We start from the raw sequence: 72,089 nt of genomic DNA on the forward strand, positions 1-72,089 counted from the left end.
GGTAGTGCATCCCAGTGCCAGCAATTTGCGTGAGCATCCACAGCCTCCCGATATGTTAGCTTATGCCTTTAGCATTTGTACCTTTACAAATACACATTGTGAAATATATGACTTTATCCTTGGGAGCCGATGATTGTAGATGTTATAAAGATACTCCATAAAATGTAGTGAAGGTTTATGACATAACAATCTACTGAGGAATGATATAAAAAGAAAAGCATATAAATGAAATAGACAATTGGAAGGTGACACAAGGGTTCACAGTCCTTTTGGGCAGTGAATTGATAGCAGTAATTGGATTATATCATTTCGCATCATAAAAACAATATTCATTGTCATTGTGAGATCTGTTTCTCTTCCTGTGCTGAGCCTTCTAACAGAATGGAAGTTGATAGGGGTTTAAACGGCTAGAGGTGACAAGAAGGCTATACAGATTGCCTGTCTAAACCATACACTAGTCAGGGACACTGCATGGTAAAAGCACATGGCATTGTGTTCACAGAATGCAGGTTCCTTGCTTTACACTATCACCCATGAAGTGCAACCACGTACAGCACTTCAAGATCTCCCTGGGGAGAAATGGGTGAAATAGACCTCTGATCTGTTTTTTAAAAAGTTATTAAGAAACTGGGGTTTAAATAAAGAATGCAGTCAACCAATTATCTTCTATTTTCTCAACATGTATCACAAAGCAGTGACGTTTGAATATTAAATGGATCAAGATGTGTCACCTGTGTCTCCTGGCAGTCTGGTCTAAACGTGGTGCAGACATAGGTGAAAGCAGCAATGAGGAGTCATGGAATTCCAGAGAGGTAACATTCAATGTTTTCTTCCCTCTCAAAACACTTCCTGGATGAACACACAGTCGAGAAGGGCCAGCAGCAGTGCAAAGCAACGAGACTGAGCTTTAACTGAATCTAGCAAAGAGGGGCCACCTCTTCTACCTGATGCTTACCAACACCATCTGTGGGATCACCTCTGCCACATTTTCCTCTCCTTTGTTTCCCTTGAACCTTTATTATTCTTTGCAATTATCAAATTACTGGTATTTACAACCCATAACTTAAACATTTTGAATTTATAAGAACTTTAGTTACCCAAAGAATAAAAGCAAATAAAGTGCAGTAATATACAATGGCATGAAATTAACCTATAACCTGTTTGCCCTAAAGGTAATGCTCTAAAATGATGTAAGGTCCTTGAATAACTGCTGATTTGTGAACGGACCCCTATTTTGTGGTGTGTGTGTGTGTGTGTGTGTGTGTGTGTGTGTGTGTGTTTTAATCATATTCTATTTCTATTCTTTTCTACTGTGATATCTACCTTTTCTGATAACTGTAGATTTAAATGCATTTCTTTCAAGGTAACATTTAGTTGAAACATCTGAGGTTTGGTTTGGAGAACTGAACCAATGCCTGGGTGTAATGAGTGGAGAATGGAAGTTGGGTAAAGATACTTAAGAGTTATTGCAGAATTTAGGACTATAATTTACTTAAAAATTTGAAATACCATCTGATACTTCTTGAAAGCACAGCCATTTAGGAAATAAAACATGTTTCTAGGATAGCAAGTCTAGAATAATTACAATAAAAATAAATTCATTTTAAAATTTTTATTTCTGAATAACTCTTAGATTTCCAATTTAAAACTTTTTTAGCTGATTGTTGATTGCTTTTCTTCTTGATTTTTAGAGCTCTCTTGGGTTTTAATGCTGCTTTTTAGAAAAATGGTCTTGATTTTTACTTAGCTGGATATGCATACTCTTCTAACATACTATATTTCACTGATTGTGGAATTATTTATTCGTCTTCTTAAGATGATATAGTTTATAGTGTTAAGCCCCATTTTTCTCTCTAATGAATGCAGCTCTAGAAAACTGTCTGGTTAATATTCTTAAGTAAGGTTAGAGGGAGGAACAAGGAAATAATTGGAAGCAATGTTTCTATTAAAATTAAAATAGACCAACAATGAAATGTAGTTTTGTTTTCATGAAGGTTTAAAGAATGATAGCCTTTATAAGGAATGATAAAATTAAATTTAGAAGCAAGGAATGTAGAGGTCTATAGAGGTAGACATTCTTTCTGTTAAGACTAAAAGTGATAGCTCTATTTAAATCTCTTTTGGCACCAGAAAAATCTTGTGAAATTGAGTTTCATATTCCATCGACATGTCAAGATATCTTATTCACCCGAGAAACAGTTTCACCTAAATATATGACTTGTTCTGCACTGTCACGGGGCCTAATTTAAGCATAGCACTTCTGCTTTCAAGGAGCATCATGCTTGTATCAGCTCCATCAGGGTTACAAGGCAAGTAGAGAATTGAGGCCATCAATTTTAAGACAATAGAGTTGAAAAGCCTAGTTTTTAGAATGTAACTTAAAACATCTTATATGGGCTATATTTATTGGTTTGGTGCCATAGCACCCTGAAATTTATGAAAGGATTATCTTAAGTCTGAATTTATGACTAAACTGGCAAGCTTAACTTGTCATTCATTCACAGAAAGATCTTATATGGGAGTTCAGTATTAGAGAAGACAAGTCATTTAAAAATGCATCTAAAAGTCACTAGTTTTAAACTCTTTCTTTTACATAATATAGGTAAGTACAGTCCTTCTGAGTAGTGATAGAAGAAAATGAATATATTAATACACTTTAAAAAAAATACAGATAACGGGGAAAGCAAACCTCTAATGATAGATAACATTTTGCTTTCCAAACTAAGCAAGTTTCTCATTATTGAAATCTCACATGCAATTAAGAGATCTAATAGGTCCTAAATCACCAATATCAAACCACAATGCTCTCAGAAAGGGTGGGACAAATACACTTTCAGGAAATATTTTAATTAACAAGTGGATTCACTTGGATGACTTTGTCTCTGTCTCAACTATTTAGATGAGAAAATATAGATGATTATCTTTTGACAATTACAGTGGCCAAGGAAATGTTACTGCATTCTTCAATTTATGTTACTGAAGAGTATGCAGAAGGTAATATGAATAATCAGTAAGATGGTATTTAAAGAAAAAACAAAACTGCTAATGGACTTTCTGTGGAAGGAAAAATTATACAGAGTTAATGCCTTTGTAATTGAAATGTAAAGCAATCTATTTTTGTATCAGTAACTCCAATGATTGCCAGGTTGTTCTGTAGGTCTTCCCATCTTAGAGCAGTTTTCTTCTCAGTACTTAATAGCTTGGATGTAGTGGAAAAGAATGTCCATCTTGAGAAAGATGGGAAAAAGAGAAGTTTATATTTATTTTGAAGTGGTAATGCTGATATAAAAGACAAAAACAAAACTATCTTCCTTTAAATATATTAATTTATTTTCTTTATTCAAAAACTATTCATTAAGCATTTATTTTGCCAATCAATGTTCTGAGCTCTGGCAATAAGCATGATTTAAATTTCTTTTCCTGTGAGCAAATGTTACTAATGTAGTTTATCCTCAACTAGATGTATGAGTATTTTTCTATCTCTGCTAAAACTATTGGAGTAAGAAACATGGAAAGGCACTCCAGCTTTTTAATACTTTGGACCATGACTATTATTTAGTGTTTCTGAACCTGCTTGCTTTTACTCTAGGGTTTATTTTCAATACAAAAGGAATACGAACCAACAATGTTGAAACAGAAAAATAAATATACAAATAAACATTCCTTTTTCCTTAAATCTGATGAAGGTCATCCTGGCATTTTTTTGAGACACCACTCATAATTAGTTAGTATAATCCACTCATGTTTTTTAACATGGGGTAATATATTCAGCAGTAGAAAACCTAATAATCTTGTTAGCAATAGTCTCCAAACATCCTTTCAGACTAGCAGTTTGCTTGAGGGGGACAAGGCATAACTAGGACAGTTCTGATAGGGCTGATGCTTTTAAATTCTTTAAATGTTATTGTCATTAACATAAATCGCTTGTCAAAACTAATATTTGTTGCCCTAGCTGGTTTTCTCAGTGGTTAGAGCAACGGCCCATGGACTGAAGGGTCCTGGGTGTGAGTCTAGTCAAAGGCATGAACCTGGGTTGCATGCAGGCTTAATCTCCAGCACCAGTCTGAATGCATGAGGAAGGCAACTAATTGATGTGTCTCTCACATTGATGTTTCTCCATCTGTGTCTCCCCTACTCCCTTCCATAATTCTCCTAAAATATCAATGGAGAAATTATCCTTGGGTGAGGATTAACAACAACAACAAAACAAAAATAAAACAATACTTGTTAGCTACCCATGTACCACAAATAACTGCAACAGACTATTATATTGGAATCTGAAACATGAACTGGAATTAGAAGCACTTCCCATTATCTTGAGGTAAAATCTATGACAAACAAGATGTACTTCCAACTCTATCAAGATGGAATTTTTTGGTTATTTTTCATAGAAAAAAACTAGGAGATTTGGTTTGGTGTTTATACCCATGCTAAAAATAACAATTTTTTAATGAAACTACTTGAATTTGAGTATGAGTTAAATGCTCTGTATATTTCTTCTTCATGCTATATGCCAAAGTGAGAACCTGTTTTTACAACTGCTTTGTTCTGGGACTCAGTTTAATGAAGCAGTTTCCATCTGGAATATTGCCAATCAATGTATTAGAGGACGGAGATATTTCAAACCTATTTCTGGCATTTAAAAAAATCTGTTTGGAACTGTCATACACCAAACCAAGTCTATTGGCCATGACTGACTTCAACAGGATGGGGATACATAACCTTCCCACAGAGAGGAGTACCACAGGAAACGAAAACAGAATATATGATATATAATTTTTACATCTACCTTGGTGGTAAACTGTTGAAAATTAAGTATCAAAATACCATGTGACATTTTATCACCAATTCTTTATCTGACAGTCCTGAGCAAGTATTAGTGGTGAAAAGAAAAGTTTACATTTATTTTAAAGTGATAATGCTGGTATAGAAGACAAAAAAGAAAAGAAAAGAAAGAAAAACTTGATTTTGTGATTAGTGTCCTGTATCATCTTGGCAAATCCACTGAGTACTGCATAATACTGTAGAAATCTTCATAAAGGTGGGAAAAGTATGCTGTATAAATGTGTTGACAGCAGGAAGGTTTGGAAATCTTGTTTTGACATTGAAAAAAACTAAATTATACATCACTGTTTCTTACCTTGAGTGAGGTAAATCACAGGAGCACCGATGTGACAGCTAAACTGGGGACACTGGATGATACTTTCACACTTTTTTCTTTTACTAACTACTCATATACCTATGTGGATCTATCTGAAGTCATTCTGATAGTTGATTATATATTACATGAATATGATTCTTTGAAATATGCATTATACTTGAAAGTCCTAGAATTAAGATATAAAGAAGAAATACGGAATTCTAAATTATTTTCTATAGAAATAACTCATGTAATGGTAATAATCCCTTTCTAGCCTAATGTTTTGCTCCCAGTGAAGAAGAAAAAAAATCACACTCTCTGAGTAAGAATAGTGCTTTGGTAAATGAATAGCTCTTTTGTGCAGCCCTTCGTCCTGGCAGATATAGCCCTGTGCCATGGCTCACAGCTTGGAAAGCAGAGTGTGGACTAGATAGCATTTTCTCTCACTCTCTCAGCTAGACAACTTTGAGCAGCTTAATTTACAAATATTGGAGGCTTGATAATTAAGCAATTACGGCAGTTTAAAGTTAAGTTCATGATGAACTTGGCAACACCAAGTTGCACAAAGATTTTGCTCTAGAAGCAAGTTTGGGGTAGAAGCCTTGCTCACATGCTCATTTCACATTGTATTTCCACCTTGTGGGATGATCCAGCCTCTTGCTGAGCCTCTGGCTTATTCATCTCCACTCTTAACCTCCATCAAAAGTTACATTTCAATAACACTTGCTGTACTTGTACTTTCTAAGTCATAATTTTGCTTCATATATGCATTGCATTGCAAGTATTTGGTACTTCCCTTTGACAGTTTTCCATCCCACATTCTACATGGGATAGCTTTTGAAAACACAGCACTCACTCATGTTTTCTGTGGCAACCATGATAGTGCACCAGAGAGATCTGCCATAAGGAGTGCTGATGGGTGGCCCTGCTGCTTCTACCATAGCATTTATTATAAGGTCATGCTTCTTATGGGCAGCTCCTGGCATGGATCCTTTTTAAATGCTGCCCATGGCGGGTCCATTTCTGAAAAATATAGGACCTCTGGCGGATGACTTTGGTTTATGAACTCTCTCTCCATTGGAGAGGTGTGCTGTAGTCAGAGACTATTTCTACCCAATGTTACTTCCTTCCTGCTCTCCTTCCCAGGAGTCGGACTTCAATCGTGCCTCCCCTAACTTCCTACCCATCTCTCCCATACATTCATTTCTCCAATAAATGCTTTGTACAAATAAGCCCATTAGCATCTTTTCTCTGAAAAAATTACACAAATTTTACTGAGATTGGTACAAAAAAAGTAGCTGGTGAGATTGGGATTGTAGACAGGATCAATCACTACCCCACAGGTGAAAAAGATGTTCTAAGTGGTAGGCAAGGCATAGAGTCTGTGGCACAAGACAGTACACTAATTGCTAATGGTTTCACTACCATGATCTGGAAATAGGGTTCAGTAGAAATAAATGCCTTTTTAAGGGCAATGATTCAGGCATTTGAAAAATATGAGGGCAGGGGGCAGCATTTAAAAAGGACATTGTATTGGTGCCCTGCAGAGGAATAATGAGAAACTGAGGAGTGTAAACAAGCCATTAGCAACTAAATGTGAGCTCCAGAGAATCTCTTTGGTAGCTTAAATGCAGATCTTTACTTCCTGGAGGGGAAAAGCAGACACTGCAGCAAATTGAAAATTTGATCATTATTGTTGCAAAATTTCAGAGACATCAGAAACCTCCTCCAGGACAATTCCTTTTGCTAAGATCAAACCTTTTCTCTGAGGCCTAAAACATGAGGACATCTGGAAGGATGTCCATGTAGATGATGACTCTATAGATGTCCCTGTATTGGCAGAGCTCAGAAAGGTGTCCCATTCCTGCCCAGTAAGATCTAGTTATTTCCTTCTGCTCTAAGACACTGCACAGTTCTCCCTGCCATGAGGCAACAGTGCCCCCACTTTTTCTCCTGGCTACGAGGCTGGTAACTAGTATTAAATCCTATCATAACATAGGTAAGAATCTGCTGGGCCTAATACAGAGAAGTACAATATATTATGGAACTGCAAAAAAATTAGATGCATGTGCAGGCTAGGACGTGCCACTGTGCTGGATTTTGAGAGTACTTGATCAGAAGGATGGCATACGAGACCAGAAAAGCAAGCATTCATTTATGTGGGGAACCCTAACAAAAGCTTGGGTTTAAAATTGGCAAGGACTCCAGGCAATAAAAATATTCTCCCCCAGGGTTGCTCTTAGAAACGCAGAGAAAGTGATGGCTAATATTAAGTAAAATAGAAATGCCTTAGCTTCCTTGGAAGAAAACAGAGGAAGAAATAAGGAGGCTAAAACAAATGGGCATGCTGGAATGAATATATTAGATGAGATAAGAAGATAAAAGCCATACGATTATGTTTCAGAGGAGGGCCCAGACATCATACTATTCATCAAGGCCATTAGCATGTGCTGATGACAAGGGCACAGGATCATTGAGAATTTGGGTAGTGGTTCTCCTCTGAAGGCATGGGCTGACAGTACAAAAAGTTGTCTCAGTGCTGGATTTTATAACACCCGGGGGTTCTAGTGCCCCAATACGACAGGCTAGGATTCAGTGCTTGAACCAGAAGCCAGGAGGGTGGGAGTTACTGTCATGACAGGCAAGGTCAAATAGGCAGCCAAGGAGCTTGACCTATAGGGAATTTTGAAGATGATTAAAAGAGCAGTGAGTTCCTAGGATAAAATTGATGGGTAGACACCAAGGGTGTTGGGCGACATCTACAACTCCTCCCCCCCCCCCCCCAAAAAAAAAAAAGCAGGAATGGAGACACAGAAGTTTGGCGAGATCACTTCAATAAAAAGCTCTGTTTCCAGACCTATGCCATTTTGGGGTTTGGGAGACATTGATTGAAGAGGTGGTCACTTCCCTGGGAGGAAGAACTCTGCAACACGACAGAGCATTATAAGCTGTGTTGATTTCCCAAGTCATACCACTGAACGCTAATGAAAGTGGAATACCCACACATTTGAAGATAATTGGACACAGAGTCTGACTGTGAGTTGACATGGATACTGAATACCCAGAACATCATCATTGCCCCTGTGTGAGAATAGATGCTTAGGCATGGCAGGAAATAAATGGAGACTGAATAAAATCTAATCCACAATGGACTCACTCTGTCCACAGATCTACCCAATGGCTGTTTCCTCAATCCCCAAATGTAGAATTAGACTTCACTTAACAGTTAGAGTAATACCCACATTGGGTTCTTGGTTTGTGGGGTAAGAGCTATGACAGTGGGGAAGGACAAATTGCAGCTTCTTAAAATGTCATCCTCTCCAGGCAAGATAATAAATTAAAAACAATATCACTTTCCCAGAGGGATGTTGGAGATTATTACCACCACTAAAGATCTAAAGGTTGCAGAGGTAGTGCTATCATATCATATCTCCACTAGGTTCACTAAGTATGCCCCTCAGAAACCCAAATAGATATTGAGAATGACGTATACTACTATAGATTTAACCAAGTAGCAGCCCTAGTTACTTGCCTTCCTGCATGAAGCATCATTGCAAAAACAGATTAATAAGGTCTCAGGTATTTGATACACAGTTATTGACTTGTAGAATGGTTACCCTTCCATTATGATAATAAAAGAAGAAACAGTTCACATTCATATGTAAAAGTAAAGACTATTCATTTAGTTTTGTTTCAGGAATACTTTACTGCGTTCTCCCCTCTGTCCAAACCTCTGTTGTAATATAGTCTGCATTGAATTGCGTGGGCATCCCAGGGCATGTCACTCTGATTCATCACATCAATGACATTATGCTGTTTGTACATCATGAGCAAGGGAGGATGTTTGATTGGCAGCCTTGATAACGTATATGTGATACATATGATTGGAAATAAACTCTGCAAAGATTCAGGAACAAACCACTTAGTGCAGTTTTCGGGGTCCAATGTTCAAGAGTATGTCAGAACTTCCCCAAAGTAAAGGGAAAATTGATACAGCTTACATTCTTTACTACAAAGAAGGAAGCCCAGCATCCAGTAGGCCTCTTGGGGATCAGGGGCAACATATTCCATATCTTGTATGGCGCTGATATATCAGATGACCGGGCAGCTGCCAGCTTTTAGAAAAGCCCAATGGAGGAAAGGGTTCCTCTGGCTGCAGCTGATCCCAAGGCCACAATTCTCCCCACTAACTGTCACTTTGGCTGGGGGCTACAGTTCACTAACCTTCCGTACATTCCCTTCAGCAAGCGAGGCCCAAGGGAAACAAGCAGCACGTAGTCCCTCTAAAGCTGAATTCAGAAGTAGATTATCTGTGGCACAAGTGGTGAATTGTGGCAGACACAAAAATATTCCATTAAGATCTCCTATTTTGTAGAATGTGCTCTGAATTTATCGCTACATTGATGCCAAAACCATGTTTTTTCACTATTTACCCCCAGCCAAGGACTGAACACAGGGAGGTACTAAGAAGACCAATTGCTGCAAAATGCTGGACTCCTCTGACAGAGGATGTTGGCTCAAGGACTCCTTATCAAACTGGCCAAATGCTCTGCAAGCTGTGCTGCAACGAGTCTCTTCCCGCCTCTTTCTCTATTCCCTTTCTCTATCACAGGGTTCACCTTTCCTCATGCTATCTCAGGTCTCCCTGCTTTCTCCAGCTCCTCCTTCTCCCCATCAGAAGCATTTCCTTTCATAAATCTCTTGCACTTCTATATCTGTTTGGCATCTGCTTCTTTGAGGACCTGAACTAATGTTTCTTCCATAGGCATGAGGCTGAGATGTTATTCCCCAGATCCACTCTTTAAGTAGTCATAGTCTTCCTGGGCTAGGGATTTAAAAAATACACTTTAAAATTACATCTAGTAAACTTTTTTCTTTAGGCATCCACCTAGCAAAAATCAATGGACACCGTCCATTTCCCGAGAAGCCAATTTCCAAGTTCCTCTCTGATGACAAGCCAATCTTTTCAGTACCTAATGCCCATAATCATGGCTGTGATTTTCTAAGGTTTCATCCCACTGTACATATACACATGTATAATCTATACTTTTTCATAAGCTTAAATATACCTTAATATCCCCAGGTGGAGAGGAGGAAATAAGTTGAGGACAGAAATAAGAGCTTGCATGTGTAATTCAAAGCTCTCTAGGATCCACCAGCTTCTATGAATAATGCCACTTTAACAGTAGTAATGTCAAAACTCATTAAGTTACTGACTTCAAAGTCCTTCCTCCCAGGAGTTCTTCCAGCATTGCAAATGTGTGCTACATTCTGCATGGTGCAAATACTGGGCAGTAATTGGAGGAGTAGGGAGAATCTTTTTGTTGAAGTTGTTTAACTTTTTTATTGCTTGTTTCTCTTCATGAGAAGGCTATGAAAGGAATTTATGTATGAGGCCACGCCACCAGGCTGAAGCTGAGTTAGGCTCACACTAACATGATCTTTGTGTATTAACGCTACTGTTATGTCTGTTCACGTAGTAAAGTGTGTAACATTTCTCCACCTTCCTGAACACAGTTCTTTTCTAGATTATTTTTTGATATTATCATAGGTTTTCTTAGGTCTTTATATGAACTTATGTAGTTCATTCCTAAAGTAGATATATTCATTTTCTGTTTCTAGATCTAACTTGATATTTCAGTCTCAAAAAAAAAAAATAAGTTGTTTATGCTAGCCAGAATGGTCTCTTAAACACATCCATACTTTAATCCCTGAATCTCGTGACTATGTTCTGTTACATGGCAAAGGAATTTACAGATATAATTAAGGTTATGAACTTTAAAATAGAGAGATTAGGCAGGATTATCTGGATGGGCCAAATCTAATCACATGAACCTTTGAAAGCTAAATATATTCTGTTCAAGGAGCAGAGAGTGGCTTCTAAGAGAAACCAGGACCTAAGTTTTACAACTTCAAAGAACTGGATTTTGCCAACAATCTGAACATGAAGGTGAATTCTTCCGGGAGGCTCTTGATGAGAGCTCAGCCAGCTGTCATATTGATTTAGGCCTCATTAAACCAGAAGCAGAGAAACCAGCCAAGCCAACCAGACTTTTAACCTATAATTTTGTATTCTTTTAAAGCACTAAATTGGTAATAATTTGTTGCAGCAGCAATAGAACTAAGTAGACTATCCATAATCACTATTATTTGCCACCCCAGGCAAATTTAATCACCTGCTCCTCCATGCAACCTGTGTATTGTCTTCCTGCACTTATTATTTTATTAGACTTTATAACTTTTTAAAAATGCCCATCTTTCTTCCTAACTCTGAGTCTATAAAGTCCTCAAGGGTCTCATTTATCATAGAATTTCTGGTCCTGGTATGGTAGTTGAACTGCTGAAATAAAGAAAGAGCACAATATTTAGTACTGGCACAGGTGGTATAATATTTCAACCATGAATGAGTGATTTCAGTACAACATAAGTGATCAAAGCTTAAGTAATTTTCTTTATTTATATATTGCAAAATATTCTGCTTTTGCTTTGAGTTAGTGAAATATTTGTGGGATCAATCATGGGATTAAATATTTTTAATCCAAATATATTAGTTTTCCCATATCAACTCCAAGTGCACAGGAAGCTGTGGAAATCTATTTACATATTTCTTAGAAGGACGCCTTAGATAGAGGTTCCTAAAAGGTTCTTATGCCTCTATATTTCTTCTTATAATGGTGAAAAAATGTTTTTCTACAGAGTAATCATATTTTATACTCAAACATCTTTCAACATAGTTGTGTGGTTATTTAATCTTAAAAAAAACACACAACTTTTCACTATGCCCTTCATAGTTGATAACAAGTTGACATTGCCATTAAACATTGCTGAAATCCCAAAACAAATTAGGACTTCTATCTTACATCTTTGGGTACTCTTGAAAATATATTTTCCATCAGCTTGCACTCAACTTTTTGCACTTGATGTTGTCAATGGAGGGGAGAGGGCCTCTTCTCCCCTGGTTGCTCATGGAAGTGGGGTTCTTGGGATACTGCTGGAATAAGCATTTCCGAAGGCCCCCATGGAGGATGAGGTATGATAGAAAGCTTTATTTCTGTGGAATTACACCCCTGGGTTTCTAAAGTCCCATCCCCAAGTCCAGTCATAGAAGAAGTGTAGCTGGGGCTTTAGCAGAGCCCACATCAGAGCCAGTGTCCAGAGTTTCCTTTCCATATTGGACCATCAGTCGATTGCCTGTGGGGGTCCACCTGGCCATGGGCCATATGGGCTGATGCAAGAGAGCCAAGAGTCACATGCTAAGCACATCAAGAGCAACAAGAGAAAGAATTCCTTTGTTTAAGGCAGTGGTTCTCAACCTGTGGGTCGCAACCCCTTTGGGGGGGTCGAACGACCCTTTCACAGGGGTCACCTAAGACCATCCTGCATATCAGATATTTACATTATGATTCATAACAGTAGCAAAATTACAGTTATGAAGTAGCAACAAAAATAATTTTATGGTTGGGGGTTACCACAACATGAGGAACTGTATTAAAGGGTTGGGGCATTAGGAAGGTTGAGAACCACTGGTTTGAGGGATTATATATTGCCAAATTTTCATGCATTTGCAGTGGCCATACCCATTCTGGGCAACAACCATCTCTGTTGGGAAGTATAAAGTTGCGGCTTCCTGGTAAAGCTGCCCAAATGACTTGCCTATAATCTCTGGCCTTCCCTTTTGCTCCTTTCCTATCCTATATAATAAAAGCCTAATATGCCAAGTGTCCAGCTGCTGGTCGGCCGTTCAACCAATCAAAGTGTAATAAGCTAATGATATGCTAAGGCCGCTCAACCGCTCTCTATGATGTGCACTGACCACCAGGGGCCAGACGCTCTGACTGGTAGGTTAGCTTACTGCTGGGGTCCAGCCGATCAGGGCTGAGTGAGACAGGCCGGACATGTCTTGGAGCCCTCCTGCAGCCCCTCCCTGGCTAGCCAACCTCCTGTGTCCCTCCCTGACCCCGATCGTGCACCACTGGGGTCCCTCAGCCTGGCCTGCACCCTCTTGCAATCTGGGACCCCTCAGAGGATGTCAAAGAACCAGTTTCGGCCTGATCCCATAGGCCAAGCCGAGGGACAAATTCGTGCACAGGGCCTCTAGCCCATATAATAAAAGCCTAAGCAATCATTATGGTGGAACCACTAGAATGACCAGTGCCTGTGATGCATACTGACCACCAGGGGACAAACACTTCATGCAAGAGCTGCCCCCTGGTGGTCAATGTGCTCCCACAGGGGGAGTGCCACTTAGCCAGAAGGTGGCTCATGACTGGAGAGCACAGCTGCTATGGCAGGAGCCTCTCCTGACTCCACAGGAGCAGGCGCAGTGGGACAGGGTGAGCATGAGTGGTGACCAGCCCTGATTCAAGCTCCTCCTCGGCCACCTGCCACTTGGCACACTGCTACATCCCCTGATGGGTCCCAGACTAAGAGGGAGCACAGGCCAAGCTGAAGAACGCTTTCCCCCCCCAGTGCACAAATTTCATGCACCAGGCCTCTAGTTATTAATAACTAGCTAAATACAATGGTATCTTTATAAATAATATTTTTTATCTCCACTGACTTAAGAGTCGATTTTATATTATGTGAACCAATAACAAATATTACAGGTGAAAATAAATTTTATGTAATACCATAAATTTACTTAAACTTCATCTTAGAGGGATACTAAAAATTACAAGGCACATGATTGAATCACACAAAAATAAGGCTCTCTACTTTTTTGAAGAGTAAGATTGAAATCTTAGCCATTTTATGTATAGTATATGCAGGAATTTTTTTTTTAAAGATTTTTAATTGATGTTTAGAGAGAAAAGAAGGGAGAGGGAGAGAGAAAGAAACACCAGTGAGAGCATAGCATTAGTTGGCTGTCTCCTGCATGCCCCGCACTGGGGATCTAGCCCACAACCTGGGCATGTGCCCTGGCCAGGAATCAAACCAACAGTCTTTCAGTGCTCAAGACAATGCCCAACCAATAAAACCAACAAGAACAAAACATTTTTGGTAGAAAGGAAAAATATTAAGTTACCAATTAAATACAGATTTCTTCATAGGAATAAAAGGATAAGGCATTTGCATTTACATATACTAAACTGATCCTATTTTTCTAGTGTATAATTTAGGTTTTTTAAATAAAATACATATGTAGTATGGCACAATATATTAGCAAATTATTGACAGATATGAAAAATTAAAATTGGAAATTAACTTTTATATAAAATGATAAAATCAGGTAATCTTGAATAATTATACATGTATTGTATGCATTTTGTTTCTCTTTAATTTTACAATTGGCAGATATATTATCATCATATTTACTAGCTTAGGAAATAAAATTTGTAGTTGTGATTTTCTTTTTTAAAAAAATATATTTTATTGATTTTTTACAGAGAGGTAGGGAGAGGGATAGAGAGTTAGAAACATTGATGAGAGAGAAACATCGATCAGCTGCCTCCTGCACTACTGGGGATGTGCCTGCAACCAAGGTACATGCCCTTGACTGGAATCGAACTTGGGACCCTTCAGTCCACAGGCTGACGCTCTATCCATTGAGCCAAACCAGTCAGGGCTGTAGCTGTGATTTTCATTCCTTTTATTGGTATCACGAATATTAAGCAGGAATTGTTACCTTGTCTTATGATTAAGTTTATGTGAAAGTTTAAAATCTTTAAAGTCCTTGAAGAAATATGGTAATGGAATATTAATGGAATGCAAACTATTTTTTTCTATCCATCTGTTGAAGACAAATCCAAATTTGAATCTTAATTTTCTCCTAGACAGTGATGTTGAACAACCTATTTAGCTTCTTTGACCTTCAGTTTGTATCCTTTTAGAAAAATAGATAATAATAGGAAACACTTTAAAAGGTAGTTATAAGGATTCAGTGAGTGCATACGATTGCTAATGAAAATACACTTATGCCATCTAACATGAGGCAAAACGACTCAGCTCTGAGAGTCAGAAATGGCTGGACCTTGTCTCTGGAGGGATCAATTGCCACAATTTACTGGACATTATATGATCTATCAGAAACCATGAGAGTCCTTGAATTCTAATTCTTTTCTGTAGCTAATCAGTATCAGAGAGTGAAAAATGAGGGCTCAGGGCTGTACTCAGGAAGTGACAATACACAATTGAGCTCAACAAAGATTCCAGGGTATGTTTGGACATAAATGTGGAACAGGTATTCTTAAGCCTCTCAAAGTGGAATCCCAATGAACAAGGTCTTAGAGAGAGAGAATTAGCAGGTTTTCCACCCCTAGTCTTAGATGAGCTCTCCTCCATCATTGCTTCACACTTCACACACCAAAATACAGTAACTTCAATATAACTAATTTCTCAAGTTGGACTTTGTTTCATAATTTCCTTTTAGTATGGCATGGTTTCTCACAGATGTGATTGCTGTGACCAGCCAAATATAAAAAACTAGTGCTTCTCAGACCCACATGGAGAAAAAGATGGTCTTTTAATAATGACAGTGTATATAAACCAGAGTGTTAAGTATAAGTCTGAAAAAAATATCTGAGGGATGTGTTATTCTTCTCAGATTCTAATTGTCAGAAACCCTGGAGCAGGAGGATATTAAAATAATGCTGACACCCTGGGTCATTTTGACAATTCTCAGTTCTTACAACTCTGGTTTCTAAGAGAAACTGATAAAAATAGCTAAGCTAATCAGGACAGCACCTTCATGGTACAGAGAGGAAACAACTAACTCAGAAGAAGAATGAAAAAGTAAAAAGTATCTGGAATAGGAAGAACGGTGTTAGGAAAATTTTCTGAAACTTGGAAAGAGGCAGAAGATGTTACTGGGTGTTCTTTCAGTGTGATTCTGAGCTTGAACCTTTGATTTATTTTATATTTACTGGACTATTTCACAACTGTGTAGGAGTAGAGTTTAATATGTAGATTTTATTGTATTATTTTATCCAGAAGAGATGCAAATAATTTCTTTTGGTAGAAAAGATAACCTCAAGGGTAGGACATCAAGCAGTTTTGTATCTACCCCAATAGTTATGCATTAGCATTCTCTTTCTAAATTGCTCATAAATACCTAGCTCCTCAAATGTTCTTTGAGATATATATCTGGTTGTCTTATTAATTAATGTATTGAATGAAACATTAGACATGTGTTCATTTTCTATTTGTGTGAGAGTTACAATATTATCTTTGTGAAACTTATACTTTAACTATGTCTCTCTAGGCAAAGGAACAAAAAGATCTCATCAGAAAAAAAATGTTAGAGAAGTCACACTATTTACCATATGAGTTCAGAAGTCAAGAAGAAAAAGTTCTTATTTGTTAATCAGCTGCTGGGCACTCCATTATTGTGAATTGTCCAGGTTATTGTCAAACAGAAAAATTGGAAGAAGCAAGAAGGGCTAAATGGATGCGCATTAAAAAGAGCTGAGTCAGGTAGCTGACAGGGAAGATAACCGAGAGCCTCATCAGCTGTATTCCGGTGGGAGAGTATTGCTTTCTTTATTGGAATTGTTGAGGAGACTTTGCAGTAGTTGTGCTGAGACAGAAATATGTATGAAGATTAATATTAATATTCAAAAGAGACTATTAAGGAACTGTGTTGTGCTTAATGAAAATATACCTTTTTAAATTTTGTGAAAAAGGAACCACATAAGACATATGTAGTTTTTGCTTTCTGTTGTTTCTTCGCATATGTTAGAGCAACTTCTCAGACAGAACACTTGTGATCATGTGTCCAAAGTATTATTGTCAATTGACAGCTAGGAAAATATGCATCTAAGAAAGCCATTTCAGATATTTACATTTGGTAGAACATTTTACAGGAAAAGGGGTGACTAGATTAAATTGTGAACATAGGTACAAGAGGAAAATAACTTGCTAAAGGTTATTAGGGTAGTAATTAGACTGGTTAAAGTAGCTTGCCACTTTAAATATTTAGTTAGCCTGGGCACAGCAGGATAGTTGTCAAGGTTTAATCTAAGCTTTTGGAAATTTCTCTTTATTACATCTAATAACAAACTTGGCCTAAAGTCATCTTCCAGAAAATATGTCAAATATATGTAGACAAAATTGTCTTCCAGAAAATAACCCAAATGTATGTGGATGAAAAGCTCTTAACAAGCTCCAGGGAAGCCTGTATGATGGCTTTAAAAACTCAGAAATCTAATTTCAGACCACAGAGGATGGTCTGAAATGAAAACTTTTTTACTAGAAACAGTTTATGGTGTGTAGTCATGTCTTGGGCTAGAACCTTTACCTTGATTAAGCCTGTCTATTGTACTTTTGCATCTAAGATAACATCCCTTTTCTGGACCCATCTGGGCACAACCACCTCACCACAGAAACCCTGATGGTTATTGTTATCATGTTAATTGTTGACTGTTAACTATTCCATTGGTGTAAAAAGCACATGTGTCTATTATTTAACTTTTTATCCAATCCCAGAGGCTCCCTCCACTTTGCTTTCTCCAATGGATTTCATATAACCCACTTACAACTTCTCTTTTGATTGTAAGGTATAAAGCAGGGTGCAGAACTGCCATTTTCTGGAACATTTCATCAATCCATTAAGGTTTTGTTTCCCAGCAGTTGTCATCAGTTTGGATTGAATAAACTCATAAAAATCTCTATGGATTTGAATGTTTCTTACATTGAAATGCATACATATTTTTTTTTTCAAAAATGATTGATAACATGATATAGGCCTTTCGATTGGTTTGAAATATACTAGTACACATAATTACTTGCTAGGCTTTAAATGTGTAAAATATAGGTATATAGGTGGTAAACACTTAGAAAATATTAGTTATTCCTTAAGAACTCAACATCACTGCTAAAAATAACACAAAATGAATACAAAAAACAACACAATTCTTCAATTACAAGGAAAATATGTTTTTGGACACACATGCAAGCACACACATATAATCCAAGCGTTCATCATTAAATATAAAATTAAATGACCATCTATTGTATGAGAAATAATCCTTTAATTCTGCCCTCAAGCCTCTTAGGAGCACTCTGGGAAGTAGGCAGTTTTTATTTCTTAAAGCAAGAATTTCCAAAAAATAACCCCAAAAAACAAAAAACACACACAAATATACACACACTCAAATTAACCTTGAAATTCCACCAAGAACACATTGCAACATTGAATCTGCTTTTCCCAAACTAAAAAAAAAAAAAAAAAAAAGAATTTCCAAGAGGCTTTCCTAAATTGATTCCTACCCTATTACATATGAATTGGCCCCTACTCCTTAAATTCACTTTTTCTCAATTCCCTGATTCTATATAGTTTTTGAAACCTACTTCAAATGCTTCCTGATCATCTAGTCTGAAGCATATCTCCCTCCCCTAATGTTCGTAGGCACACCTTCTATATTTTTCTTAAAGCAAGCATCACTTGCTATCATCTAATGTTATAGGACAGGAAGAAGCTAGGAAAATTCCAGGATAAGTGAAATAGGGAAACTCAGACAGACAGATACACAACAGTTTGCAGCCACCTAGTAAATTCTATCTTTCCTAAACCAAGGAAACTTCCATTTGACCCAGTAAACCCACTTCTAGGAATATATCCCAAAAAGACAAACACCAATCAGAAAGGATATATGCACCTCTATGTTCACAGCAGCACAATTTACAATAGTTAACATTTGGAAACAGCCTAAGTGCTCATCAGCAGTTGAGTGGCTTAGAAAACTGATACATCTACACAATGGAATACTATGCTGCTGTTAAAAAGAAGGGATTCTTACCATTTGCAACAGCATGGATGGAACTGGAAAGCATTATGCTAAGCAAAATAAGCCAGTTAGAGAAAGATAAATATCACATGATCTCAATCATTTGTGGAGTATAATGAACAATATAAACTGATGAACAAAAATGCAACCAGCAACATAGAAGCATCAAACAGACTGTCCAACCTATGAGGGAAGGTGGGGCTTAAGGGGGTAAGAGATCGACCAAAGGACTTGTATGCATGCATATGAGCATAACCAATGGACACAAATGGTATGGGGCTGAGGGCATGTGCTGGGGGGTGGGAGCGGCCAGGGAGAGGTCAATGGGGGAAAAAGAAAACTCATGTAATACTTTAAACAATAAAGAATTTAATTTTTTTTAAAAAAGAGAGTAAATGGTTTGTACTTCTCTTCAACCAGAGAGTAAATAGCTTAAATCACTCTATTCAGGGAGACAGATAACAGAAATCCATTTGTGATATTTGCCAGCCACACGCAAGGACAGACCAATTAAGAGAATAAATCTCATTTTGGTATATCCGCATAAAGCTGATGAATATTCTATTGACCCACCTCTAATACTTCCCCTAAAAGCCCAGCCTTTAAAACTCCCTGAACCGAAGGTCCCAGCACACTCTCCCTCTGGGGAGCATGTCCCTGCCATTCCCTTCCTTTTCTCCTTACCCCACATGCACTTAACTCCTAAACTCCAAGGGATATGGTGCTATTTGCAACCAGGGTGGGGGGTGGGGATGAGCAGTGGTAGCTCATCTGGGCTAACTCCCTGAACCTGTCTTTAAGCCCCCCTGCCCCGCCCCCCAACATTTTTTTTTTTTTTTTACTTCCCAGTGAGCCTGTGCAGCCCAGCGTAGGCTCTCCGGCTGCTTCGTCTATGCCCTTAAGTGTGTTTTTGCTGTGGTCAATAAGTTCTTGCTTGCTTTTTTACACATTGTCTCTTGATTGAAGTCTTTCCTTCAAGAAGACAAAAACTGAGGTCTTCCTGGTAACACTATTAAGTGTACTGACATCATTCCTTCCCTACTGAACTCTGACTTCTTTCATACAATAGCATTTTATTCTCTAAAAGCTGCATTTTAATTTTGCTATTTCCTGACTCAATATTTTACATCCATGTGGTGTAATTAAGATTTTTGCAGAACATGAAAAGCAATCAGACATCCTCTGTGCTCAGCTAAGGATGGTGTGTGATGTTACTTATCCACCTTCACCACAAAAGTGGCAATTATAGCTATGTCTGTTCTTTCTCTATTACGGAAGAAGGCAGCCCCAGAAAGCTAGAAGTGACAGTGAAAGGATGATAGCAGTTTGGGTATACCTGTAGTCCTAAAAATTCTTGATAGGATCACCTTTTCCACAGGTTAAAGGACTGAGAGTTAATTCCCTTTTACAATCACAGGCTCTTAAACCAACCACAGCTTTTCAAGCTAGGCGCAGTATTTTTTCTTGCTCATAGATACCCTCTGCATAAAGTTTCAAACACTCAGACCAGCAGCACTATCTATGCCTCATTACCATTTAAATAGACTGATCAATGAAAATTAGCATGTGATTTGAATTACAGCACCACCTCCTGCCTTTTAGAGCCTGGATCCTCAGAACCTCTTTAAATAGCTGCTACATTTGTCTGTGAGGATTCCTCCTTTTCTTCAGTCTGGAAACAAGGTGTTTGCCAGTGCTTTATAGCAAGAACTTTAATGGGGCCATTGATCTCTGGTTCTGCCTATTCTTCATCTGCCTCCAGTAAAACCTATTGTCCTGTTAAAACACCAAGTATTTAATAGCACCCACCTCATACAATGAACATTTTGATTTAATACCATTCTTAGTTGTAAGTCTATAATCTCATCACACCAATTTAACCCATAAATAATGTTATCAGTGGGGATCAGTGGGCCCACTATGCTGGGCAGGGATTCAAGGACTATCATGGCTACTAGTCACCATAAGAAGCTTGGACAAAAAGAAATAGAAAATATAAAAATTAAAAAAAATATGTATATATAAGCTATTTAATACACCAAGTATACATCTTGCCTGCCTTGTCTATGTCATAAAACTTTATGGAAGTTAATTATGAGATGATGTGTGGAAGAACTTTATACATATTATTATGTCGTACAAATATACAGCTTTATTGGTTTTACTCCAAATATACAGATATAGTGATATGACCTAATTAAATATCTTGGTAGGATTATTTTATAATTTGACCCACTATATTATTATTACTTATAGAAAACATATTTCCTGTTTTATAGTTAGGATAGTCAAGAAGCACTGCCTTGGATCCGGTTGTGATTTCTGGTCACTGGTACAAACTATACGCAGTTTCCAGCAAGGAGCTCACAGATTATTTAACAATAAAATGATATAACATTTTCTCCCACATACTAACCAGTATTCTATGGATCCTCAAGTAACTTTTCAACTCTAAGAATTCATTTTTTATTTAGTTGGAAAAAAATTCAGTATTATACATTAGTACACAATTCTCTATGGTTTGGCACTCAAATTATTTCTATATCTGTATACTGATGTTGCATTTTTGGTTCAATTGCATTAATTTTATTTAAAAGTGCAATGCTTGCTAAATATTCTTTCTTCCTCAAATATTTCTAGTCTTCTTTAAGACATAGACTTTATCTTTTTCATTTGTTACTGTATCAATACAATCATAGTTCCTGGATCACCATTAGCATTAAATATGTGTTGAATAAATGAACATTCATGGCCCCAAATGTTAAATTGAGTGACTTATTTGAACTTCATTAGCAACCTAGATTACCCAAAATAAACATATTTAGGGTGTAAAATCTGAAATTATTTTGAAAATACATCCTCAGTGAAAGTTCTGTAACCTGCTTTCCCATTTAGGTTACTACCTGTAAATATGTCCTATTTAGAAACAAATGAATAAAAATAACATGGCTTGGAAACAAACTACAGAGGATTCTAATGATGCCCCAAACCAGTATAATGCTCTGTAGATCCATTTTATTGATAACGGGCCATTGAAACACATAAATCTCTTATTTAGAAATGTGTAAGCTAAGAGCCTCGTCCTTAAGTATATATATCTATAGGAACATTTTAAAACCTTTTTATTTTGAAATAATTATAAACTCATATGAAGTATAGATGGGGATATAATATAAAACCATTTTTCCTCACACTTTATTTTTATGTCCTCTTCTCACTAAGAAAACAATGTATCATTATTTAGCCTCTGTAATAATGCTGTATTTCCAAAGAGTTGAGGTAAATTTATAGGAGGCAAGGAGGCAAGAAAACAGCAACAACAAAAACAACAAAAAATTAGGAAAATCCCTTTATATCTTACTATTAAAATTTGTTTTGTTTTGGTAATATAGCCAGTGTATTTAGCTAATAAGAGTATGATGTACTTTTCTAACTTTATTATTTTCTGTATACTTCAAATTGAATTATTTACTATTTCCTGCCATGATTCCATGGTCAGACTAAAATTATTTTTTTCTTGTTCTTCAGAATTTCCTGTGCATTCTATCTAATCTGTTAAAAGATAAATGAAGTAATCTTAAATATTTCAAGATTATACTTGAGCAAAAACATATTTGAATTGGGAAGTTCCAAACTGTAAGTGGTTAGGATGTTCCCCCAACAGGAGATGGGAAAAAGACTTATTGGGGAAAGGTTCAAGCAAAGCACAGAAATTATTAGTTGACTAAAGCTTAAAGTCTAGTTAGCTTTTTATGATTGGTTGTCCTTAGGTTTTGATTTTGTAAGCTTGAGGCATTTAAAGGCTTAAATATGATTTGCTTACATAGGCTGCCATGGTATAAGAATTACCTCAGTTTAATGCCCTCCTTGTTTAATTTAACTTAACAAACCTTAGAAAGCAAATTTAAGTGTAATACAATCAGTATGGCTTTCTCTAATCCCATCAGCTAGATGAATTTTGTTAGTTGTCTGAAACCCTCAGTTCATGAATGTATATTCTTTTTGGAACTCAGGTCACTTCTATCTCATGTAGGACTCATAGATAAGTATTATTATCTTTCCTTTTGGACCACCATCACCCTGGAAGCAGGCTATATCAGTTAGTCACCTTTATATTTCACAGCTTCTAGCTGACAATTAGTATTTTTGAAAAAGTTCAAATGAATTTAAATTCATGTACAAAAATATGTAACTTTGTTTCCTAACTTTGCTGCTAACCACTCAAAACATGTGAGAAGAGTTGTGCGAGTAGCAGCAACTGTGACAGCCCGAGGAGCAGCTGCCGCCTGCAACCATGCAAAAGCCACATGAGCACCCACTATGACAAAATGAAAGTATGCAATATGTCAGAAAAAATATTCAGAATTAGGCTTATACAGTATAAACCAGATGGATGAGAAAAATCAACAACCTATGCAAAAATCAAGAGGTAATAAAAAGTGATATATCTATAATAAAAAAACAACAACAATGGAATCTTTCAACAGTAGGCTAGGAGAAGCAGAGGACCGAATTAGTGAATTAGAAGACAGGGAAGCAAAACACACCCAATCTGAACTGCAATTGGAGAAAAAAATCAAAAGATAGGAGGAGAGCCTAAGGGAGCTTTGGGCAGTTTATCACTACCAAGACATCAATGCAAGAAATGCTAAAGGGACTGTTGTAAAAAGAAGAAAAAAAAAAGGGAAGAAGGAACACAGGTACAAAAATAAAAAAAAAAATAAGCTATAAACAAGTACCTATCAATAATAACTTTAAATGTCAATGCCTAAATGCTCCAATCAAAAGACATTGAGTGGCTGAATAGATAAGAAAACGTGACCCATATACATGCTGTCTATAAGAGGCCCACCTCAGAACAAGAGACTCACACAGACTGAAAGTGAAGAGATGGAAAATATCTTTCAGGCAAATGGAAATGAAAAAAAATCTGGGGTAGCAATACTTATATCTGAAAGAATAGACCTCAGAGTGAAGGCCATAACAAGAGATAAGGAAGGCCACTTTATAATACTAAAGGGATGAAAACAACGAGAAGGTATAACCTTGGTAAACATATATGCACCCAATGCAGGAGCACCTAAATACGTTAAAAAAAACTTCTGGAAGATATCAAGGGAAATTGAGAGCAATATGATCATAGTAGAGGACTTTAATACCCCTTTTAACATCACTGGATAAATCCTCTAGGCCAGTGATGGCGAACCTATGACACACGTGTTAGAGGTGACACGCGAACTCATTTTTTTTGGTTGATTATTCTTTGTTAAATGGCATTTAAATATATAAAATAAATATAAAAAATATAAATCTTTGTTTTACTATGGTTGCAAATATCAAAAACTTTCTATATGTGACATGGCACCAGAGTTAAGTTAGAGTTTTTCAAAATGCTGACACGCCGAGTTCAAAAGGTTCGCCATCACTGCTCTAGGCAAAATAATCAGCAAAGGAACAGCAATCCTAAATGACTCACTAGATCAGATGGACTTAATTGACATCTCCAAAACATTTCACCCGAAAGCTACAGAATATACATTCTTCTTGAGTGAACATGGGACATTTTCAAAGACAGAGCACATATTGGGTCAAGGCAAAGTCTCTCCAAATTCAAGAAGATTGAAATCATATCAAGCATCTTCTCAGACTACAATGGCATAATATTAGAAATCAACTATAATAAAAACAATAAAAGAATTCAAACACTTGGAGGCTGAATAGCATACTATTAAACAATGATTGGGTTACCAAAGATATCAAAGAAGAAATAAAAAGCATCCTGGAAACAAATGACAATGACAACACAACAATCCAAAACCTATGGGACACAGTGAAAGCAGTCCTGAGAGGGAAGTTTGTAGCATTACAGGCCTACCTCAAAAAAAAGAGAAGAACTGGTAATAAATGATCTAACTTTACAACTTAAAGAATTAGAAAGAAACAAGAAAATCCCAGATGAGCAGAGGGAAGGAAATAATCCGAATGAAAATAAATGACATAGAGACCCCCAAAAACAATACATAAGATCAATGCAACCAAGAGGTGATTCTTTGTAATGATAAACAAGATCGATGAACCTCTAGCCAAGTTCATCAAGAAGCAAAGAGAGAGGACCCAAATAAACAAAATAAGAAATGAGAGAGGCAAAATAACAACAGACCCCACAAAATACAAAGGACTGTAAAAAATACTATGAACAACTTTATTCCAACAAACTAAACAACCAAGAGGAAATGGACATATTCCTAGAAAAATACCTCCTTCCAAAACTCAATCAAGAAGAATAAAAAAATCTCAACAGGCTGATAACTAAGGAGGAAATTGAAGCAGTCATAAAAAACTTCCAGCAAACAAAAGCCTGGGGCCAAATGGCTTCACAGGGGAATTTTACCACACATTCAAAGAAGAACTAAAACCTGTCTTTTTTAGACTATTCCAAAAAATCAAGAGAAAGGCACACTTCCAAGCTTTTTCTATAAAGCCAGCATTACCCTAATCCCCAAACCAGATAAAGACACTACAAAGAAAGAGAATTATAGGCCAATATCCCTGATAAACATAGATGCTAAAATCCTCAAAATAATTCTACAAAATTGGATCCAGCATTACATTAGAAAGATCATACGTCATGACCATGTGGGATTTATTCCAGGGATGCAAGGCTGCAAATCAATAAATGTGGTACATCACATAAACAATTTGAGAGATAAAAATCACATAATCATATCAATTGATGCAGAAAAGGCATTTGATAAAATCCAACACCCTTTCTTGATAAAAACTCTCAGCAAAGTGGTAATAGCGGGATCATACCTCAATATAATAAAAGCCTTATATGACAAACCTACAACCAACATCATATTCACTGGGCAAAAACTAAAACCATTTTTCCTAAGAACAGAAACAAGACAGGGATGCCCACTTTCACCACTCCTGATCGACTTAATAGTGGAAGTACTAGCCATAGCGATCAGACAAGTGAAGAAATAAAAGGCATCCAAATTGGAAAAGAAGAAGTAAATTTGTCATTATTCACAGATGACATGATATAGTACTTAGAAAACCCTAAAGACCCCATCAAAAAACTATTAGAATTAATAAATGAATTAAAAAATGGAGCAGGATACAAAATTAACACCCAGAAATCTATGGCATTTTTATACACCAATAATGAACACACAGATAGAGAAACTAAAAGTCCCATTTACCATTGCAAGAAAAAAATAAAGATACCTAGGAGGTAAAGGACCTGTACACAGAAAATAATAAGATGCTGAAAAAAGAGATAAAGGAAGACATAAACAAATGGAAGAATATACCGTGTTCATGGATTGATAGATTCAACATCATTAAAATGTCCATACTACCCAAAGCAATCTATAGATTCAATGGAATCACCATTAAAATACCAATGGCATACTTCAAAGACCTAGAACAAAGTCTCCAAAAATTCATCTGGAATAAAAAAAGATCTGAATAGCTGCAGCAATCTTGAGAAAAAAGAACAAAGTTGGAAGGATCTCAATACCAGATATCAAGCTATACTATAAAGCCACTATTCTCAAAACAGCCTGGTACTGGCACAAGAACAGACATATAGACCAATGGAACAGAACAGAGAACCCAGAAATCGATCCAAGCCATTATGCTCAATTAATATTTGACAAAGGAGGCAAGAGCATACAATGGAATCAAGACAGTCTCTTCAATAAATGGTGTTGGAAAAATTGGACAGATACATGCAAAAAAAATGAAACTAGATCACCAACTTACACCGTACACAAAAATAAACTCAAATGGATAAAGGACTTAAACTTAAGACGGGAAACCATAAAAATCTTAGAAGAAACCATAGGCAGCAAAATAGTAGACATTTGTCATAGCAATATCTTTACTGATATAGATCCTAGGGCAATGGAAACTAAAGAGAAAATAAAAAAAATGTGACATCAAAATAAAAAGCTTCTGCACAGCAAAATAAACCATCAACAAAACAAGAAAGCCCACCACATGGGAGAACATATTTGCCAATGTTATCTCCCATAAGGGTTTAATCTCCAAAATTTACAGGGAACTCATACAACTTAACAAAAGGAAGAGAAACAATCCAATCAAAAAATGGGCAATGGCCCTAAATAGACACTTTTTGAAAAAGAGGACATATAGAAGGCCAAGAAAGATGCTCAAAGACACTAATCATCTGAGAGATGCCAATCAAAACAACAATGAGGTACCACCTCATACCTGCCAGAATGGCTATCATCAACAAATCAACAAACGACAAGTGCTGGCGAGGATGAGGAGAAAGAGGAACCCTCTTGCACTGCTGGTGGGAATGCAGACTGGTGCAGCCACTGTGAAAAACAGGATGGTGTTTCCTCAAAACATTAAAAATGGAACTTCCATTTGACCCAGAAATTCCACTTCTAGAAATATATCCCAAGAAACCAGAAACACCATTCAGAAAGGATATATGCACCCCTATGTTCATAGCAGCACAATTCACCATAGCTAAGATTTTAAACAGCTTAACTGCCCATCAGCAGATGAGTGGATTTGAAAACTGTGGTTCATCTACACAATGGAATACTATACTGCTGTAAAAAAGAAGGAATTCTTACCATTTGCAACAGCATGGACGGAACTGGAGAGCATTATGCTAAGCAAAATAAGCCAGTTAGAGAAAAACAAATATCACATGATCTCACTCATTTCTGATGATCAAAAATAGAGCCAGAGTCATAGAAGCATTGAACAGACTGTCCAACCTATGATGGAAGGTGGAGGGTGAGGGAGTAAGAGATCAATCAAAGGACTTGTATGCATGCACCTGAGCATAACTGATGTTCACAGACAGTGTGGGGGGTGGGGGTGGGGGGTTAGGGCATGTGCTGCGGCAGGGGGAGGGCAGCCAGGGAGAGGTCAATGAGGGGTGGGGGAAGAAGACTTATATAATACTTTAAACAATAAAGAATTTAAATTAAAAAAACAAACAAACATGTGAGGGAGATTGAGAAAGAGGTTCTTATACCTCTGATTTACTCAATTTAAAGTTTTCATCTTGTGTTTTCCTGAAAATAAAATTCATGCCAACAGGTTCAGAGTTTTAAATTTGTAGAAATAATTGTTATCCTAAGCCATATATATATTCTGAATGGTAAAGTTATTCTTGTTAGAAATCACATGTAAAGTCATTTATTATGGATATAGCCTGTGTTCTGGAAGTGCTGAATATAGTACTTAGCTAGATTTCTAATCCAATTTATTTCTTTACCAGCAATCATTCTGGAAGTAGCAAAGTACCTGGGGACTCATTATCTGAACCCCAAATAAAACGTGTTACTTTTTTTTACCCAATCCTAAAATACAGTCACTATTTTCTTTTTTAATTAGCATTTGTTATTATTCCTATATATTTTTATAGAACATAGGAAAAATTGTATTGTAAATTTTTAACTAATAATATTAAATAAATTATTAATTTAAAAGATTATGAAAAATTACCACCCATGGTGAACGAAAGAAAATTCAGGGAGGAAAAATTAATGTAGCCCAAGCATTATTATTATTTTTCTTTTCTAAAATATGAACCATTTTTTGCTATTTGTAGCTAAAATATAAAAAGGATAATATTTGTTACTTATTAAGTTAAAAGTATGATTAGAGCTCAGTGGGTTTTTTTGTTTGTTTTTTAGGAAAGTAGTTTTTCTGGGAGTTTTAATAACAATATAAATCTGTTGTTCTATTGTGAGTGTAATATTATTTTCCCAGAATTATTCTATTGATTTATCAGTGAGAATGTAAGTCAATTTATGCAGACTGCAGTATATTTTAGAGATAGGTTGTGATGTATTTATTTAAAGTTAATATTAACTTTGAACTTACTGGGAGGGATGGAAGAATATGAGAAACTGAGTAAAAACTAACCAAGACAGTTATATTAATAAAAATAATTTTCTTATTTACAAATTTTACCAAAGGAAATTGACCTATGGAGATTTTTTTCTCCATTAGTATATTTTTAATAGATATTTTTATTGACGTTAGAGGGAGAGGAATGCAGAGAGAGAGGAAAAAAACATGATTATCTACCTTCTGCATACCCCCTACTGAGCATCAAGCCAGCAACCTGGGTATGTGCCCTAATCCTGGGAACAGGAGACCTCTTGGTGCGTTGGACCACGTTCAACCAACTGAGCCACTCCACCCGGGCTCCATAAGTACCTTGAAGTCTTTATTACTGAATCAGTGATTTACACCACAATGTATTCAGCATTCTATGGTTGATAATACAAGACTTAACCTTAAATTTTAAATATATTTTAGAAAATTAATGATGTGTCTATTCAATGACCCAAATTTTCTTTCTAAAAGAAACAAATATTCCGCTATTTCTAAATTTAATATTTCATCTTTATTTTTCACACAACATAGTATAATGTGTTACCATTGAAGGTCAACATTTCAATGAAAGCTTCAATCAAACAAGGTCCTTCAGATCCAAATAAAAGCAGCTTTAACATGTGTGTAATTCTAGAACAGACGTCTTGTATAATAATGAGTAAAGTGGTATTTTTTTTAAGACTTTCTTTTTATAAAAGTTTAAAGTTCACAACAAAATTGAAGCAGGTGCACAGAGATTTTTTCCATAACCACATACGCATAGCCTCCTGTGTTACCAAGTTCCCTTACCAGAGTGGGACAGAACTGACAAGTCTACATTGATACATCCTGGTCACCAAAAGTCCAAGACTAACATCAAGGTTAATTCTTGGTATACATTCTGTGGATTTGGACATATGTATAAAGACATGTATCCATCATTATAGTATCATACAGAATACTTCCACCTATTAATCACCTTGCCCCAATCCTTGACTATCTTTTTACTGTCTTTAGTTTTGCCTTTTCCAGAATGTCATACAGTCAAAATCATATAGTATGTACACTTTTCAGATTGGCTTATTTCATTTAGTAATATGTATTTAAGATTTCTTCATGTCTTTTCCTGGCATGACAGCTTATTTCTTTTCAGTGCTGAATAACATTCCACTTATCAGTGTACTACAGTTATTTGTTCACTCACTACTGAAGGTCATCTTGGTTACTTCCAAGTTTTGGCAATTATGCATAAAACTGCTATAAACATCTGTGTGCATGTCATTATGTGGACATACTTTCAAGTCTTTTGAGAAAATAACAAGGGATATGATTGTTGGTTCACAAGGTAGTGTACGTTTAGTTTTGTAAGGAACCTCTGAACTTTTCTCCAAAGTGCTGTACCATTTCACATTTCTACCAGCAATGATTGAGTGTTATTGTTCCACATCCTTACCAGCATTTATTGGTGTCAATGTTCTGAATTTTGGCCATTCTTACAGTCTGTAGTGGTATCCCGTTGTTGTTTTAATTTGCATTTCCCTGATGACATATGATGTGGAACAACTCATGTTCTGCTTTGCCACCTGGATATCTTCTTTAAGTGATGTGTTGGTCAAGATCTTTTTATTTATAGTTGGATTTTTGCTTCCGTATTATTGGGTTTTAAGAGTTCTTTGTATATTTTGGATAATGGTCCTTTATCCTATGTGTTGTTTGCAATATTTTCTTCTAGTCTGTGTCTTGCTTTCTCATTCTCTTGACAGTGTCTTTTGCAGAACAGAAGTTTTTAAATCCAGTTTATCCATTTTTATGGATTCTGCTCTTGGTACTGTATCTGAGAAGTCATCATCAGACCCAATGACAACTAGGTTTTCTCCTATGTTATCTTCTAGCAATTTTATAGTTTTCTGTTTTACTTGTATGTCTGTGACCCATACTGAATGAATTTTAGTGAAGTGTGTGCGGTGTGTGTCTACATTCATTTTTTTAAAAGGTGGATATGTTCCAGCTCTACTTACTAAAAAGACTCACCAAAAACAGTATCATGCAGAGTAACTTCACCTCCCTAAAATTGCCTGTGCTTCACCCATTTAATCATCTAACCCTCCATGTGATAGCTGGTCAACCACTGGTTATTTTACCATCTATTTAGTTTTGCCTTTTCCAGAATGTCATATAACTGGAATGTTGCAGGATGTAGTCATTTCTGATACACTCTTTCACATAATATGTATTTAATATTCTTTCATGTCTTCTCATGACTTGCTCATTTTTTAAAAATTGCTGAATATATGCCGTTGCTTAGATGTATCACAGTTTGTTTATTCATTTACTTATGAATAGGTATCTTGGTTGCTTCTAGTTTTTACAGATATGTATACAGTTGATATAACATTTGTGTGCAGGTTTTTATGTGGATGTATTAGTCATGCATTCTTTTGCCATCAGACAGAATATGGATAATTGAATTGTATTCCTAATTATTAAAGGTACTTTAGAGAGCATGTAAAGGCAGTATTTCAAATATTGTGTTATTTTTTGCACATATACAAAATCTATACTGCATCTTTCAAAATGACTATATATATAGAAAACAATAGAAAGTTTACAGATGAAAAATGATTCCTCTTTTATAATCATTTTTATATAAATTTTACCAATTTCATTTGTTTTCAAATGTTTTTGAATGCCATCTTAATAATAGCTATTCTTTTAAACATTTCCTGGGAATCAGAATCATGTATGATTGAATTTGTCATGATGGACCCAAGGAAAATGATTGGGTCAAGCTTGTCTTCTTAGGGCTGCCAGCATCAAACATATGACATTATTATAACCAAGGTCTACAAAAAATAAAGCAACAGACTTGAGAAAAATGAAGGGAGCCTGTGAAAGTTACTGCACTATTTGTTCACTGGGAAGAGGTGGGAAAATGATCACTGACCTCTAAGTAACAGAGAATGGAACTCATCTTTCACTCCTGAATGAGCTACTTGCTGTAATTGATGGCAACTTGTGAAATGGCTCCAATCATTAGGGCTCCAGTGACTAGATTAGAAGAAAATGAAGGATGCAGATGGCTGTAGTAAAGCACGGAAAATGCATTTCTTCCTGGTGACAGATACAACTGATCATTTTGCAAGAATGTGCCTCACTGAAAGTGTTTCAGCTATGTAGTTCTCAGGGAAAATGAAGAGTAATGTGAAAATTGGACAAGATGAAACTAGCTGTTTCATTCCAGATATTGACTACACAAGTCACTTTCAATAAATCAGCTGCTTATTGTACCTAAGACAGCAGTTTGTTAATATTATGGAGGTGCTACAAAATGTTCTCTTTGGTTAGGCAGTCTTTGAGCATCACATGACAAAACAAGAAGTTTTATTTAAAATTCTGTACCTATTTGTTTTTCATTATCAATACTTGAACTAGTAGGCATGCTTATTTAGAAATAGCTTTGATGATCTGTAATAGTTTAGGGTCAGTACACTTTTTTTCTGTAATGGACAAGATATTACATATTTCAGACCTTTGTGGGCCATATAACAGCTACTGAACTCCACCACTATCAGGAGAAAGTATCCATGGATAATAGTTAAAGAATGAGTATGTTCCAATAAAACTTTATAAAATCAAAGCATAGCTGGATTTGGTCTTCGAGCTTTAATATGTGGTTCTTTAATCTAATATGTAAATTTAACACACTAGATATGTTATGAATAAGAACAATTAAAAAGCTTACCAGCTTGCTACAACAAAATAAATTAAATGGTAAATTAAATACTTTAGTCTTCTTTGGGAAATAGGGATATGAGTATTTATATGATTTAAATAAATATAGAATACTGTTTGTAAACAACTAGAGGTTAATGACAATTTGCATTTTTCAGCAAATTAGGAGAAAAAAATCACTTCATAATAACTATCATGCACATGGAAATAGTATATATTTTTATTAGATACTTTTGAGTGCTATTACACCATTATTTTTGGCTTCTAGATTGCTACCCAATAATGTTAAACCACTTACTGAAAATCTTTTACAAATACAAGTAATTTTTAAGTCTCAGTGGTTTACTATAAAACTAACCAGGGAGTTTTCATATTTTATCAAAACACTTTTAATAATGAATAATTTTAAATATTCAAGAGATTTTGTAAAAAAATGATATTACTAAGTCTCATGGAGTCATCACTTCAGCCTATCTTTTAAGTACTGTGACTGTTTTTCAAACTTAAAAAGAATAAAGTACTCTTTAACTGAATGGACTAATCAGGACCAGGGCTTTGGGATCATTTAAAATTTTCAGAATATAGGAACACTTGTCTTGGTGCAATTATTCCTCCCAATACAACTGAATCATTACCTTATGTGGGGCAGAAAGTAAAACTGCTACCCTGTAGCCTAACACTTATTCAGCATTTGTAGAGACAATTAGAACTTGAAAGTCTATTTGGTCAAGATATTCTGGGTAATTAGTAATTACTTCACTGAAGACTTCTACCTTAGGCTTACTTATTCAGAACTACAGAATTAAGGACCTACATTACCTTAATTTCCAACTCAATCCCTGTTCTATTTTTTAAAAAATATATTTTATTGATTTTTTACAGAGAGGAAGGGAGAGGGATAGAGAGTTAGAAACATCGATGAGAGAGAAACATCGATCAGCTGCCTCCTGCACTCCCTACTGGGTATGTGCCCGCAACCAAGGTACATGCCCTTGACCGGAATCGAACCTGGGATCCTTGAGTCCACAGGCCAACCCTCTATCCACTGAGACAAACCAGTTAGGGCTCTTTCTATTTTTTCCTCTATGATAAACCTATAAAATACAAGCTACTTCAATATCTTTTTTTAAACTTAGAAGAGATTTTATGTATGCATACCCAGAAAAGAAGATTTTTCTCAGAGTGAGTACTAGTCATTTTAGTCTTCCTAGATGTTGGCTTGTCACCTCCATACTCCCCTACCACCCCTTTCAACGAAGAGGTGCTCCTCCGGATTTATCAAATCAAGGATGTTTATTAACTGCCTCATTTTGGGGATTCATTCTCTTGAAAGTCCTTCAGTTTTTCCCCAAGGCTGAGGTGATAATCAGCTGACCTTTGTTTTGATTATGTATTTCCTTACCTTTTAGGAATCTCTTTGTTCCATTCAGTTAAAGAAAAGAAAAAGCTGAGTTTTCCATTGGCAAGTGAAAGAAAAAGGTAAGGCATTTTCAAGTTAGAAAACTTTTCTTGGGCCAAAAGGTTAAAACATTTTCTCAAGAAGCTTGCTAGAAACCTATAAAATGCTATTTTAAAGTAATTATGAAGTACCAGTTCACAAAAAAGCAATCATAAATACTGTTTTGGAAAACATTAGGAATAAAAGTCTGGCTTTAATCTGTTTTTAATATTAGAAACTTCTATTAACCATCGGTTACTTCCCAAGAAGGGCATTTAACTACTCATATGGTTTCAAAGTAAATAGACCATAATTTAATCTCTTAAAATCATTATTGAATCTGAACTTTAAAAACATTTTTATTTTTGTAGAACAGGCAGCAATTTGTGAATAAATCACCTTGTACAATTTTCCTAAGAACACAAAAATGACTTGAGTGTTGTAGGTTAGCTAGACTATCAAAGACTTTTTAAGCACATACTCTCCCTAATAATCCCAAATGTACACTGTACGAATACCAGCCATCTACTTCCTGCCTTTGTAGACCACAGAACACTACTGTTAAAAGTACAATAACTAGTAATAAAAAAATGCCTGCAAAATGCAGTTATTTTCATCACAAAACTTTATGCATTGATTGTAGAAAAGACACAGAGTAAGAACACCATAAACATTAGATGCCATTATTAATGTTGCATAGTATAACAAATTTAATTGCAAAAGAGGATAGAACCAAGTCCCTTAGGAACCTGAAAACCATGTAGAGTGCATTTTACCTACATATAGGGATTTCCCTTTGTCTATATCTAATTATATGAACTTTTATGGGGTCATGCCTATGGAAATAAGTAGGAGAGTTCATGAGTTTAAAGCGTGATTAATAGAAACAATAAAATAAAATTTGTCTAAAAGTATATATAGATATAGATATAGATATATATATATATATATATATATATATATATATATATATATGCATATACTAGGAGCCCAGTGGCCTGCCCACCCAACTGCCACCCTGCCTTGACATCCTAACCTCCCCACACAGAGCTCCAGCATGCCTGGCCCAGCCCTCCCCCAGCCCCCCTCCCCCCATCCCTCTGGCTTTCTCTGGCTGCTTCAAACCCACTCTCATCCGAGTCGCCTCAGGCTGGTCCCGCCTTCTCCTGGCGCCTCCCAGTTCTACCCCATCTCTGGGAGCAATGCCCCACCACACAAGCACAGGCAGCCTCCTCCTTAGCTGTCGTGACTGTGACACCGCTAGGATCAATTAGCATATTACCTCTTTATATCTATCTATCTATCATCTATCTAAATATGTGTGTGTGTGTTTATATGTACATGTACACACAAACACACACACAGAGGGTCCTTAGGACAGTGAAGAAAATATAAGGATTTAGCTATTGATAGGGGCACGAGTGACTTCCATAAGGGAGCATTCATTAAACTAGTGCTCACAAATTAAATTTACCCTATCTTATTAGCTAATGTACTACAAATGGTTCTTGTCTCTTAAATGATAAGGGGTGGGGATAGGGGGAAATGTGGCACATAAAAATTATATAAAATTCAAATTTTAGTGTTCACACACAAAATGTATAATTTTATCAATTAAAAAAATGTGTGGAAACATTTCTTTCTTTTTATATGTCTTTACTTAATATCCTTAATTTTGCCTCTGGACTTTCCAGGCCTAAAATATTCACTAGATGTACTTTACAAAAAGTTAGTTTACTGATCCTGCTCTTGAGCATATTTTATAGGATCAGGGTTCTTCTGAAACTCCAATTCTTTATCATAAGTTTGTGTCACTCTTCTACTTTATAAAAAAATTAAAGATATGTATTCGCTCTTGCTTGTTTACCTAGAGAAATTTAGGATTATTTTTTAAAAGTAATAGATAAATGTTTCTTTCAAAATTGTATGCTTTTAAAACCATGCTACATATTATTTTTGAAAGTAAATCTTGGTTTAGAGCTATTAATGAATATGTTAAAAATAAAATCAAGAGCCAAAATATTTGAACCATGATGGAAATATAGTAGAAAAATAGGTACATTTCTTTTCTTCTATATAACAGAGTTCTCAGTGCCTCGATAATTCCAAATCTTGGAACTTCTTGGGGTCATATAGGCACATAAAATCATAGCAAAAATGGAGTTGAACTTTTGTGATAGAAGGATTCTAAAATGTCTCCCAACTCCCTTCCCTTTTTGTACATGTCCTGTATAATCCCATCTTCTTTCATGCAAGCTGGACCAGTGAACATGATGAGATTTCACTCTATGATTAGGTCATGTTATGTGGCACAGTTAAGAAAGGGAGACTATCTGAGTGGTCTGAGTAATTAATTACTTGAGCCTTTTGAATCTCGGTATAAAGGTCAGATAAAGAGGAAGTCAGAGATTCAAAGCAACAAGAGGAAGATGTTAGGTGTTGAGAATGGCCTCCAGTCAATAGACAACAAGGAACTGGTGATGTCAGTCCCATAAGCCCAAGTAACTGAATTCTGCCAACGACCTGAATGAGCTTTGATGAGAACCCATGCCTCAAAAGAGGCATTAGCTCTGGCCGACACATTGCATTTAGCCTTTTAAGACCATAAGCAGAACTGCCATGCTGTGCCAGGGTGTTGACATGCAGAAACTGTAAAAGAATACATTTGTGAATATTTAGGCCTCTAAATCTGGTAAATTGTTACATAGGAATAGAAAATGAATACACATCCAATCCATTAAAAACAAAAAGCATCCTTTGCCCTCTTTATGAGCTTCTTGATAAACATAAGTTAATGGTCTCTGATTCTGTCGTCCTCTTTCAACTGAATGTCCATTTCTCAGTATGTCTATCGTCCGACACCTCTGTCGCTCCTTTCTTACTCTTACGTACTGCAGCTATGGCACTTTCACTGCTGGAATCATTTAAAGCAGTAAGAGGAGCAGGTGAAAGCAAGCATGTTGCCAAAACTATGTAAAAGGAGTAGAATATATTTGTCTAATAATTATCCTTTGATACGATGATTATGAGAAAATCTGACATATTTTCTATTGGGATTTAGGTCTCCACCACATTGCTAGACTTCCTTCTTTGTTAAATTTGCACTATATTCCCCAATTCTTGATCATATGTTATGAACAATATTTAGTCTAATAAATTCCTTCTGATTTTCCCCAGAGACCTATTTTTCATGATTAAATATGTATATATCTGTTTGTTTCAGAAGAAGACATTTTTTCTGAAAGAAATCATTTTATTGACTCATATATTCACTACATGGGGGTCGGGGGAGGGAGCCAACATATTATAAGATTGCAATATGTAAATGGAATCAATGTAAGGTAGTTAAATGCATAATAGGTTTGTGATAATGGTGAAATAAATTAGGAGTTATATATAAACTTTGCAGAGAAGCTTTTCAAATTGCTGTAGTATTCTCTAGTAGTCTTGTTTATTATTTATTAAAAGAGAAAAAGTGACTATTGAATGGCTAGAAATAAATTCCAAAAGATTTTGTTTTGTATGTGTGAATGATGTTTCAAATGTTGGACTGTAACATTTTAGGGTAACTTCATAGAAGCTTATGATACTTTAATTTCATCTAATTAGAGGTTGCCTTTCTGTATTTTTTACATCTATGTACTCATCTTTTTATCTTTACTTTGTATTCTCTAGTCAACAAAAGTACCTTATTTCTTCACATTCAAAGATGTTTCATTCAACTTGAACAATTTGGTTTTTCATGCCCTCCCCCCCTCCCCATAGTATGAAGGGCTCTCTATAATTCTTTTTAAAATGCTAACCAATGTGAATCCTCTTTTATATTTCCACAAAATTGCCTAAAAGATTACACCAAATTGTAACTTTCTTAATGAAATTTCTCCATGCTAGGTATTTCAATAAATTATAAACTGAACAGTTTATAATTATGACACTAGTGTTGCCTATAACCAATGGATAGGTATTGCCTTCTCTACTGCATCTTTTCTCTTTACACACCCATGGCTGCAGACCACAGTGTGGGGAAGGCCTGGGGTGGGGCAGGGAATGGATAGAGGAAGGCAAAGGAGGGGAAAATGGGAGCCATCTATAATTCTGTCAAAAATAAAAATAAAAGAACCATGGCTTCCCTCCAAGTCTAAGTATGTTGCCTGTATGCCAAATGTTTTTAAAGCAAAGAGAAAACTCAGAGATGACCTGATTCAGTTTTTCCACTAGATAGATATAGATACTAAAATTTTATCTGAGTTTAGCTCACTTGCAAAATAATGTGTAGTCTACATTCTCATTCTGCTGTATGGTTAGTAGCAGAAGGTGAATGGACTTGAGTTCCTGGCTTTAATTTTTTATAGTACTTTGAAAATGTTTTTCAAACATCTTTTTCTGTTCTTTTTCCCTCACCTTGGTGATTACTGCTAGATTGCCTTTATAATATCACTCTACACACTTCCAGGATGACAAGTCCATATTTGCATCCTGCTCAGTTTATCAATTGATTGACTTAATTATTTAATAAAGGATACTTTAACTTATTCATCCTTTTTAGAAAAAAAATACTAAAGTAGATATCACTAAAATTTCTGTGAATTTAGTGATTTAGAGGAATTTCATTCCCCTCAGACTCATGTAATTATTTTCTTTTCTACATTACTATAGTATCTTGCCTTTTTTTTATATAGTATCTTGCTTTATTTTATATTTATCTTGATTTAATTTTTTTATTTAAATTGCATAGTGATTCTTAATCAATGCCGTTGTCTACTACTACCACAAGGGGAATGCTTAATCCAAGTTATGTGTATTTCTTGAGTGGACAGACAAGAGGCATCTTCCTAAAAGACTGTGTACACTTGGCAGAGCTCCTGGCTTCTAGTTATGTATGCTATTAGGGTTCGTGCACTCGCTTTCACATTACATACAGAGCATACTCATAAATTCCACAGGATCGGAAACCAATCATTTTTATGGCTACCATTAACACTATATTTTCTGTTAGTTCTCCATTATAGTCATTTGATCAAATTAATGTTGAGTAGCTGATATTCAACACATGCGCTTATAAACTTCCACACATAGAGGTTTCACTACAATGGACAAACTAACAATCATGAAGTCATGATGTACATCGAATACATTTAAAAAATTGTGTTTCCTATCCAATAATCTATTAGTTTAAGAAATTCATGTTTTTTCTATGTATTTGTTCATTAAAGGTATACTCATAATAACTTTAATATTTTTTCTCTTTTATATAGAATACAGAATACCCCAAAGGACTGAATTACTCAATTGGACATCCTGTTTTAATGACAGAAATGTAGGCTTGACTCCTGACGAACTTACAGGTAGACATTTAGGTGATACTCCATGCTGTCATTGAGCTAGCATCTTTTGTGACTAAGTTAGATATTTTTCTTTGTGTTACTAAGTTGATGTAAAATCTGCACTTTAAAAGCAAAATAACCTAGCATAAAATAATGAAATTGTGTACCCTAAACTGTTTTTAAAAGTAACCTTCTAGATTTAAACTTGCATCTTTTGGGAAACATAGTGGGGTTTGTTTGTTTTTTATTACTGTGATAGCAATTTTTTTAAGTCCATTAAACTTTCATATGGGTATCAAGATGTCTATTTTCCTAAATAATGCATTAGTTAAATATTCTTGTTAAATGTTTTGTCAATCCCTAATGTATCTAAACTCTATGTCATATGCCATTCAAAAAGATGTAGTCAGCACTGACATAAAGCATAAATGATATGAATAAAAGTGGTGGAAATATCATTTTGAAATATTCTACTCTTCATTCTGTTTGTGTTTGAACACTTGTTACATGTTAAATATGTTGCAGCTTCTTCAGTAAATGATTTCAAAACAGCATTTCCTTTGCAATACAATTTTTTTTCTTATTTTCCCAAATTTTTACTAAATAAAGAGAAGAATATGAACTGAGCTCTGAAAAGGGAAATGAGAAAAGTTTGTCTAAATATTTCATTAAAAAAAAAAAACAGAGAAAAAGAAAACTGTAATGACTATTTTTTCTTGCTCACAATTTTTGGCCAAAATTTATTTTAAATGAGGGGGGAAGGGCAGCAGTGTTTGTCCATCAACTATTGATGAGAAGTCATTGATTAGCCTTTAAGCATATTGATTGTGAGAGTGTGTGAATTTTACTGAAGTTCCTCTGCAAATTACAGTACACTGAAAAATGTTATTTTACCTATTACCCTAATTAGACATTTTAAAATGAAAGGGGCCTCCAGGGACATTGAAATAGAACTAAGAAAATTTTTGGCAAGACAATTACTTAACTATACTCAAAAAAATTAATAGTATTCCAACCTTGTTAAGGTGAATTGTTCCCATGCTATATTTACTTTTGAAAGAATCATTCTTCTTTGAAAAGTTTATTTTAAAATGTCAATATTGTAATATGCTATGTAAATGAGGAAGAATTAATTATTATACATTTCCTATCTCACTCTTAAGAAATTTATAGTTATACTGTGTTTGACATATTCGTCTAAAAAATAACGGTTGTGATGGCAATTTTAATGAGGTATGTTTAATTTACACAAAGTGAAAGGTACATATGTTAAGTGTTAAGTTCCATGAGTACTCAGAATTTCATACACTAATATAACCCAAACATCTGTCTTAAGTACAGAACATTTTCATTAGCAATATCCCTAATGTCACTTCCCATCCCCAGGCAAACACAGTTCTGGTTTCATTTACTGTTAATAGCTTTGCTTGTTCTACAACATCATATAAACTGAATAATATACTATGTACTCTTTTCTGTCTGGCTCCTTTCAATGATCATGCTTTATTTGAGATTCATTCACATGTGTATCATAATTTATTTCTCTTTATTGCTGAGAATCATTCCATTGAATTTCCTTTTTTTACCCATTTTGGTATACGTGGGGGGTCCCAGTTTTTAACTACTATGAATAAAGCTTATAACCATTCTTGTTTAACTTTTACATATGTATATTTTCCTGACCTTCTTGCTCATCCCATCTAATTAGCATGAACATGGGCCGGTGGATATAATGGGTAATATGCTACCCAGATCTTCATTTACTATACTAGTATTATGACAAAGGGCATGAAAGTTGTCATAGCTCTGTGAAAAACTACAAATGTTCATATACCATTTGAAGGTACATGATTTTTCTGGCTGATTTAGAAAAGGATACGTTTACCAGAGCAATAGATCTGTATTGAGTACCTGAGTATACTAGTACATTAGTCTCCTCTAACCAAGATGCCAAATCAAGCACAGCAGCCTTGATCAGGGCTACAGTTTGGACCAGTTTGAGGTTATCTTTAGTCATCCTTAACTTGCTCAAATCTTGACAAGAAAATGTTCAGTCTTTCACCACTACTACTAGTAAGTACTATTTTGTATGCATCTTATATTATATATTAAGAAAGTTTTCTTCTATTCTAGTTTACTGATATTTTTTTTTAAATCAATGGGTATTAAATATTATAAATCATTCCCCCCTGCATTGTTTGAGATGTGATTTGGGGTGCTTTATCTTATTAATAGGGATAATTAAATTGATAGAATGTTAAGCCACATTTCATTCTGGGGATAAATCACTCTTAAGACACAATTGTTTATCTTTTTATATTTGTTGGATTAAATTCACTCTTCTTTTATTGAGCTATATTATTTCTATGTTTTATATATTTTTCTAATACAGTTAGTATATTTTGTGACTTGCCTAAGAAATCTTTGCCTGTCTGTGAATATCTTCTATGTTTTCTTGAAGAAATTTTATACTTTACAGAGACATATATGATCCATTTCAGTTTTATGTACAGTGTGAGGTAACACTAATATTCTTTTCCCCCTTTTCATTTTTTTAGTATTGGCATCTAGTTGCTACTATATTATTTGTTAAAATATTATTTTACCCATGAATTATTTTGATGATTATGTTGAAAATCAATTGATCAATTGTATTTCTGTTTTTTGACAATATCTTCTGTTATTCTCTACATTATATCACATTATGATTTTACAACTTTATAGTAAGACCTTAAAATAAGATAATATAAAACCTCAAACCTTACTTATCTATTTCAGAATTGTTTAAGCTCCTACATATTCTTTGACTTTTACTATATCAACTTCAGTAGCATCTGTTGCTCTCTAAAGCATGCCTCCTAGAATATTTTTTTTTATTGTATTAAGTCTATAGATAAGTTGAGGGGACAACTGACATTTCAGTAATATAATTTTGAAATACTGACTTTCTGGTGTGTTTGGGGTTTTTTGTACATTCACTGAATTTTATACACATATATTATCATGTTGTCTGCAAATAAATACCATTTTGCCATTCACTTTTCATAGTACTTAATTTCTTTTATTTTCATGTTGCATTCCAAATTGAGTAGAAATATGAAAGATCATGAAGGAGGCCTGAGACAACAATAAAGTAAAGTGAGGGAAAACTATCCCCCAGATACTTCAAATTCTCCACACTATTCTGTTTCATCCACAAACTTTATTGAAACAAAAATGAGTTACTCGGGAACATAAATGACCAGCTAAGATCTTACTGAATTCTGGATTCAGAAAAATTCTGAATAATTATAAAATGCTTTTCAAGTGCCTGCATTTTAAGACAGTTTGTTATACTCTAATAGTTAAGCAGAACAAGAGTTATGTCTGAACATGGAATGCTGTCTTAACAAATATCTAACATTTTTGGCATGGGTTCTAGGGATAAGAAGCAGGTAAAACCAGAAATGAACTGGAGAGTTTCAAAATGAAATTATAAAGGTTCTCAAGGAGAGAGTTAGTGTACACCTAATGAGCCTGCAGAAGATTCTCAGTGAGTGCTTAAAGGAATGCAAGAAAAATATTGGAGTTGGTGGAAACATGCAGTAATGGAAATTTGACAATACTGCCAACTGGAGTAAATGTAAAAATTAGGAAACTTGATTTGGTTAAGAATATTTCCAGGCAGAATATCAAAGGTTATACCTAGCCTCTTCTTACTATATATCACAAAACACAAGAGTGAGAGATGAGATAAAGAATCAACATTTTAATAAAAAAGAGTCATCATTTCCTGTATTTAAACATAAAAAAATTCTCAATCCTCATATTTACAGGAAAAAAAAAACACAGCACAAAACTTTCTCACACTAATAATTGCTACAGGAGAAATCTCTAAATTCAGCTTATGCCTATAAGATACTTTATTAAGACCTTATAAAGATTTAAAGTAGTATATTATAAACCATTTTCCAATAGACAAATGATGTAAGAATCTACAGACCCCATATGTTAAACAGGCCCTCTTAAGAACCTCAGTGTGTCCCTAGCCGGTTTGCTCAGTGGATTCAAAGGTCCTGTGGACTCAAAGGTCCCAGGTTCGATTTCGGTCAAGGGCATGTACCTTGGTTGCGGGCACATACCCAGTGGGCAGTGTTCAGGAGGCAGCTGATCGATGTTTCTCTCTCATCGATGTTTCTAATTCTCTATCCCTCTCCCTTTCTTTCTGTAAAAAAATCAATAAAATATATATTTTTAAAAAAAGAACCTCAGTTTGTGTTGTCCTCCAGACACTTACTGAGACCAAAGTAACGTTTATTTGAAGTACTTGTATGTATGTATGTGTGTGGATTTTTTATATGTTGATTTATAATCCACTCTTTTTCCAATAGTGGATTATAAATCAACACATTAAAAAAAAAACCCACAAAGTTTTTTAAAGGACTATACCAACTTAGATTGAAAGTGACAGTAAAAGTAAAAAAAAGAAAAAAGAACTTTGGCTTTTCAAACTCCTATAGGAAAGAAGCAAGTTGAGAGAACTAACTACATGGGTACAAATGCTGCCTACTTTCATCAGAAAATAACATAATTTAGAGGAAAAAACAAATAGCCAAAAATGCAGATCCAAAAGCCATGAAAAATAACCATATGAAGAAACTGTCACATATTTCCAACTAGATTTCAGAATTGCTATGGGCAAGTGTCCCCTGTGTGCCCATTCTTCCTCCTTTTGTGGACAGGAAAAGATACGGTGGGTTTTTCCTATTCCTGTCTCACCCATGTATTTTGGAGGTGGTAGTAGAAGACATGTAACTTGCCTTTTTAGTTCGAACGTCTTCAGATTTAAAGAAATTACATTAAAGGAATTATATCCATGAAAATACACCTAAGAGTGCTCATCTGAACCCGAGCATGATTGGGCTATGGAGATCCATAACCATAGCTGATGAGAAAAGACTTAGTAGTCAGAATAAAGTATGAGTATATTTTCAAGTGAGTGGCGATACTGGAAGCAGACAGACTGGCATATCATCATATATTATATTTTAAAGATGGCCATAACTATATCTCTTCTTACATGGTGACTTTGACATTCTTCCCTTCAAGTGATAGGATTTATATCTTATATCCCCTATCCTTGAGTCTGGGAAGACTGGAGGCTATGGTGGAAGTGACTATATGTGCCTTCCTAGGCTAGGTAATAATGATGGTGCAACTTTTGCCTCAAAGACTGTAAGAATTATGCTGAAACTCTAAGCTGCTTTGTAAGCCATTCAGTTGGACTAAGGCTTCCATGTTGTAGGGACATGCAGACTAGTTCAGACAGAGAGGCTACACTGTGAGACCCTAAGGCCATGTGAAGAGAAAAGATGCCAGGCATTCCCCAGGTGCTTTAGCACACCTCCACCCCACCCCTACTATTTCACCTCCAGTCACTATCTGATTGTGATCTCATGATTTATCTCAAACCAGAACCATAAATCAAGCCCTTCCTGAATTCCTGAAGCACAGAAACTTGGAGCTAATAAAATGTTTGTAGTTATTGTAAATCACTAAATTTGGATAATTTGTCATACAGATGTTGATAAAAATACTTATCAGTTAAATTTTTCTCTCAGGGTAGTTTGTTTTTCATTTATACAAGTTCTTTTTTTATTCTTTTGCATATATTCTGTATCTTCATTATTTTCACGGTTTTCTTCAGACAGTTGAGCGTGTTTATAACATTTCAACACCTGTGCCCTATATCCATCATTGCTTTTAACTAATTTTCTCCTGGTTATGGGTCACATTTCTCTACTTCTTTGTGTATTTATTAACTTTTAATTGGGTATTGGACATTGTAGGTTTTATTTTTGAGGGTTGTTTTTCTTTTTCTTTTGAAGACTGCTGAAGTTTGTTTTGACTAGCAGTTCATCTGCAGATTAATTTGTAAACCTTTGGTGGTCTCTCCTGAATGCCCCAGGTGTTTAGCAATGCCTCTGCACTCTGGATGGTCAGAATTGAAATACGCCTTGTCCCTACATGTGATCAGAGAGAAATTATTCAGCAGCACCACTCCCCTGCCTAGCAGTGGTTCTCTGCCCAGCTCCGAGGAGTTTTCCTCTATCCATCCCATGTTTTGCATTTAACAGACTACTCCAAGGAAGCTTTATAAAGAGTTGGGAAACTCCTTTAGCTCCCTCCCTTCTTGTACTTTGGCCCTTATTTTCCAGGCCTTTTTTGTGTCTGAACACAGAGAGGCTGCTATGGCCTCATTTCTGTTAGCCCTTCCAGCATCCTAATTGGAAGGTGTTTCTAGGAAGAAAGGCGGACTGATTGTAGAACTCAGTTATTTTCCTTCTCTTGGGAATCGTGGTCCCATGCTGCCTATTTTCCAATGTTTGAAAATACAGGCTTCATAGATTTTGCCCCATTTTTCTTTATTGAAGGTCAGTCCAGTACCAGTTACTCCACCATAGCTGGAAGTGATACTCTCAAATCTCTATAATCCAAATGTTAAAGTCCCTATTTTTTTCTCTTCATGACATTATGATTTTTATGACTTTATCTTCCAATGTGGTAAATCAAACTGATCACTCTTTTAGTTACCTAATGTTTTCTTTAAAGGCCCCATTTTTCAAATTTAGTACTTCTATTTTATTTTTGGCATTTCCATTACCGATTAAGACCCCTTGTCATTTTATGGATTCTATTTCTTTCTTTTTTTAAAAAAATATATTTTATCGATTTTTTTACAGAGAGGAAGGGAGAAGGATGAGAAACATCAGCCACCTCCTGTACACCCCCTACTGGGCAAACAAAGTACATGCCCTTGACCGGAATCAAACCTGGGACCTTTCAGTCTGTAGGCCGACGCTCTGTCCACTGAGCCAAACCAGTCAGGGCTATTTCTTTCTATTTTTTTCAAGTTTTAATCAGAAAGACCTCATCATCTTTATATGTCCGGCTATTCTCTTACTGTTTGTGTTGTCTCACATTAGTGGATTCTTATGTGTTTGGCAGTTTTTGCATATGATGTTAAATCAGTAGTTTTCTTCCATGAAAATCTCAAATTATACGTGTGTCCTAGATAAAGCAGTTGTCTCTATAGAATATTTTGAGTTTGTGTTGGCCAGAGTCATTTGGACAGGTTAAAGACCAGTTGTATATTAGTTTCTCATTTTTAGTTTAATTTTCTGTATGTTTATATAGGGTCCAATACTTCTGTATGCCTAATACCTGTCTTTCTAATTTCTTTCAAAGTAACTTCTTTTTTAGTCAAGATTTGGGACTGGTAAGTTACTTTTGGTTATGCCCAGTTTGCATCTACTCCAGTAGAGATAGTTTCATGCCTCTTTTTGATGAGACAGCTTATATCAGGGTCATTCTTTTGTCCAAGCCCTCTGATTTATGAAGGAAAAAAAAAAAAAAAAGGTCTGTTATAGTGCTTCATCAAGAATAAATCTGATGACCCTAAATACATTCCCAACATAAATTTTTGAACCCCAATTTGTATGTTCATGTGTAATATATTAAATGCAGAATCTGTGTGATAGAATGAAGAAGAAAGTCTTGTAACATGGGATTAGTCTGACATCTTGAGCAGAAGTTGTGAAAGGAATTTGAGATCTCTCCTCTTACCTGTCAAAACAACTTACATTTGTGAATTGTCAGATAATTAACCAAATATGATTTTTTTTGTTTATATATGTTAAATTTGTATACTATTAATATATTAAAAGAAAACTCATTTATAATTTTTAAGTGACTATTTTAAAAATAGTTTAATATCTCACTACATGTCAGAAATAATCTGAGGTATTTATATTCATTCAATTATTTAAATGCACTCCTGTAATTCCGAAAAATTCTATGAATTTTGTTAAGATGTTAAAAAGCCTTGAAAAGGTGACATTTAAATTATATCATAGACTGTAATATTTATAGGTGACAAAATGTAATTTCGATGCTTTGTTTCAAAATAATTTAGAAGAAATTGGTAGAGTTTAGTTTTAAAAAGATTGACCGTGAATTGATCATTTTGCAGCCTGGATGATGGCTGAATAGGGGGTTATTATACTATTCTCTCCACTTTATAAAGGATACAACTTTTTCATTACAAAAATATTTGAAAAATAAATATTGTATTTTTAAATAATCCCTAAACTTTTTAAGCAATCATGAAGCTATGGCATTTTCATGATTTTTATGATAATTAAATATATGTACTTTCTATTTTAAATTTTTTCAAGTAATAAACAATATTTTTCTAACTTTTAAAAAAATATTGAATTTATTGGGATGACATTAAATGATGATGAAAGGAAATGACTTTGGACAGTACACAATACAATATACAGATAATGTGTTATAGAACTGTACACTTGAACCCTGTATAATTTTATAACCAATGTATTTCAAAATTTAAACTCATTATTTATTGCTAAATTTGTGTTATTTAAAGCAGAAAATTTCAAAACTGCACCTGAACAGAAAGCAAATCTATTGGAAAGCTAATAAGTCCTAAACTGGAGCCTGATTATGCAATAAGACTTTGTTATCAATTCCATTCATTGTTAACATAGACAAAAAAAGCAATGGTTCTAACTGAACCTTAATTTGAAGACAAAACAGCAAATTTCCAAGGCCCTTTTATTTCTTTTGTAGTGAGTTTCTCAATGTGAAATTTTAAAAATACAAAGAATATTTTATCGTTGGAAACTAATTTTCACCAGGAATATATTCATTTTTGAAAGGACATCTAGAAAGATAATCAGGGAAAATAAAAAAGGTATTTGGGATACATGTGAACTCTTTCTCAAATGAATGAAGCTAGGACTAAGTCCAGATTACCCTAATACTGAAAACATAATGTCATTTGATACATTTGAATACTTTTTGGCTTGCAGTACAAGGACCACAGCTGGGGTTTTCAGCTTCTTATTGATATATTTAATGAAGCCATTCTCATGCATTGTTAGTTTTCCTTTTTAAAAGCAAACGTGGTTTTCCTGAATACTTTGATTATCCTTTTTGATATTTTTCAACTCCTTCTATTAGCTGTTATCTAGGCAATATCAATCAAGCAGAGAGAATTTTGAAGCATTGGATACTAACCTTCTATAGCTTCATTTTGAACTAGGAAGAAAGCATGATATTTTATTCTCATTCTTCTAAGATTCACTAGCTCTACACGACAGTAAGCTAAACTACAGTTGAAAAGAATATTGCCTTCTCTAAAGCAGGATGTTGCACTCAGGGGAGTTTTTATGTCCCTTGTGGTTGAAGGCACTTTGAATCCACGGTGGAACCAGCTTGAGTTATTGAAGAAGACTGTACACCTTGCCTATTGTTAAGGTCTGTTCCTTAAAACATCTTAGTACAAACTAAAAGACATGAAGCCTGTCTTTTTTCTTTGATAGAGTGTAATTCTACTACATAAAATACATCTCTGTATAGTGGGAGAGGAATTTACCCTATATGAAAGGGTTAGCTAGCTAGCTTAATTAGGCAGGTTTAGGTTAGGAATGAAAGGGGTCTATAGGAGAGGAAAACAATGAAGACACCAGGCTGTTTATCTTACTTGTACAGAGAATAGAGAAATAGAATAGACAAATAGAAATGTATCTGGCCTGTGCAATTAAGACAGCCATAAACCAAAGGTATCTTGGGCCTGAGCAATTAAAGTGACCACAAGTTAGGTAAAAAGTAGCCCTGACCTAAGTAGCTGGGAGGTCTATAGATAAGGCCTTCTCTGCCAACACAACTAGGAGAGCTGTACGGTAAAACAAAAGTGACCCCAACCAACAAGGTAAGGGGATGAGAAAGTGGGGGACACCACGTGGGCTTTGAGGTTTGAAAACTAATTCTATGCAGCAAAATAACCAATAAGAAGGGGTCAGGTTCAGACAAAGAACTGCAGCCTATTTAATGCCTCAAGACAAAGAAAGCAGTGGTCACCCTTCTCAGGGGCCCCTCTGTCCGTCCAGGAGGGACAGAGTCCTAGGCTTAGAATTTATAATTCATTTTTAGAGGTGGTGCCTGCTTGCAATAAAGTTTCTGTACTTTTCACCTATCCCCTTTTGTCCGTAGCTTCATTCTTGGAAACAATGGAGACGAGAACCCGGGAATTCAGGGCATTCCAGTTCAATTTTCCAGTTTCATATTATGTCTCATTAGTGTCTATACTTTATCCACCAAAGGTCCTCCTAATGGAAGAGGAGGAAGCAGTCAATTTACTTTCATATAATGATAACCTTTAGCAGCTTGCATTTTGGAGACTGATAAACAACAATAAGCCTTTGGATATGAAAATACCACTTATCTCTAGCTGGAGATATAATATAGCCTACTATACTTCTGGAGTGGAACCACTTAGCCTGAAGGTATAACAGGCTATTTTTTTTCTTTCCGATAAGAAGCAGTCTGTTATCATTCATTCATAGTTCTCATAAGGAAGGTAATATATTTCATGATTAATTTTAGTTTCAAATTATTTACATACTGAATAAGAGATTTAGAAAAGACTATCAGAAAATAACTATGTAGCTTTATTTATATACTAGATGCCCGGGGCACGAAATTTGTGCACTGGCAGGGGTGGGGAAGAGTGTCCCTCAGCCCAGCCTGCACCCTCTCCAATCTTGGACCCCTCAGGGGATGTCCGACTGCCGGTTTAGGCCCTTTCCCTCTGAGATAGGGCCTAAACCGGCAGTCGGACATTCCTCTCACAATCCGGGACTGCTGGCTCCCAACCACTTGCCTGCCTGCCTGATTGCCCTAACTGCTTCTGCCTGCCAGCCTGATCACCCCCTAACCACTCCCCTGCCAGCCTGATTGACGCCTAACTGCCCTCCCCTGCTGGCCATCTTGTGACCACAGAGGGGCGGCCATCCTGTGCAAGGGCATGGCAGTCAATTTGCATATTACCTCTTTATTATATATATAGAATAATTTATGCATTCAACGCATTTTTAAAATCATGATTCTTACTTTAAAATAGTAGGTAACCTGCTATTTTCGAGTGGTTCATTATGATTTTGTATTTTAGAAACACTCATGGTCACACAAATTATATGTGGCAGAGCCTTTTTTCATGATTTTTTTTTTCAACTTAATGTAAATGCTATTCTATATACACGCTGGGATGACTTTCATAAAACAATTTACTTTTATTAAATTTATTTTTATGTTGTCTTTTTCTTCCTTCTGAGAGATTTCTGCTAAGATGATTTATCCATAAACTAGTGTATCTGTATAAAAAAATCTATTTATTTTGAATGCCCTGGAAATGTAATTAAAAGTTTTCCATTTAGACTGAATTGCACAAGTTCAAGTTAATTATTGATTCTGATGAAAATTACTGGATAACTCAAGTTCTAGGGTTTATTATGTAGCCTTCAATTATAGCTTGATGTTTAAAAAATATATTTTTATATGAAGAAAATGACAGGAAGCTTTAAAAGTTTAAGTGATGCAACACAGGTTGATGACATATTTATTTACTCAATGCTGTTGACTGTAAAAGTTATTCAATACAATAAAGAGGCAGAGTATATCACCCCCTGTTGAATTTGTGTTTGACCTTAAAATTTACTGTGGGTAATAAAATGGAGCAGGACTAATGGTGTGACCAGATCCAAGTCTAGGCCTCAATCAAGACATTTCCACTCTCTTTGGAAACCCTGAAATGTCATGTGAAACATACTATTGTGAATGAAAAAAAAATACATATATAGATGAGCCATCCCAGTAAGTATATCTAGAATAGTCAGCCCTGCTTGTTATACCATGCTGACTTCAGACCATTAATTAGTCCAGCCAAGACCAACCTAGTCCAGTGAACTCAAAAGGAACTTCCAGATAATATGTAGGAACTTGAGAATTAATTAATCATTATTGTTGTTTTAAAACAATTTAGTAATTTTTTCAGGTTTATTGAGGTACAATTACAAAGAATAACACTTGCCTATTTTAGGTGTGCAGATCTATGCATTTTGGTCAATTTATATAATCCCATAAGCACTACAGCAATGATGATATAGATTACCGGTGTTTATATCAACCCTCCTGCACCAAGAGTTTCCTTGTGTTCATTTGTAATCCAACAACCCACTGCCACCACTGCTCTAACCACTGGTAAATATTGATCCCTATAGTTTGGCCTTTCCTAAAAAATCTTATAAATTAATTCAGCATATATTCTTTTGTGTCTGTTCCCGAATTCATCTGAGATATTGCTTTTGAGATTCACCCATGTCATAGTGTAAATAAGAGCACATTTCTTTTTTATGCTGACTGTTGTATATATATACAATGATTTGAGTCTTTCAATTAATAAATATGATATATATTTCCATTTACTTATGATTTTTTTATATTTATCAACAATTGGTGTTTTTTTATTATATAAATTTTGTTCATTTTAAAAGATTTATCCCTATTTCACATTTTAGTGTTATTGTAAATGGTATTTTAAAATTTTCAATATCTAATTGTTTATTGATATATATTTAAAGACAATTGTTTTTAGTATGCTTTGGTTTTTATAACCAGCCAAATTCACTGATTTTAATAGGCTTTTGGTATTTTCTATGTAGGCAATTATGATCTCTTTTAATAAAAACAATTTTATATCTTACTTTTCATCTACATGTCTTGTTTTTCTTTGTCTTATTGCACTGGCATACATGTTATAGAAAAAGTGGAATGAGTAGAAATTCTTGTTTGAGAGAAACTACTTAGTCTTTAACAGAATGGTTCTGATGTTAGCTCTAGTTATTAATATCCTCTGTAAGATTGAGAAATTTGACTTCTATTCATAACTTGTGGAGAAAATTCATCATAAATGACTGTTAAGTTTTGTCAAGTGTTTTATTGGCATCTATTAAATGGACCTAATTACTCTTTTAAAATATTGGTTTAAATTAATTACTGTATTAATCAGTGTTCTTCGGAGAAACAGAAACAATAGGAAATGCCGATATAAATATAAATACACACACACACACACACACACACAGATTAATTTACTATTAGGAATTGGCTCATTGGCACACACAATTATGGAAGCTAAAAACTTCCATGGTCTACTGTCTGCAAATTGGAGACCCAAGAAAGTCGGTTGTGCAGTTCACCCTAAAAAGCCTGAGCAACAGGGGAGCTAATGGTATAAATCCCAGTTTCAAGGCAGGAGAATAATCTATTCCAGCTCAGCAGTATATCAGAGAGAGTAAATTCTTTCTTCTGCCACCTTTTTATTCTAAGCTGTCCCTCAATAGATTGGATGATGCCACCCATTTTGGGGAGGACAATCTGCATTACTCAGGCTACTGATTCAAATGCTAAACTCATCTGGAAATACCCTCAGATTCCCAGGATAAATTCATTTACATATATGAATTTAGTTTGCTAATATTATTAAAGGATTTTTATAATCATGTTCATGAGGGATATTGGTCTTTAGTTTTCTTTTATTATTATACACTAGAGGCCTGGTGCATGGATCCATGGGGTCCCTCAGCCTGGCCTGTGCCCTCTCACAATCTAGGACCCCTTGGGGGATGTCAGACTGCTGAGAGTGCAGGAAGTGGCAGGTGGCCACGGAGGAGCCCCAGCCTGGGCCAGGTGTCACGCCGCTCCTGCTCATCCCATCCTTGCTGCACCTGCTGCCACCACTGCTCGGTAGTGCTGCTGTGGAGGCAGGAGAAGCTCGCACCGCTTCAGCAGCGCTTACCAGCTGTGAGCATGGCATCTGGCGCCTGTCAGTCAGCTGAGCAGCGCTCCCACTATGGGAGCGCACTGACCAACAGGGGGCAGCTTCTGCATTGAGCGTCTGCAACCTGGTGGTCAGTATGTGTCATAATGATAGGTCAACTGGTCGAGCAGTCATTTGGTTGGTGGTTCGGTCACTTAGTCTTTTGTATATATACACTAGAGGCCCGGTGAACAAAAATTTGTGCACTCGGGGGGAGGGTCCCTCAGCCCAGTCTGTGCCCTCTTGCAGTCTGGGACCCCTCGGGGGATGACCACCTGCTGGCTTAGGCCCGCTCCCTGGGGGATGGGCTTAAGCTGGCAGTCAGACATCCCTCTGGCAGCCCGGGAGCCCTCGGGGGATGTCCACTTGCCAGCAGGGAGCAGGCCTAAGCTGCAGTCGGACATCCTTAGCGCTGCTGTGAGGTGGGAGAGGCTCCCACCACCACCACTGTACTGGCAGCCATCAGCCTGGCTTGTGGCTGAGCAGAGCTCCCCTTGTGGGAGCACACTGACCACCAGGGGTCAGCTCCGGCATTGAGCGTCTGGCTCCTGGTGGTCAGTGTGTGTCATAGTGACCAGTCATTCCAGGTCGTTCTGCTGTTAGGGTCAATTTGCATATTACCCTTTTAGTATATAGGATAGAGGCCTAGTTCACGGGTGGGGGCCAGCTGGTTTGCCCTGAAGGGTGTCCCGGATCAGGGTGGGGGTCCCACTGGGGTGCCTGGCCAGTCTGGGTGAGGGGCTAAGGGCCGTTTTCAGGCCGGCCAAGCCCCCTAGCAACAGAAGCTCCCAGCCTCTCCTTTTTTCTTTTTCTTTTTTCATTCTGGGATTTATTTACCTTCTATAATTGAAACTTTGTAGCCTTGAGAGGAGCTCAGAGCCAGCCAGGGCAGGCAGGAGGGAAGCTTGGCTTCCTCCATCGCCAGGGGCAACCCAAGCCTCCTGCTCGCTCCAGCTCCGTGGTCATGGCCGGCTGAAAGCAGGTATCTGGGGTTTGTTTATCTTCTATAATTGAAACTTCGTTGCTTTGAGTGGAGCTCAGAGCTGGCTGTGGCAGGCAGGAAGCTTGGCTTCCTCCATCATTGGGGCAACCAAGCCTCCTGCTTACTCCAGCTCCATAGCTGCCGGCCGCCATCTTGGTTGGGGTAATTTGCATATACTCGCTCTGATTGGCTGGTTGGCGTGGCTTAAGGTGTAGCGAAGGTACAGTCAATTTGCATGTTTGTCTTTTATTAGTGTAGATTATTTACTAGTAGAGCCTAGAGCAGTGGTTCTCAACCTTCCTAATGCCGCAACCCTTTAATACAGTTCCTCATGTTGTGGTGACCCCCAACCATAAAATTATTTTCATTTCTACTTCATAACTGTAATTTTGCTACTGTTATGAATCGTAATGTAAATATCTTATATGCAGTATGTATTTTCATTGTTACAAATGGAATATAATTAAAGCATAGTGATTAATCACCAAAACAATATGTAATTATATATGTGTTTTCCGATGGTCTTAGGCGACCCCTGTGAAAGGGTTGTTCGACCCCCAAAGGGGTCGCAACCCACAGGTTGAGAACCACTGGCCTAGAGTGATATGCACAATTTTATACAGATTTATTAGGCATGTACTATGAAAGAAGAAAGAACCTCCTACTTTTATAGTAAGTACTACTTACTATGTAATGCTATAAATAGCACTCTTCAAACAATACGAACCTCTTTTTTTAAAAATATATTTTATTGATTTTAGAGAGGAAGGGAAAGGGAGAAAGAGATAGAAACATCAATGACAGAGAATTATTTATCGGCTGACTCCTGTATATCCCCTACTGGGGATCAAGCCCACAACCCAGGCATGTGCCCTTGGCTGGAATCGAACCTGGGACCCTTCAGTCTGCAGGCTGACACCCTATCCATTGAGCCAAACCAGCTAGGGCAATACGGACCTCTTTAAAAATATCTATATATATAAAAGCCCAGTGACCAGAACTGCGGAATGACCAGAACAACCGGTGGCTATGACGCGCACTGCGGCAGCCAACCAGCCTGATCCAGGCCCCAATCGCTCCACCTCCTCGGCCAGCCTGGCCTCCAATCAGTCCCCAACACCCCAATCAGGGGCGGAACCAGCTGCCATTCACCTGTGGCCCCTCCCCCAACCGGCCTGGCCCGATGGGACCCCTTTGGGGCAGGCCAGCCGGACCCCACCCATGCACAGATTCATGCACCGGACCTCTAGTTTATTCTATAAATGTATAAAATGTATCGATATTTCTAACAACTCTAATTACTTTCTCATACTCATTCTACTTTAGTTACAAGGACCTCTTTACCAGCCATATCTTACATATTCACATTGGAGTCTTTGTAACCACAAATCCTTCTATCTGAAAAAAATCACATTTATATTAATCCTGAAATGTTACTTCTTTAGAAGAACCCTCCCAAGCCATCCTGGTTAAAATTATGTCTCTTTTCTGTTCTATTTGCTTACCAATTTTAATTTTTTCATAGCATTATAAAAGAACAAAAATGTAATAAATGAGAATGTTCTGCATACAGCAGAATTTTTCAAATTAATAAACTATGCAAAATATGAATGAACATATTCTAGATGAAATTTTAAATGGCATATTTAAGATGCATCCATAAAAATAGTGTATTTATTGGAGAGTGAGCTAGGTCAAGAGTTGGGAAAGATTAAGCTAGAAAACCAAGCAAAGAGCAGATCATGTAAGGCCTTGTCAATCAGTGAATACTATTGAGCTCAGGAAGGAGAAAATATAGTGTATATCTTACAAAAGATGCTTCACCTGCTCTGTGGAGAATAAAATGTGCATGGGTTTGGAGGATGTTGGCAAGAGTGTGGGAGCATGGGAACAAGGTTATTGTTGAACTCTCAGCTAAAGGAGATGGTAGCTAGACTTGACTAAAGAAGTAGGGGTAAAGTTAGTAATAAATTGTTTGGTTCTGATTTTGAAACTTGAGTAAGTAGGGCTTGAAGATGGATTTGACTTGAGGAATAGGCAGAGAGAGGAACTCAATATGACTTCTGCATTTTGCTGCTGAAAACTTTGTAAATGGTGGTGTGCTTTAAGGTGTGGAACCCCATGTGAGAAGTAGGTTTCACAGGAGTGCTCACAGGTAAGATTTTTGTTTTCAATATGTGACCTTTGAGATGCCTGTTAGTCAAGGTGTTGAAGAGTCACTTCAGTATGAGCCTGGAGCTGTTGGGAAGCATCAGGCTGGAGATAAAATTTGGGAGTAATCCAGTGTAGTTGGTGTTCAAGTTCAGAGGACGAGCTCACCTACAGAGTCACCATAGATGAAATGGAAAGAAGGCTAATGAGTTCCTGACACTTATATTTTATATATAAGACTGTAACTTTTTATTCTATTTATTTTCCTGAATGAAGAATATTGACAATGAATTGCAAAGTTGAGGAAAGTAGCAATGGTAAGTTTAGTGACTTTTATTTTGCATAAATTGTATAAGCATTTTCTAGGAGGAATCAAGGCAATAAAGGGGAACAGGTTCATTTATTTATTTATTATGAGAAGAAGCTATACATAGTAGAGATTTTATAAATGCAAATAAGATGCATTCTTTCCTGCAGAACTTAGAGTGTACTGGGTGACAGAGACATGCTGAGAGGATGGGCATGACCTTGTAATTTATTCAGACTAAGAAGACTTTCTCAAGTTGAGGGCTGACCTAAAATTTAAAATATAAACAGGAGTCATAACGGCGAGAAAAGTACTACCTAAGGAAGGATTCAGGCCCAAGAAACCATAGGAGCAAAGATGCAGGTGAAAGCGTCATAGTGAATGCAGGTACGTCAGGCAGCTTTCTATTTTTAAAACACAAATGGGAGACGTGGAACAGTTCTAGGGAAGGCTATGTGTGAGGAAATTGGCAGGTTATAAGAGCAACCTAATTAGAGGATGTAGGGATATAAAATTGGTGGGAAACGGTTTTGTTTTGTTTTAAGGTTTGTGATTAAAGATCTTACTCTGAGTTTGTTTGTGAAAAAGATGTGAAAGACTGCAAGTCTGAGTTCACAGAAAGCAGTTCAAATTGTTGCAGTGGATAAGGCAAAATTTAAAATGGCCATATGTAGTGGTTCGCGTAGGTCGTGAGTATAGCGTTCAGTGAGGCTTGGCCAATACATACACCTGTGCAACTCAGACTCTAATCAAGTCAGAGATCATTTCTATCACCCAGAGATGTGTTTGTAACTAATACCAATTTAGCACTTCCCCAATCATCCTGATGCAAAATCTGTTCAGGCTTATGTCACCAAGAATTCATTTAACCTATTGTTGAACTTCTTATAAATGAAACCACAGGCTATACTTTTTTGGAAAAGGCTTCTTTAGCTATGTTTTTGCAAACAACCCATGTTGCATGTATCAATTTGTTCCTTGCTATTACTGAGTAGCAGCTTTATACAGTATATAAATAGCACCATAATTTTTTAATAGTGTCCTTGTTAATTAAAATTTGGATATTCCTAATTAGGGGCTATTATTTAATATTTTATGGATTTTCTTATATAGTAATTTTGTGGATGTTTTCATTTCTTTTGGGACTATAATTACTATGTTGGAGAGTGTATATAAGAAACAGCAAAACAAATATACAAAGTCACTGAATAATTCCACATTGTCACAAGCAAATTATACAAATTTAATCACTTTATAATCTTGAGACTTTTTTTGTCAGTCTTCTTAATTTTAGCCTTCTAAATTCTAGAATGGTGATGTGTTGTAATATGCATTTCTTCCATAACTAATAATGTGCAATTTCCTGTTTTGTGCTTATGAACATTCTAATATCAGCATCCAGCTTTGTGCCAGTTAATTAAGCTATTGTCTTTAGGCCCCCAATTCAGTTATCTACACTCTGTTTTGTGATGTGTTGTTGCTGGAATGTTATAATCTAATTTTTTTTAACTAACAGGCTTCCTAGTAAGTTCTTCCAGTAGTGGGCACTAGAGGTTGACTCAGTCAGAAGTGGAAAGACGACACTTATTTCCTCAGGTTTCCTTGTTTCTCGCTGGCTTAACACGCATCAATAGGACTGCATTCTCAGAAAAAGCAGTTGTTTCTATCTCCCGCTATCTGGGCCAGTTTCCTTGCACTCTCTCTCCAGGAGTCGAAGTCTCTAGGCTTTGTAGTTATTCTCCTCTGAGTTCCCAGGGTGCCTGAGGCAATTGGTCATTGGCCTCTTCTCAGAGACTTGAGTGAGTTCCAAGGTGCTATTTCTCCATGTTTCTAAATCATGATTATTCCAAAACCTTGTTGTCCTAAGCCCATGTGCATGTGTTTTAGCTGCTTCCAGAATTTTTTTTACTGCTTTGTTACATCAGTGTTCCTGTTTGCTTTTCTAGGTCTTGCAACCAATGCCTCTGCAAATAATTCTGTAAATTAAGTTTCCCATTTAAATATCTCACTTCACTATTTTTCTGAGCAGAATTTGATTGATTCAAACATGCCTTCCTTTGGTTTAAGGAAGCAGAATAGTCAGTTATCTTCCCCATAAACTGTCCATAGTGGATAACTATAGAGGTAAATACATAAATTCTTGCTCCCTAGGCCACTCCGAGGCCTTTATCGCCTTTATGGAACAGAGATCAGGCTGGTATGATAAGGTTCCTCTCCTTTTGAGTAGACTAACAGACCCCATCTGGAACTACATAGCAGGCCACAGTCTGCACTGGGACTGTCACCCCAAATGGTACCTGTGTAGGATAGCTCCCTTTGGTCAACTCTGAATTAGAAGGAGGATGATATGTCTCGCAGAGGTTTCTTTTACTATGATATTAGGTCATTTATTTTACAAAGAGAGGTGATAAGCCTAACTTGCTAAGACTAAAATGATGTGCTCCCATTTCCTGGAATGTGACTATTGTCACTGCTATTTCCTTGTTCTCAATTTCTGTCGCAGATTTACACTTTGTTTCTGTGCTATCTTAATTCTACTTTAACATGTCTGATAGGGCACATAACTTCTTAGGGTAATTTAAATAAACCTTATTCTGCATTTTAAAAATTCTATCACAATGAATGATCAAAATTAACCAGTATTTAGTTAATAACCCTTATCTTAAAAATTTTGTTTACTGAGCACCTATATGCTAGGTGCTATTCTATGTACTGGAAATAAAATAGCAAACAAAACAAAATCCACAATCTCTTGAATTACATAGTAGTAATGGAACAAAATGCTGAAAAATTAAGTCAACTGCCATGCATGTGATGTTCCACTAAAACTGAGAATCACTGAGCTAACTAATATGATAACAACTGAATTTATGATGTCTCCATTTAGGGAAGTAGATCCATAGTCTCCCTGCATAGTTTAGTATAATGTATGTTCAAACATTGAATTTACATTGACAAAACCTACTTTTATTGCCCCCCCCCAAAAAAAAAACAACTTAAATAGGAAAATAATTGATTGGTATATTTAGTAAGATCAAAAACTTTATGAGTTTTTTTTCCCCTAAAACTAAAAGAAAATTAACCTGTGATTTCAACATAGTGAGAGCTACTTCTGATGAGTCAATCCTGACAACAGAGATATAACAAGAGAAGATATGTATCCTAAGTCTTGCTTCAAAAGCATGCTTTTTAAGGTAGTAAATGGGAAAAATTGTCCTAACATCACAGAAATGATTTCTGTAGTCATTTAATAGGGGATGGTACAAAAACTATAAATGTAATTAAAAAACTATAAGCCAAAAATTTTAAATATTCATGGCAAAATAAAACAAATTATTTTTAAAGAACTTTCAAGAAGGTATTATAAAATTATGGTTTTTTATATAAGATGATTTATTTGAGCGCATCTATAAGTATTATTCCTTCTAATGAATTGAAGCTTTGAATAATAGTTAGAGTACATCATATTCTCATCTCAGCTGCTCCTCACGAATGCCGTCTGAATACTCACGACGACTTACTTGGCAGTTACCCACTGACCACAAGTTCAGATTTATGAAGAGGCAACAATCCAGCTGTTTGTTTGCCTTTGGTTCAGCAGTCTGTTCCTGTGGTGATTTCCACATGGCACACATGCAAGAAGGTCACAATCATCTTGGTCAAGGGATTTGGAATCTAAATTACTTATTAGAACAAACAAATCCACGGTCTTTAGAGGAATGTGAGACATAGCATTTTTTTTTGGAAGGTGCTGTCCTAAAATAATCAAACATTCTCTCTGAGGCAAACAAAAGGCACTCATCACTGTGGTGAGTATACATGCAGAAGAGAAGCTTGCCTAAAGGTGTCACTGCTAGACGTGGACACTAAAATGTAGCTACTCAGAAAGATATTATACTTCAAATAATATTTTAAAGTATGTAAATGACTAAGATTATAGGCAAAATAAGTTAATGACATTATTAGAAAGAAGAAACATATATATGGGTATCCATTATACATATACATATATATATGTACCTATCCTATATAATAAAAGGCTAACATGCAAATAGACCAAACGGCGGAATAACCTAACAATCAGTCGCTATGAGGTGTGCTCTACCACAAGGGGGTGTGCATAGAACATGGAAAGCATGGGCAGCAGGCAGAAGAGCGCGAACATGGTGGGCGTCGCCTGTAGCAGGATGGTGGAACAGTTTAATGGGGGGTGCTGGACCAAGATGGGGCAAGCCTCTGGTGGTTACTGAAAATTCTTTGCTTCCGCACACCGTGGTCCCACCTGGTGCTCGCACCTGCTGCCTGTGCCGGCCCTGCTTGCAAATGCTGCTGGCGCCAGAGCTGCCGCTCGCACCTGCTACTGGCGCCCAGTGCTGGCCCCAATCGCTCAGCGCCATCAGTAGGTGTGAGTGGCAGCTGCCAGATCCAATCGTCCCTCAGAACTTCTCCACCTCCCCCCCCCCCCCCGCTCCTGAGGGGCGATTGGGGCAGCAGCTGCTGCTCACACACACTGACAGCATCGGCCCCACTCGCACTCACTGCTGGCACCAGCCCCAATTACTCCGTGCTGTCAGTGGGTGTGAATGGGGCTGGCACTGTCAGTGCATGGGAGTGGTGGCAGCAGGAGTGGGGCTGCCAGCAGACAGGGGACCGGGGGCCACGGCAGGACGGGCCAGGCGGGGGTGCGCAGGATGGGCCAAGACTTGTCCCTGTGCCCACCACAGCCTCGCAGCCCACAGTTCCTTATGAGGTGCACGAATTCATGCACTGGGCCCCTAGTCCTATATAATAAAAGCCTAATATGCAAATTGTCCCCTTGGGCGATTGTCCGACCAGTAGTTCAACTGGGAGACAGGAGTTTGACCGCTTGCTATGACATGTGCTGACCACCAGGGGGTGGCACAGGACATGGCAGGCGTCGATGATTCAGCACTGGCAGCAGGCGGCAGTGGGGGCACTGCCAGCCCCAATAGGCCCCAATGAGAGAGGGACCACATCAGGATGGTAGAGCAGGTGAGCAGGTAGTGCCAGGACATGGTGGATGCGAGTGGTGGCCCAGGTGCTGCCCAGGGCCCAGAGGTCAGCTGGGACCTGCCCTTCCACATCAGATGCTTGTGCTTCGATCCTCAGCCAGGCCTAGGGACTGCACCAGTGCACAAATTTCATGCACCGGGCCTCTATATATACATATATACATAAATATGTAAATCATGGGCTTATTAGATACTGAAATTTGAATGCACTCAACATAAAGAGTTGGGGAAATGGAGAGGACTTGAGAAGGGATGCTTATCCATAGCATCCGAACCATCTGCCAGCCATTCAGTGTCCCTGGGCTGCCAGTTGTACTTGGGACTTGCCAAGGAGCCAGATGCTCGCATGGCTTCCATCATATAGTAATTGCTCTCCAAAAGAAAAGAAAAAGTGTAAAAATGCAAGAATAATGTTATTTTTGCTATGTATTTTAAATGTTTTTGGTTTCTATTTTTAATTATGATATAAATAAAAATAAATTATTTAATACAGAATAGGTTTTATAAATGCATTTCAAAATTGAATCTTTTATATTCTCTTCAATTAGAAGTAAATAGCTGAAGGGAAACAGCCTATGGTCCCAATGCACTGTGCATGTCTACATTCTGAAAAGATTCTAAGGGTGGCTGAGAGGAGGCTAAGTGTTATCAGAGGTGAAGGATAATAGCACCCTATGTTCATTTTTAACTTCATAAATATTTATTTTTGAATGAATGGTGTTAAGAGAGGTAATAAACACAATTAGGAGAACTATTATTTCTACCATGGAAAGAGACATCAGAATGGAAACTGGGTCCTTGCTGTTTTCCAGGATAGAAAGATATTTAAGTTACAGCTGCTGGCGTGGGAGTGAGGGTGAGGAGACTGAGGACAGGTGGAGCACCCTGGGAGACCTATGTCCTGTGGTAAAGAGGCATCTTGTCACCACTGATCAGCCAACTGGTTCTATTACTGAAGCACTTCATACAATATCTGGCTCCCTACATGCCTGATATTTGGATTTCTTATTAACATTAATGTCTGTTTTCTCATCTCCTCCAAAGCCAGCTTAACATAGGTAGGTGGAGACATGCCTTCTTTGTCCTACAAATAATCTATCTCTTTTCAGTCTCTCTCTGTCTCTCTGATCCCATACCTCCCACCTCACCCCAACCCCATACACATGCACCTCTGTAAACCTAGTCAGTTTACTCTTACCAGTTTTAGTTTTGTACCAATCTAATTTCAGGAAGAAGTTAGAGAGAATACGCTTAAATATTTGTGAAGAATCACATATTTTAAGAAGTGAAATGGATTTTGGAATTAAATTGCTAATGCCCTTAAATCTAGTCACCACCACCACCACCATCATCATGATCAAGAACAACAACTCACAGGCAAGCTTTGGTAGAAAATTAGTAACTTAAAAAAGAAAGAAGGAAAGGAAGCAATTAGTAACATAAAAGACCAAAGGGATGTTCCTTTTATTCTGGACCATATAAGAATCATAGATCTTGAGCACAACAGATAGGAAAAGGAAGACATCCCCAAGGCATAATCTAATGTGAGTTTCTTGCCAGTATGTCAGATGAGTGGCCCCGTGTAGATTAAAGATAGTTGCAAAGGTTGGGTTTACAGCATCTATCTCAGAATACGTGATCAGTACATATACAATTCTGCTAACGCATAGTAGTCACTTTTTCTTGCTTTTTATTAACACTGTTAAGCTTGTATTTTGATATTGTTGAAGCCTTTTATTCAAATTGTAATCAAAGTACAAAGAAATATGTTGTTTTCATTTGAGCATTTGAGTCTTCTTCTACTTATGTATTACTGGACTAGTTATCCTGGTATATTCTAAGAGTGAGATACAAATAGAGCAGGGAAAAGAGTTTTCACTGAATGATATGACAGTTCAATGCAAAGTGTCTGGAATGTATTAAGTGACCTTAAGTATTACATACTATTATTAATTTGTATATAATTTGAGAGTTGTCATGGTATTTCAGAAGGGCATAAATCCATAGTCCAAAAATTTGGGCCATGGAAGTTTAATTACATCTCTGAGCCTCATTTTCTCCTATGAATTAAGCATAGATAATAGCAATTATTGTATAAGACTAGAGGCCCGGTGCACAAAAATTGGTGCACTCGGGTGGGACGGGAGGTCCCTCAGCCCGTCCTGTGCTCTGTCGCAGTCTGGGACCCCTTGGGAGATAACGCCCTGCTGGCTTAGGCCTGCTCCTGGGTGGCAGAGGAAAGGCCCAATCCCTAGGTGCAGCCCCTGGTCGGGCTCAGAGCAGGGCCAATTGGGGAGTTGGGGTGCCGCCCCCTGTCATGCACAGAGCAGGGCGGACTGGGAGGTTGTGATGCTACCCTCAGTCACGCTCAGGGTAGGGCCGATGGGGGTTTGGGGCACCGCCCCCTGTCACACTCAAGGCAGGGTCATGGGGAGGTTGCGGCTCCACCCCCTGTCATGCACAGAGCAGGGCCCATCAGGGGGTTGGGCTGCTGCCCCGTCGCACACAGAGCAGGGCCGATCAGGGTGTTGGGGAGCTCCCCCCTATCAGGCACAGAGCAGGGCTGATCAGGGGGTTGGGGCGCCTTCCCCTGTCAGGAACAGAGCAGGGCCGATAGGGAGGTTGTGGCCCCGCCCCCTGTCACACACAGAGCCGCAGGGCAATCAGGGTGTTTGGGCGCTGCCCCCTGTCACGCTTATCCCGGTACCGGGAGGCCTCTCAGCTCCGCTTATCCCGGTGCTGGGAGGCATATTACCCTTTTACTATATAGGATAGAAGCCTGGTGCATGGGTGGGGCTGGCTGGTTTGCCCTGAAGGGTGTCCTGGATCAGGGTGGGGGTCCCCACTGGGGTGCCTGGCCAGCCTGGATGAGGGGATGATACTGTTTTCAGCTGGTCACACACCCTTCAGGGTGGGGGTCCCCACTGGGGTGCCTGGCCAGTCTGGGTGAGGGGCTGAGGGCTGTTTTCAGGCTGGGACTGAAGCTCCCAACTGCTTTTTTTTTTTTTTTTTATTCTGGGCCACCTTTAGCTTTGAGGCTCCAGCTCTTAGGCCTCCGCTCCTGAAAGCAGGTATCTGGTTTGTTTCAGTTCTATAATCAAAACTCTGTATCAACTCCAGCTCTGAGATCCAGGGCTCGCTGAAAGCAGGTTTCTGGGGTTTTGTTTAGCTTCTATATGTTACTATGTTTCTTAAACTGCAAGCTCAGAGGCCAGCAATGCAGGCAGGGAACGTTGCAATCCTCCGTCACTGAAGCAAGCAAGCCTCATGTTCAGTTTAAGCTGCCTGGCTGCCGGCCGCCATCTTGGCTGGCAGTTAATTTGCATATCGCCCTGATTAGCCAAATGGGAAGGGTAGCGGTTGTACACCAATTACCATGTTTCTCTTTTATTAGATAGGATTAATTAACATTTAAATTAAAATATATCTATTTTAGAATATTTTAGAAACAAAATGCAGTTTATAAATACTACTTACAACTAAAAGGACACAGCTTCCCCTAGACTCACTTTCCTCATCTGTAAAGCAGATTGGAAAAAATCCCTAACTCTTTGACTTATATTTTATACTAGAGGCCCAGTGCATGACATTCATGCACTGTGCGTGGGGGGGGGGGGTGCGGAAGGGGGGGCTCAGTCTGGCCTGCGCCCTCTCACAGTCTGGTACCCCTTGGGGGATATCCGCCTGCCACAGAAACAGGAGAGGCTCCCGCCACCACCCCTGCGCTCACCAGCCATGAGCCCAGCTTCTGGCTGAACGTCACTCCCCCTGTGGGAGCACACTGACCATCAGGGGGCAGCTCCTGCGTCGAGCATCTGCCCCTGGTGGTCAGTGTGAGTCATAGCCACCAGTCGTTCTGCCATTCAGTCAATTTGCATATTAGGGTTTTATTAATATGGGATTCTTTTAAAATAAAATGTTTTTCTTTTTCACAGTTATAAAAAAAGTCACATAATTTATATATATATAATAGCAACACATAATAAAATTATTGCTATTCCATGCAGGAGTCAACACTGTACTATTTCAGTAAGCATATATCTGGGTTTCTCACCTGCACCTGAAAGATGGGATTACTCTTCTCCTGCCTGTATAAGTCACACAACCAGGCCATTGGCACTCCTCCTGTGAGAAAGTGTACATCCTTGCTCACTGACATTGTGCTGGCCCATGTGACTTACTTTGTCCCATGGCACGCAAGGGACATGATATACACCGTGTCAGAGCAGAAGCTGTTAGAACATTGTGTGTGTGTTTTTTTTTTTTGCCTGCTTTCTTATTCCTTTTTCTACTTAACTAGAAAGGAATGTCTCTTTCAGCCTGAGTCTCAGAGTCCTGGAATGAAAAGAAAATGGAAGAGAGCCTGTGCTATGCAGAATTGGCCCCCACGACCTCTGTTCCCTGATGTCCCTCTCATCATGATGTACTGGTACAAGGCAAGGGTTCTTTTGAGAATGCAATTTAGGTTTCTAATCAGTTGACATCAAGACAGGAAGAGTATCCAGGTGGACCTAACCTAATCACACAAATCCTTTAACAGCAGAGACGTATTTTCTGACATAGTAGAAGAAGAAATCACATGGAAAGTATGAGGGGAATTCAATGTAGGAAGATTGTCTATTTCTGAGGTGGAGAGGGCCACAGAGCAAGGACAGGAGAGCAGCCTGTCAGAAAAAGGATTTCAGCTCTACGACTGGAATGAGCTGAATTACATGAAAAGCCTGAATGAAGTTGGACGCAGAGTTATTCCCTTAACTTCCAGATGAGAAGCCAAACTGGTCAGAACCTTGACTTGGGTCAGAACCTAATTGAGCCCCCCGGACTTCTAACCCACAGACTGTCAGGTGGTAAATGAGGGTGGCTTTAAGATACTACTTTGGTCGCAGTTTGTTACACAGCAAGAGAAAAGTAATACAGAGCTAAGTAACCAGCCCACCACAACTGACATCACATAAACAAGAAATAAATACTGTAAAACGATATTTCGTTACTTCCAAGCCCTGGCTAATAGCCTGTATCTTCACACACATGCGCACGCAGACTCACATACATCCACGTACATTCATACACATAGGGTGTTTTAGTACCATTTTATAATGGAATCATACTAAAAATACTTCTCTGTAATTCACTTATTCACTCAGTGATTCAGTGTGGAAATTTTTCATAACTATAAAAATAAAGCAACTGTGCCCTGGCCAGGTGGCTCAGTTGGTTGGAGAGTCATCCCATGTACCATAAAGGGTTGTTGGGGGTTCAATTCCAGGTCAGGTTACATACCTAGGTTGCAGGTTCTATCTCCAGTCAGGGAGATGTTTCTCTCTCCTCTCTCTCTGTCTCTCTCTCTCCCCCCCTTCTTCTACTATCTAAAATCAATAAACATATCATCAGGTGTGAATAAAAAAAAAACACTTTATAATAGCTGTGTAGTTTTCCATTGTGTGAATGCACAATATTCTACTTCCTTTATACAAGTACTACTTCTTTACACAAGCACTATTTAAGAAATTGTTCATGATTCAGAAATAAAAAATCCAACAACACTCTCCAGAAGATAGCCTATCATTCCAATAATTTAGAATCCATTTTATTTATAATTGTTACTAGTTTCCCACTGTTCCTGCTGTTGACACACACACACACATTCTTTTGTGCAATTTCAAATATTATAAAGCCAAATTTTCTAGGTATCTTTCAGGTTTCTGTCTCAAGTGTCCATTCATTAATTTATATAAAAAAGATATATATAAATATATAAATTGCAACTTACAAATGCTGACATCTAAGTAAACATTCTTTCCTGTACCTTTCACATTTTCTGTTGGTATTTCAAACAGTGCTTGGAAAGTCCCAATTTTAAAGCCAGAGCAGCTGTTCAGCAAAATGTTCACACAAGCCAGCAGGCTTGTATGCTCTCAATAGATTTGTGTAACAAATAACTGCAAAATTGTTTCTGCATAAGTGGAAGTTCATGGCCAACTACAAAGTTTACATGTGTAATTTAGGCCTAACACTGGAAGAGTTAGCTCAGTGTGCATATCTGGTGCATATAATAAGACAAAGTCAGGATAACCATAGAAGCAATGAAGAGCTCAGAACATTTTTCATCTGGATAAATTAAGGTATTGGCTTGAGTTCGGCATCATTGATTACCATGTTCCTCAGTAAATTCCTTTCACTTCCTTTGAGGCAAATACCATTTTTTTCTATTAAAATCTCTGAGCCAGATTATAGTAAACTAAACTTTTACTGTCTTTCCCTTCTGTACAAAAAATGTCTGTATGTCACGATGTTGTTTGTATAGCATGGAAATTGCATAAAGTTTTTGGAGTTCTTTCAGAATGAAAAACATTGCCTAGCATGAAGATCACAATGTTAAAATGATAATATGTTAAGTTATTTCTTTTTAGTTTGACTGAAGAGTTTCATTTTAATTAATAATCTATTATAGTAGTAACTATATTTAAAGTGCTTTCATCTGAACAAAAATTGCTTTTGAAAAAAATATAATCTTTGGAACATTTAACACACATTAAAAAACAAACAAAACAACTTGTATTCTTGGCCAAACTATGTGACTCTAGTTATATTTCCTGTTATATTGAAAGTAAAGTACCTTTGCCAAGAAAAGACTAATAATGTATTAAATCCAGCACTACCTGCATTGTTTGCCTGATTGCTTTTTAGCAGTAGGAGTTTGAAACTGAAAGTCAGTACATGAAATTATAAACTTTTTACTTCTTTGTATGAGGAAAAATATATGTTTGGAACTAAATTTCAATGGCACATTTTATTTTTATCATTTGTGGCTATGTATAATTTTTTACAACTATGAAGATTTATGGGACCTTCCTGTAGAACATTTTAATGTTCCAGTTCATGAATTTTTTGCTATGAAATAAAATACACAGAGACCTCAACTCAGAGCGATTCACCCTCACAGCACTCCAACTTCATTAATCATGTTATTCTTTGTGGCACAATAGGCAGCTAGAACATAACATGTCATCCAACCAATTCTGTGGAAGCAGCAAAGAAAAAATCATCTCTGAGAAATTGATAATTTTATTTTCAAAAAAATCAAGTGAGTGTAAGCTCCCCTCAAAGTTACCTTTGCTAAGAAGCCTTTTAGGATTCCATAACCTCCTTCAGTACTTTATGATTTGTTATAGTAAACAGAGATACATTTTTAAAAAAGATCTTGTGAAAAATAGAAAGTCTGTGCCAGATTATCATTTATTTGAATGATTGTTGTTTCTCTTCTGAGTAAAAGATATTAAGATATAAGCTTTAGTTGGTGTGGAGAACACAAGAAGTTTAGCAATACCCAGCCTTCTGATTTCTATATTGGTGTCTACCCCTGACCTGGCAATTTCTGCTGGGTCCTTGAAGTTACTCTTTTCAGAGAAAATCTGCCCCCTCAATCTCTTCCTCCGACTTAGTAAAAGAGGATAAATTTTATATGACTATTTATTTATATAAATAAGTAATATGTCTGATCGTTTTGATAAAAGGTTGGGAATAAGGCAATTGTTATGAATACAGATTCCAATGATGTCACTGTGTTAGTTCTTAACCTATCTTGACTTTTTTCTAGGGATGTAACACATAATAAAGAACATCTGTTCTCTTTCCAATTGTAAAGATAAGACCATCAACAAAATCAACCATTTACTTTTAAACATTAACCACTCCTCCCAAGTAGACAGAAAGGACTTAAATTTGTATGCATGACTTTGGAAAAAAATATAATCAATTAGTATTTAGTGTCTTTGTGTATCAGATATTGTGATCACAAGAGGAAAAATAATGAATGATCTGTCACTATTTTAAGGAAGCTTACCACCTATTAGGGAAAACAGGAATTACAATGTAATTTAAAACTATTTAATAAATGACAGTGTATGTAGTGGTAAATATAGAGGGCTATGCAAACCAAAGAGGAGGGAGGGGGGCACTAAACACATTATAGTATGAATTGCTGATGGGGGTTGGGGTTAGTAAAGCGATTACAGGGTTAGAGATATTTATGTGACTTAATTACTGAGCGCATTTTAGACAGGTGACGAGGAGCCGAAAGTTGGGCAGGACAGAGAGGACAGCTCCAGGAAGTGGAAACAGCACAGATAAAGGCTTGAATGCTCAAGTTCTACCAAGCATGACAAATAGTAGAATTGAAACAGTTTTCAAACTGCCTTATCATATTTCATCATAATTTAAAACTAAGTTTTCATTATTTAATAACTTCCACTATACTTCACTATTTTGTTTAGTCTTGTTTATTACTTTTATATTTTCCAGCTTTCGTCAAAGCCAGAAAATGTAACCAAGATAGAAAATAAGATAGGTATTATGTAACTATGAATTCCAATACTTAGATGTTTTTAAATAATAATAATCAACCAACATGTTAATATTTTATGAAAAAATATGCACTAACATTCAAGAGACTGCTGATACTTTGGAATATATCCTTTCAGAAATAACACTGAAAAATTAAGTCTATATGCCGTGATTTAAATGTATGTGTGTTTTTTAAATATTTTCCAGTAAGTTATCTTTGAATCTCTACTCTGAAAAAAAAAAAACAAAAAAAAAACCCACAACAGATAGTTTCGGCTTATATTCTTTTTTCAATTAAGGAGCATACCAGGGGGTTTCATGTCTGTTATTCATTGTACCTTGACTACTGGAAATAAAATAGATGCTCAATAAATGCTGATTGCTTGCCTACATATAGATCATAGAAACAAGTTAAGAATTTCTTCGACATCTCTTTATATATTCACCTAAGATACAAATTGTAATATTTTAGTAAATACTCAAAAATCCCTCAAATGCTACTAGAGATAGTTGCTCTATATTTCTACAAATCCACAAGTTGTTGTCATTCACTAAATTATAGGTTTAAAAGTGCTTTGTTGTTTCACAATTCTTTACATGAACTTACTATGCTACCACTGACACTTTGGGAAGCACCTTTGCTCCTAAGGTTAGAAGGGCTTTACTTAATGTAGGTGGAGCAGTAATTATGATCAGTGTAAAATTCCAAGCACAGATTGTGCAAGCTGCTGGTGCTGGCAGCGTGCTTTGTGTACACTGATGTCTGTGTGCCAAATGGTGTATATATTAGCCCAGAGACATCAGCGGGATGGGACATCAGCTGAACAAGGCATATTGAAAAGTTAACACAGACTCAGCATCCTAACTCAAGATGAAAGGTCAGCATGATAAATGAAGTGAATGAAATTTTTTAAAAAAGGATTGATGAAATAAATTTAAACTCCAGAAATTAAAAATCATTACTATTTGTTATGTATTTTGCTTCAATTTTTGTTCATGCATTGTGTAAATTAATTCTCCAGCATTTTTGAAATATTAAATTCCAGAATAATGTAAGAAAGGATAACTAAAGCAATTAATATAAAATGTTTGATACATGCCCTGGCTGGGTGCTCTGTCGGTTGGAACATCGTCCTATACACCAAAAGATTACAGGTTCAATTGACTGTCAGGAGACATACCTAGGCTGTGGGTACCATTCCAAGTCAGGGCATATACCGAAGGCAATAGATCTATGTTTCATTCTCACATTGATGCTTCTCTCTCCCTCCTTCTCCCTTCCCCTCTCTCAAGTCAATAAGAAAAACAACAACAACACAAAACACATATCCTTGGGGTAAGGATTAAAAATATAAAAATAAAATACTTGATGCATAAAATATATGAAAATGTGGGTAATACACAAGCATAAACATACATGTTACATTATAAAGCTCAATACTGAGATGAAGAGTGATGAATCTCTTCACCAACACATGAGTTCCAATGTTATTAATAGCGTCAAAGCTGAAGGGACGGGGGAGGTAGAAGAGGATGAAGGAGGGGATAAAAGGTAATGGAAAGAAATTTGACTTGAGGTGTGAACACTCAATACAATATACAGATGATGTATTGTAGAATTTACCCCTGAAGCCTATATAATTATATTTTATTAACCAATGTCACCCCAATAAATTAAATAAGAAATAAATTAATTTTTTTGAAAAAGCTGCCTTTATGCTTCCCACAATCTCATATGTATTCTGGGTGCAAATTTTTCAGTTATAGCAGTTGGAAAATATCTTCTAAAAATGTGTGGCTTACCTTTTAACTTTTGTTTTCCTTTTTAACTTTTTTTATGGTGTCTATTGGTGAACCTAAAACTTAAATTTAGTTAAGACTTTTTTATAGTTTATGTTTATTTTGTTTTTCACATTGAAATATTTAGTCTACATTAAATTAATTCTGTGGATGATTTATGTATGCATCCCATTTCAAGTTTTTGTTACATTTGGATATCCAATTGTCTCAGTATCATTATTATCATTGCTTTTTAAATATTTTATAGCTATTTTATTGATAAATAAAACTAATTAATTGCTTAATATCTACAACCATACCAAATTTTTAACTCTAATAAAATATATAGAGAGATAGGTGTTAGAAGCCTTTTATATATACCCATATAATTCATTAGTAATAAGAATTTGTGGGGGTTTTTTCCCCTCTTAAAGTTCCTTTTTCCTTGAACTGGCTAAGACTTTTAGTGCATTTTCATAGTCTCTGTCTTACTGCTGATATAAAGAAATACTTCTAGTTTTTGCCAGAGGAGAT

At 36.7% G+C, this 72,089-nt stretch overlaps 1 long non-coding RNA gene across 1 annotated transcript; it reads left to right on the forward strand.

Moving 5' to 3' along the window:
• The first annotated feature begins 692 nt into the window (after positions 1 to 692).
• LOC308517733 lies at positions 693 to 39,697 on the forward strand. The gene is made up of 3 exons (XR_013995874.1): positions 693 to 812; positions 33,888 to 33,957; positions 39,172 to 39,697. It is a non-coding gene; the product is annotated as an uncharacterized lncRNA (long non-coding RNA).
• Positions 39,698 to 72,089: the final 32,392 nt, after the last annotated feature.

The sequence above is a fragment of the Myotis nattereri genome (genome assembly GCF_964212035.1).
Source record: "Myotis nattereri genome assembly, chromosome: 4".
NCBI classification, from domain to species: Eukaryota; Metazoa; Chordata; class Mammalia; order Chiroptera; family Vespertilionidae; genus Myotis; species Myotis nattereri.